At 41.0% G+C, this 58,125-nt stretch overlaps 1 protein-coding gene, 1 long non-coding RNA gene and 1 pseudogene across 2 annotated transcripts; 2 read left to right on the forward strand and 1 right to left on the reverse strand.

The window, feature by feature from the left end:
- Window positions 1-32,382: 32,382 nt before the first annotated feature.
- On the reverse strand, window positions 32,383-32,859 carry LOC146955080 (uncharacterized). The gene has a single exon (XM_085747596.1). It carries the CDS (start codon window positions 32,857-32,859, stop codon window positions 32,383-32,385), a length of 477 nt encoding a protein of 158 aa, XP_085603722.1.
- Window positions 32,860-36,210: 3,351 nt separating this feature from the next.
- On the forward strand, window positions 36,211-41,966 carry LOC146955081 (uncharacterized; annotated as a pseudogene).
- A 758-nt stretch (window positions 41,967-42,724) lies between these two features.
- On the forward strand, window positions 42,725-48,655 carry LOC146955082 (uncharacterized). The gene is made up of 2 exons (XR_015007970.1): window positions 42,725-42,877; window positions 48,348-48,655. It is a non-coding gene; the product is annotated as an uncharacterized LOC146955082 (long non-coding RNA).
- The last annotated feature ends 9,470 nt before the right edge of the window (window positions 48,656-58,125 follow it).

Consider the following 58,125-nt stretch of genomic DNA (forward strand, 5'->3'; position numbering starts at 1 on the left):
CAAACAACTGGAGTCTATGGAACCTGTCATGTCACTGGGGATTCAGATAGACACTGACAGGGTAGACAAACCAGGGATGGAAAATAAGGTACAAGTTGTTCTTTGGTTCGAACCAGCCACTTGACCAAGGAATACAAAACAAGAGATGGGTGCAAGCTGTTCTTGGGATTGAACTTGGCACTTGACCGGAAACATAGACATATAGGCAGATACGAGCTGTTCTTTGGATCGAACTTGACACTTGGTTGAAGATACAAACAGATAGGCAGACACAAACTGTTCTTTGGATTGAACTGGCTGTTTGGCTGGATACATAGGCAAAAGGATTGATACAAGCTGTTTCTTTGGATCGAACTTGCTTGTTGGATTATCACCACGTCATGTGGGAAGGTGCAGACTGTTCTCTTAGATCGAACTTGTCGTTTGACCGATAACAAAGCATGAGCTGGGTACAAACTGTTCTTCAGATTGAACTTGCCGTCTGACTGATAACAAAGCATGAGCTGGATACAAACTGTTCTTTTCAGATCGAACCTGTCGTTTGTCCGGAAGCATAGGTATATAAGCAGGTACAAGTGGTTCTTTTTTGGATTGAACCTGGCACTTGACCAGTAACAAGATACAAATTGAGAGTCTGGTTTAACAAGATACCAATTGAGGGTAAGTTGTCGTTGACTTGATTTGAGAATAGACATGACCATTTTTGTTGGCCCAAGAGTAAATTGAGAGTAAATTGACATTGATTTGAATTGAGTTGAAAATTGACATTGAAAGAGAGATTGAAAGTTGAGATTGAATAGAGACATAGACATTGGATTGGAGAGTTGCAATTGACATTGAGATTGGATTGGAATTGAATTGAAAATTGACATTGACATTGACATTGACATTGGATATTGACATTGACATTGACATTGACATTGGATATTGACATTGACATTAACATTGACATTGGATATTGACATTGGAGATTGTCATTGAAATTGGAATTGAAATTGGAGATTGGAAATTGCTTCGAATTGACATTGAATTGGAATTGGAATTGAGATTGCTTCGAATTTGACAGTTGACATAATTGGAATTGAGATTGGAAAGTTGAAATTGCATCGAATTTGACAGTTGGAATTGAATTGAATTTGTCATTGGAGTTGGAATTGAAATTGCAATTGAGTTTGACAGTTGACAATTGGATATGCAACATGTATGTATGGTATAGCAAGATTATTGGATGTATGAGCACATAAAATGCATGTTTATGCATGTATGAATGCTTGAAATGCATGATTGGTTGGCAATTTGGCAGAAAAACTTCACAAAGGCAGACAAGACATTGGAAGATTGGGCACGTAGTGGCTCGTGCTGCAACATATTCACAGGGGAAAACCTCTTTGGAGAGACCGTCGTTGAGAGACGTATCGAAACCATGGCCGAGGGCAATAAACTTGTAGAGGAGGGAACCTTGGAAAGTTCTTGAATACAGGTCGCCGTTGCTAGGCGTGTCAGTGCTGGGTAAACATTGGATGCTCGCATCTGTGGTCAATGCTTTTATACTTTTTTCATTCTTTCATTTTTTCATTTTCAAACCCCATTTTTGCCTGAACCGCCCTTTCGGGTTTTCGATTCACCGGGGAGTAATATTCTTTTTATTGCCCCATTTTTGCCTGAATTGCCTTCAAAGGTTGTCAATCAGCGGGGTGCTCATTTTTGCCTAAGCCGCCCTTTCGGGTTTTCAACTTAGCGAGCTTTTTATTTTCATTTTTTCATTTTTCATTTTCATTCTGTTCTTTCCATTCTTGCCATTGACCACAGATCATCTTGGGGAGTAACCTGCTTGTAACATGTATTGAAATAGACATTGATATTCATTTATTCATGCATGTTTCATTGAAATGTACCCTATTGCTCAGGTTTGCTTTCAAAATAGACAGAAAAAGATTTTTCAATTTTCAAAATGTTTGTTTCAGACATTAACATTATCAAAATAGAAAGAAAATGTTTTGCATATAGCATTGAAAGTAGAAAAGAAATAGAATTTCAAACAATAGAAAGGCTCAAATTGATGTAGAGGAGTGAGAGTCAGCCAGAGGCATGACTTCACGGATTTACAAAGCTTGGAAAATGGTAATTTTATTGGTTGGTGATACATTGAACACGATGACCGCTACATTTCATAGAAATTTTGAATCCACAAGTACAGAAGCCTCTGATGAAGACGATCATTTGACAGTTGTAGATGCCCCAAGGGGTAGCGGTGATTTGCCAGATATAGTTACTTGTCTTTTATTGTCAACCTCATTTTTGCATGAACCGCCCTTTCGGGTTTTCGGCTCATCGAGGCGCTCACTCTTGCCTGAGTTGCGTGCAATCCCAGCGAGCTCTTTCATATTCATTTTTTTTGTCCCTAACTTTTGCCTGGATCGCCCTTTCGGGTTTTCGATCCACCGGGAAGCGCATTTTTGCCTAGGCCGCCCTTTCGGGTTTTCGACCTACCACGCTGTTCTTTTCTTTTTAGACAAAGTATTTCTTGACTATATCGGCATTAACAGGATTTGGAAGCTCAACACCATCCATGTGTGTAAGAATCAGAGCACCACCAGAGAAAGCCTTCTTGACAACATAAGGACCTTCATAGTTAGGTGTCCACTTGCCCCTTGGGTCGGGTTGCTGACTTATTCTTCTTTTCAATACAAGTTCGCCTTCCTTGAATTCTCGAGGTCGGACTTTCTTGTCAAAAGCATTCTTCATTCGCACTTGATACAACTGTCCATGAGTCATAGCATCCATACGTTTCTCTTCAATTAGATTCAACTGGTCATACCGACTTTGACACCATTCAGCCTCAGTTAATTTTGCTTCCATGATTACTCGAAGAGATGGAATCTCCACTTCCAGAGGGAGAACTGCTTCCATACCATACACAAGAGAGAAAGGAGTTGCCCCGGTTGAACTGCGCACTGTAGTACGGTAACCATGCAAGGCAAAAGGTAGCATTTCATGCCAGTCCTTATAGGTAGTGACCATCTTCTGAACAATCTTCTTGATGTTCTTGTTAGCGGCCTCAACTGCACCATTCATCTGAGGTCTATAAGGAGAAGAGTTGTGATGTTCAATCTTGAATTCTTCACATAAAGCTTGCATCATGCTATTGTTCAGATTGGAACCATTGTCAGTGATGATTTTATTGGGAACACCATACCGACAGATGATGTTATTCTTGATAAACTTGACAACCACTTGCTTGGTCACATTTGCATAGGAAGCAGCTTCAACCCACTTGGTGAAATAGTCAATTGCCACTAGAATGAAACGATGTCCGTTGGAAGCCTTTGGTTCTATTCTTCCGATCATGTCAATGCCCCACATAGAGAAAGGCCATGGGGAAGAGATAACATTGAGAGCGTGTGGAGGCACATGAATCTTGTCAGCATAAATTTGACACTTGTGGCATCTTTTAGCATGTTCGTGGCAGTCACGCTCCATAGTTATCCAGTAATAGCCGGCTCTTAACAGCTTTCTTGACATGGTGTGGCCCGAAGCATGGGTCCCAAAGGTACCGTCATGTACATCGTGCATTAATTTCTCAGCTTCTTTTTTGTGAACACATCTCAACAAGACCATGTCGTAGTTCCTCTTGTATAGGATTTCTCCGTCCAGAAGGAATTTGCTAGCCCATCTTCTCAAAGTCTTTTTATCTCTGTTAGAAGCACCGGGTGGATATTCACGATTCTGCAAGAATTGTTTGATGTTGTAATACCAAGGCTTTTTATCATTCACATCTTTATCAGCTTGATCTGGCATATTTTCAATAGTAAACACATGAGCGGGTCTATCAAGACGCTGCACCTTGATCACAGGCACATCATTCCAGTGATTCACACGAAACATGGAAGACAAAGTAGCGAGAGCATCAGCCATCTGGTTTTCATCCCGAGGGATGTGGTGCAGTTCAACCTTTGTAAAGTATGTCAACAGACGTCTTGCATAGTCACGGTAAGGGATCAGCTTCTCATGATGAGTCTCCCATTCACCCTTTATCTGATTAATGACAAGTGCAGAATCTCCATAGATGTCAAGGTGCTTAATCCTCAGGTCGAGGGCTTCTTCAATGCCCAAGATGCATGCTTCATATTCAGCTATATTGTTTGTGCAGTCAAAAGTTATTCGAGCGGTGAAAGGAATGTGGTGCCCTTGTGGAGTTACAATGATGGCCCCAATTCCTTTACCATAAGCATTAACAGCACCATCAAATACCAACCCCCATTTGCTATTTAGGTCCGGCCCTTCATTGATCAGTGATTCTTCACAGTCTTTCGCTTTCAAATACATGATCTCTTCATCAGGGAAATCAAACTTAATCGGCTGGTAATCGTCAAGAGGCTGACAAGCAAGATGCTCAGCAAGGACACTTCCTTTGATTGCTTTCTGAGCTTTGTACACAATATCATATTCAGACAATAACATTTTCCAACGCGCAATCTTTCCAGTAACAGCAGGCTTTTCAAAAATGTACTTGATTGGATCCATTCGGGATATCAACCAAGTTGTATGATTCACCATATAATGACGCAGGCGTTTGGCAGCCCAGGCTAAAGCACAACAAGTCTTTTCAAGCATCGTATACCGAGTCTCACAGTCGGTGCACTTCTTGCTCAGATAGTAGATAGCATGCTCTTTCTTACCGGTCTCATCTTGTTGACCGAGAACACAACCCACTGAATCATCTAACACTGACAGATACATAATCAAAGGCCTTCCTTCCACTGGCGGGACAAGGATAGGTGGCTCCAACAGGTATTCTTTGATGCTATCAAAAGCTTCCTGACATTCATCATTCCATACAACAGACTGATTCTTTCTGAGCAATTTGAAAATTGGTCCACAGGTAGTAGTCATGTGAGATATGAATCTTGAAATATAGTTCAGACGTCCGAGGAAACCTCTGACTTACTTCTCAGTTTGAGGAGCCGGCATCTCTCTGATGGCTCGGACTTTATCAGGATCAACTTCAATGCCCTTTTGGCTGACAATGAAGCCCAGCAACTTTCCAGATCTTACACCAAATGTACACTTGTTAGGATTCAACCGCAGCTTGTATTTTCTCAGTCTTTCAAACATCTTTTTCAAATACACAACATGCTGCTCTTCATCACTGGACTTCACAATCATATCATCGACGTATACCTCAATCTCTTTATGAATCATATCATGAAACAGAGTGGTCATACCTCTTTGATAGGTAGCACCAGCATTTATCAAGCCAAACGGCATCACTTTATAACAGAACGTTCCCCACGGAGTGATGAAGGACGTCTTTTCTCTATCTTCAGGAGACATTCGTATCTGATTATAACCAGAGAAACCATCCATAAAGGAGAACACTTTGGATTGAGCAGTACTGTCAACAAGCACATCAATATGAGGTAATGGGAAGTTATCTTTTGGACTGGCTTTGTTCAGATCTCTGTAATCGACACACATTCGAACTTTCCCATCTTTCTTTGGTACTGGTACAATGTTGGCAATCCACTCAGGATATTCAGCTGTCATGAGGAAACCCGCATCAATTTGCTTCTGTACTTCAGCCTTGATCTTAAGAGCCATGTCTGGACGAGACCTTCTCAATTTCTATTTGACAGGAGGACATTCAGGTCTTGTCGGTATCCGATGTTCCACGATCTTGGGATCTAGACCCGGCATATCTTCATAGGACCATGCAAAGACATCTGGATAATCATGGAGAAGCTGAATGATCTTCTTTTTCACTGCTGGCTCAAGTGCAGCACCAATCTTGATCTCTCGCTTGTTCTCTTCAGTACCCAGGTTGATAAGCTCAATCTCTTCCTGGTGAGGCTGAATGGCTCTTCTTTCTTGCTCAAGTAGTCGAGTGATCTCATACGGTATCTCTTCATCATCTTCCTCATCTTCAGCTTCATATACAGGGAATTCAAAATTTGGAGGAACCATAGGGTCACTGTGTTCAACGGGTTTATTGTGGTTCAATCTGCATAATATGATTGGGATGATTTTAGAAAAATGCTTTTATGCAGATTTTTGAAATTAATAAGAAAATACAGATGTTTTGGTTTTTTCTGGCATTACCATTATTTCCAAGAAAAAGGCACTAAAAAGTAAAAACAAAGAGTCGTGAGAAAAACGACAACTTTTATTGATAACGGCAATGCCGAAACAAACATGCCCTTATAATGATATCACTTTCGCCTTGGGCAGAGCGAAAGGATTGTTATTTTGAAAACAAAAAACATGAGCAACAAGACACATTACATGGAAGCATGCATGACTAAAGGAACATCAATGGCTTTCCAATTTCTCACAGTGCCTCTTGGTATAACAAAGGTAGGCACGTAACCACCTTCAGCAGCATCTTCAGTAATAGCATTGATGAACCCAGCACTGTAGAAAGTTCCTGTTGAGACACCAAATGTCGGGGAGAATCCAAGGCCTTCTTTACGCTTGTTTTCCAAGACCTGAATTACCTTGCCCCAGCCAGCAGCTTGCCCTGCTTGAACAGCCTTCTGGGCGTCTTTCAGTGAAGCCATAGCAGTACCAGCCCTCCGGGGTTCTACACCCTCAACGGTCAAGCCTTGAAACGACGTCCCTTCAGCGGACCCTGCTTCAACACAAGAGCACGATGATACCTGGCTAACTAGATATGCTTCCTCACCATGCACAGTGACAATCTTACCATTCCTCATGAACTTGAGCTTCTGATGCAAAGTGGACGTGACTGCTCCAGTGTCGTGGATCCACGGTCTTCCGAGGAGACAACTGTAGGAAGCATTGATGTCCATAACTTGGAAAGTAATCTGAAACGTCTCAGGACCGATAGTAATTGGCAAGTCTACTTCCTCGAGAACATCCTTGCGAGATCCATTGAAAGCCTTAACCAGATAGCTGCTACCCCTCAGGGAAATTCCATGATGGCTTAATTGCCTTAGTGTGGACTCAGGCATTACATTCAGAGATGATCCAGTGTCCACCAAAACGTTAGATATCATATCAGACCCACAGTGCACCGAGATATGTAGAGCCAAGTTGTGATGTTTCCCTGCTTCGGGGAGTTCATCATCACCGAATCCCAAACTATTGCAAGCAGTGATATTACCCACTATTCCATTGAATTGCTCCACAGAGACTTCGTGGTCAACATAGGCCTGCTCTAGTATCTTCATCAACACCTTTCTGTGAGCTTCTGAGCTCATGAGCAGAGATAAGATAGATATTTTTGAAGGAGTTTGTAGCAGCTGGTCAACGATCTTATAGTCACTTTTCTTGATAAGCCTCAGGATTTCATCCAGATTGGACTCTTCAATAGATTGGCCTGCTGGGCCAGTGTTTTTGTCAACAGGAGGAACAACTGGTGGAGTTACCGTGGCAATGGGTGTAACTACCTTCTTTTGAAACAAGGGTGGACGGACCTTTCCGCTTCTCAGAGTTGGAACTTCACTGGCAACATTGTCAACTGTAGCTGGGGATACCAGAGGCACTTCTACTCCATTCTCAATCATGGTTGCACTGTACTTGTAAGGAATTGCTTTGGTAGAGGTATAAGATACCGGACCAGGTAACCTGATCACCAAAGGCTCAACATTTCTCATCTGAGATACACTTTCAACAGGGGAGTCATGGAACACTGGCACAATCACACATACATCACTGGCAATCAAGTGCTTGTCATCCATCAGGCTCTGGATATCACCTTGCACCACACAACAGCCCATGAGATTTTGCAGACATTCTGAACAAGAATCATGATCATGTTTGAACAAAGAAGCCTGGCAAAGTTTGACATGTAATGGCACCAAGGGAGTGACGACATTGCGGACATCCAACATGGGATCCTCTTGAGGAACGGGAACCCCTTCAAAGGCCTCAATCATGTTGACAGCAGCATGGTTTGGAAGCGGATTGTCAAGGACATGAGGAACACTGTTCTCAAAAGTCAAACGTCCTTTTTCTATCAGATCTTTCACAATATATTTCAGAGCAAAGCAACCTTCGACATCATGGCCTTGAGCACCCTGATGGAATTCACATGTTAGGTCCTGACGGAACCTGGGAGGCAATGGATTAGGCGGAGGCTTGCCTGGTCTAGTAACACAGTGTCCCTTAGCCAATAGAGTTGGGAGCAGCTCACCATACCGCATTGGTATTGGTGGAAAAGAAGGTTTGGGTCGGGGACCCTGTTGTTGCTGCCGTTGCTGTTGAGCGGGAGGCTGTTGTTGTACTTGCTGAGGAATGGCATTGACGGGCATTGGTGGTTGACCCGGTGGTAGAGGATACTGTTGATAGAATGGCGGGAAGAAGGGATGTTGAGAGTATTGCATGTAGTGATAAGGCAGAGGTAATTGTGTAGCAGCTGCAGATGGGTTACCAGACACCATTCCTACGTCAGATTCTTTCCTCTTGTGATGACCGTTACCGTACTTATTTGGTGCACTGTTTGAAGATTCACCCTTCTCAAGGACAATAATACCATCTCGGACAGCCTCTTCTAGGCGAGTTCCCATTGTAACCATATCAGAGAAGTTGTTCGGAGCAGAGACTATCATTCTCTCCTTATATTCCTTCTTCAGAGTCTTCAGGAATGTCTGCGTTAATTCTTCCTCATCAAGTCGAGGAGAAACACGGGCAGCTGCCCCTCTCCACCTCTGAGCGTATTCACGGAAGGTCTCATCTGATTTCTGAGATAGGGCTTTGAGAGAGTCCCTGTTTGGCCTCAGACGGGTGTTGAACTCATATTGACCTTCGAAAGCAGCAGCGAGTTCCTCAAAGGTATGGATGTTATCTTTGCTCAGACTAGTGTACCAATCTGCTGCATCATCTGTCAAGCTACTCTGAAAGCAGTGGATCATCAGTGCATCATTGTCGGCGTAGTTAGCCATCTTTCGGACATACCGGATAACATGGTTATGTGGGCAAGAAGTCCCATTGTACTTGTCAAATTCTGGCTCTTTGAATTTCTTAGGAACCTCAAATCGGGATACCAAGCATAGATCATGAGCTTTAGCAGGAGCACCATTGTTTCCCCGGCTAGCCTTGACCTCACGGAGTTCTCCAGCCAACTCCCTTAACTGTCTCTTCATAGCTTCCATTGCGGGATCTTGTCCACGCGGAGTATCAACATCAATCACCTGTTGCACAGTGTGTACAATAGGGTCGGTAACAACAGTGGTTACTTGAGGCATAGCAGTAGACACAGGAATCTGTCCTTGACCAGCAAAACCAGAGACACCAGCAGCAGTATTAGGAGAATAGTACGCTGAGAGGCCATAGGGACGGCCGTTGGGCATAACAAAACGAGCATCAGTAGCCACAGTAGATAGTGGGATAGAGGGAATCACCTCAGTAGTAACTGGAATAGAAGTGGCTGGCTGTTCTTGTGAAGCCATCATAGCGGACATAGCGTCATGAGCCTTAGCCAAGTCTTCTTTCATAGCAGCCAATTCGGCGCGGAGCTGAGCATTTTCTTCTTCAAAATTAGCCATCATCCTTCTCTTGTGAAATCTTGTCTGATGAATTCTATCTGGTTGGTAGACTTTGCGAACACGAGCCACTTTTCAGACTGCGGCGGACAAAACCAGGAGGCAGTAAGCACGAGAGAAGCTTTTTGTGACCAATGAATGCATATGATGCATGAAATGTGTTGATGCATATGCAAAAAGACTCTTTTTTGTGTCATCGAAGGGTTTTAGACAAATTAAAAACTTGTAAACATTACTAAATAACAATTAACATAAACGGGAATCAAACAACTAACATATAGTTTTACAAGACAAATCCAACATGAACAAATGGAAATAACAACAGGAAATGGAAATCCTCAAGCATAGGAAGTGGAAGCATCATCTTCAGATTCGGACTCATAGCTGCAGTATCGTGCATAGAAGTCACGGGCACCCCTAGCCCTCTTAGAGTCTCTCATAAGCAACCTATCTTTCTCTTCAATCTCTCTCTTAGCCTTAGCTAACTCTTTCTTCAGTGTCAAGACCTCATGAGTCTTCTACTCATCCTTTCCATCCAAAGTCATGATCAAGTTCTCAGCCTCATAGTATCTAGCTCTCCACTGATGCTTCTCCCGACTCTCCATAGCTAGATGCTCCTGATACATCTCCTGGGTAGGTGGGAGTAGAGGTAAAGGCATGGTAGGAACAGATGCAGACACATATCTCATAAAGGGGTAAGGCATACCAATCTCCTCAGCTTGGTTTATCACCCACTGTGTATAGGCCTCATGAGCAATTCCGGACCTTACACCCATATGCTTCACCTCTTTCTTCCGAAGCTTAGTCCAAGCTTGCATGAAATCTTCTCTAATTCCGGTGGGAGCGTTGGAGTAGTGAAAGAAGTAAGGAGCTGTAGCAAGATTGATGGGCTTATCTTTCATCGGAAAACCAAATTGTCGCAAAGCAAGCTCCGGGTTATAGTTGATTCCACCTCGGGTACCAAGAAGAGGTACATTAAGAAACTTACCACCACCAAAGATAATTTCCTTGACTCTAGAAGCGGGAGTAAGCCAAACCACTGTATTAGGTGTGAGAGCCATAATCCTCTGTGAAATAGACCAATTCTCCGGATTGTCATGGAAAGACTCCGGAAGGTGCGAAATAAACCACCTATAGAGGAGAGGCACACAACAAAGAATGTATCCACGACCCTTGCCAGAACGATCATGAATAGCATGGTAAGTGTCAGCTAGTAAAGTAGGAACCGGATTCTTGGAGTGGAAGATCATAATAGCATTCATGTCCACGAAGCCATCAAGATTCGGAAAGAGAACAAGCCCATAGATGAGAAGTGCAAGAATAGCCTCGAGAGTGTCCTGACAAGTAGTATTGAGGTTGGCTTTCCCAAGAAGATACTCTGAAGTGAACCCTCGGATGCGTGCCTTAGTGACAAGATTCTTGGAGACATCGGTGGTCTTGAGATAGAGGTCCTTAGCAATAGCCAATGGAGTAGGAGGATCTTCAGGCCCTGAGAAAGGTATCCCCTTAGCAATAGACAGCCCCATCAAGGAAGAATAAGCCTCTAGAGTAGGTACCAACTGAAAGTCTGGAAAAGTAAAGCACCGATACTTCGGGTCATAGAATTGCACTAGAGTGTGCACAAGCTTTTCATCCACATTAGTATGAAGAATAGGAAGTAAAGCCCCGTAACGACGTCGGAAACCAGTTGGATCCTCAATCTTGAGTGCCAAATCTCTCAAACTAGCCAAATCCACTTCCTTGAACTTGTAGGAATTAGTCCTCTTCATCCCTACAATGTTTACAAATTCAACTTGTCTAAGCCCTTCGATAACAATGCATGGAAAAAGTTTATGCATGTATGCATGTATGCATGAATGCATGATTATGTTCAAGTTCGGAGAAAACATGGTGGGTTGAAGTTCAAAGTTGAGGAGTCACGGGTGGACACGGTGTCCGGTGAAACTAGGGCTTTAGGAGATAGTAACCGGGTTCTAAAAAGGTTCCCAAGCTGCAACCTCTCCGACGTATATCATGGTGTCACGAGACAACACTCGCTCCAAGATTACCCGCGGAAGGTCTAACTTGAGTGTAGTATCGCGTGACGACTAAAACTTGAGACAACACTCGGTTTAGCCTCCGCACTACATCCTAGAAAATGGCCATGGATGGGTTCGGTTATCTACGGTTCATAGCGTCATAGAGCAATTAGAAGTAAAGTGCCTAAACGCGACAACACGCGCCGACAACATCACCCCCAAAATGCCTCAGCTATGTGGGATTGATCGCATAATCCAAAACACGAGGCAACCCCCGGAATGAATTGTCGATTATATCCCTCCTAAATCCTAAGTTCACTCAGCCCGGGTGCAGGACTTTTGATATTCTCACCCCACACGTTTACAAGAATTTAAACATTTATTCACATAGGAAAGCAAGTAAAAGAAGCAAGTAAAAAATACAAGCGCAAGCGTGGAAATAAAGACTAGGCGTAACTCTCGAATCTCCCCAGTGAAGTCGCCAGTTGTTTTATCTTGGTTTTCGGGTGTCAAACATTGATTACGTTTGAACCTTTTTAACCGGTGATATCTCATTTTTTCTTGGGAAGGGAAAAAATAAGCAAAACCCTTGAGAATCGAGGTCCGGGAGTTGTTTTCGCTACGGGAAGGTGTTAGGCACCCATAACGACTATAGTATCCTATAGGAACCGTCTTTATTTTCTACGCGCGCGCTTTATTTTTAAATGCTATTTTGAAAATGTTTATTAAACCTAAGAATATTCTAAGTGAAGAATTGGAGGGAGAAGAATGTGTTTGGATTTTTATTTTATTTGAATTGAAGGAATTTTGTTCCTTGCCTACGTACCCGATTAAGGGATCAAATCCACCGTAGTTCTCTCTCAAAAATGTTTTTGTTTTTGTTGGTTGATTTTAAGTTTGAAAATTGGAATTTGAAGAATAGAAAGAGGCCTCAAGGGCATGGGATTAGGAAATGGTGAGGTTGAATTAGTGATTTGCAAAAGAAGTCAAATATGATTATTTTTCATTGAAATTTGATTAAGAAAATAAAAGGAAAATTCAATGGGGTTTTGACCCCAAGGTTTATTATGAAAAGTGTTTGAGTGAAATTTGTTCAAGTTTTTTGGGAAAATGACTTTTCTAAGTATAAGGCCTAAACATTCATCTAAACATACAATCCTAGACATACATCTAAACATGCATATTCTAGCTATATCTAAAGTGATGTGTGTGCATGTGTAGGTGCTTGTGTCGATGTACATCATTAGAGTCCATTGTCCTTTACATCATACCCTAGATACATTCTATGGCCTCTTTGCCAAGAAAGTTAAAAGTGCATAAAGGAAAAATATTACAAAACTCCTAAGTGTTTACATTCTAACTTTAGTACAAATTAAGTTGCAAGAAAGAAATAGAGGTGAATATGGGATGAAATGGAGATGCTTATGAAATGATGAAACATGAAATGAAAGGAGTTAGTAGCACATGACAATATCAAAGGAAATAAAGCAAGAGAGACACTAGAACACAAAGGATGGGAAATAAACCAAAACAAAGGCAAAATGAGTGTAAACATGACTAAAATTTGTTCGTAAAGTGCAAGGTACATGTGACCTATAATTCTCACACTCCAATACACTTTTAAAGGTTTAGAATCAAGTCTTGGGATGGGAATTAAGGCAACATGATTTACTTGGCATTTTAAAACAAACTTTAAACATATTTGCATTATTTATTTACATAAGTAACTTGTAAGCTAAGCAACCTACCAAGATTCACAATTATGCACCAACATTAAACACAAACAGTAGCTAAAACCCTATGAAATCAAGTGGTATAGGTCACTAACATTCATCAAGCAATTGGAATTAAAATCAAACAAATTTCTATTCATTTTTAGCACAAAATATGACAAAAATAGCAAGAAAATCAACACCTTCTTTCTCAACCAATTTTAACATGTGAAAATTATCACAAAATGCTACAAAACTATCAAGAAACCTATATGAATTTTTTAGGAATTTTTTAAAGGTTTTTTGGACTAAAAAGTGCAAGAGAATTATTAATTCTAACAAAAATAAGGAAAAAAATGCTTCAAATATTTTTCACAGGCTTTGGCACAAAAAGATCACAAAAAATGTTAAGGAAAACATCAAGAACACATAGAAAGATATTCAAGAATTTTGTGAAGAAAATTGGACAGGTAAGGGTGCAAATAGCAAAAGAACAGCAAGAAACATGCAGGACAGGGGGGTGTGTATAACAACTAAGCTTTCTGGCATGGCAATTGGGCTTAAGGACGGGTCAGGGTGAAACCATGGGTTAACCCATGGGTGAACCGGTTCATTGGCCTATATAAGGCCTTGAACCGGTCCAACACTCATTTCCCTTCTCTACTTCTCTCTCTAAGACAAAAACTAGAGAGAGAGAGTCTGCAAATGACTCTCTCTTCTCCGATGAGACTATCCTCCTCCGACGTGGTGGCCCATGGTGGCGCCGCCGCGTCGGAGCTTCAACCTCCTCTGATCTGAGAACTGAACACATCTTCTTAAAGCTCTTTCTCTCCTCTTTACGATTTTGACAACGTTTTCTTGAAAACAAACTCAGATCGGAATAGATCTAGGATTGAATCATTCGGTTCTTATGTTTTCAAACTTCATGAAACGAAACCCTAATATGCTCTATTTTCTTCTCTGATTATGAAATTGAACTCGTATTTGAAAAACAAACGGTGAATCTCCATGATTTTTTTCAAATTAGGGTTTCGTTTCGAACTTTTGGATTTCTTCGAAGTTTTCACTTCAATTCACCGTTCATTTTCAATCTTGAGTCTTCGATGATGATTTAAAGTGTAAACGAGAGGATTTTTGTGAATATACCTGGATTCAGTGGAGATTCGAATGGAAATCCTCAAGAAAGCTTCTGGTCCTTCTTCTTCTCACTCTTTTCGTCCCTGTGATCGTGTGAATCTCCTGGATTTGCACTTGAATTGCAGGGACTAGTTCGATGATGAAAGTTCTTGCGAAGAACTTCTGAGAACTTCGAAACAAAATCCCGTTCGAAATGACCTTTATTGCGTGATTACTGGATTGAGATTTGCGTTTGATGAAGAATTCTGTGTTGTGTGATGTTTTTGATTCGGTTATGGCCTGAATTTGATGAGAATTGATGGATTTTGTGATAACTGAATTCGGTTAGGGTTTTGAGATGATGAACTTGTTCATCATGTTCTTGAGCTTTTTCTGGATTTTTGTGGTGTTTGATTCGTTTTTGTGGAGAGAGAGAGAATGGGAAGTGTTTTTGATGAGTTGTTGAAATCTGAATGGCACTGCAATGATTGGCGCCTTTTATAGGCTGCCAAGTGTATTACTGGACCAATGCAAAAACGCCACCTGGACATGGACTTTGTAACAAACTCTTGGGACTTTTCTGCAATTTTTGAAAGTAGGAGGACTATTTTACTAAGCTTTGGACAAAAAAGGACTTAAAAGAAAAATCCAAAAGTTCGAAAATAATAAAAACTTAAAAGTGAATTTTAAACTAAGAAAAGGACTTATATGCAAATTTTGGAAATATTGGGACTTTAAAAAATAAAAAAATGATAAAATTGAATTAAAAACTGTAATTCGAAACAAACGTAAAGTGAAACGCCTAAAATTGACAAAACGGACTAAAATGAACCAATGGCCTAAATGAGGTACTTTAAAGTACCTCTCTGCCGAAATTTTGTGTGAAATGACCAAAATGCCCCTGGGGCTGAAAACGACTAAAAATGACTCAGATGAAATTAAAAAATGGATTTTTAACAGAAATTGAATCAACGACTCCTACAAGAAAGATTAAAAGACTCAGAGACAATTTTTAGGATTTAAACAGGGCTTTAACACATGAAAAGACTAAAATGCCCCTAGGGGCAAAACTGACTCAAAATGACTTCAAATGCAATTTTTGAAATGGGTTTTGACATAGAATGAAACAAAGACTTATCCAAACTACTTGAAAGGACTCAAACAAAATTTTAAAAGATTGAAAGGAAACTTGACATAGGAAATGACTAAAATACCCCTTTTATGTGAATTTTGCAAATAACATTGAAATAAAATGCAGAGAAAGATGCAATTGATCAGAGACATATCAAATGACTTGAAATACAAGAAAAGAAGAAATGAATTAGTATTTTTAGGTCCAAAATTAGGGTATAACATCTCTTTGTGAATCATATCATGAAATAGAGTTGTCATACTTCTTTGATAGGTAGCACCAACATTTATCAAGCCGAACGGCATCACTTTATAACAGAACGTTCCCCACGGAGTGATGAAGGACGTCTTTTCTCTATCTTCAGGAGACATTCGTATTTGGTTATAGCCAGAGAAACCATCCATAAAGGAGAACACTTTAGATTGAGCAGTACTGTCAACAAGCACGTCAATATGAGGCAATGGGAAGTTGTCTTTCAGACTGGTTTTGTTCAAATCTCTGTAATCAACACACATTCGAACTTTCCCATCCTTCTTTGGTACTGGTACGATGTTGGCAATCCACTCAGGATATTCAGCTGTCATGAGGAAACCCGCATCAATCTGCTTTTGCACCTCAGCCTTGATCTTAAGAGCCATGTCTGGACGAGACCTTCTCAATTTCTGTTTGACAGGAGGACATTCAGGTCTTGTCGGTATCCGATGTTCCACAATCTTGGGATCTAGACCCGGCATATCTTCATAGGACCATGCAAAGACATCTGGATAATCATGGAGAAGCTGAGTGACCTTCTTTTTCACTTCTGGCTCAAGTGCAGCACCGATCTTGATCTCTTGCTTGTTTTCTTCAGTACCCAGGTTGATAAGCTCAATTTCTTCCTGGTGAGGCTGAATGGCTCTTCTTTCTTGTTCAAGTAGTCGAGTGATCTCATACGGTATCTCTTCATCATCCTCCGCATCTTCAGCTTCATATACCGGGAATTCAAAATTTGGAGGAACCATAGGGTCACTGTGTTCAACGGGTTTATTATGGTTCAATCTGCATAATATGATTGGGATGATTTTTTAGAAAAAGTTTTTTCATGCAGATTTTTGAAATTAATAAGAAAATACAGATGTTTTGGTTTTTTCTGGCATTACCATTATTTCCAAGAAAAAGGCACTAAAAAGTAAAAAACAAAGAGTCGCGAGAAAGACGACAACTTTTATTGATAACGGCAATACCGAAACAAACACGCCCTTACAATGATATCACTTTCGCCTTGGGCAGAGCGAAAGGATTGTTATTTGGAAAACAAAAAACATGAGCAACAAGACACATTACATGGAAGCATGCATGACTAAAGGAACATCAATGGCCTCCCAATTTCTCACAGTGCCTCCTGGTACAACAAATGTAGGCACGTAACTACTTTCAGCAGCATCTTCAGCAATATCATTAATAAACCCAGCACTGTAGAAAGTTCCTGTTGAAACACCAGAGGTTGGGGAGAATTCAAGGCCCTCTTTACGCTTGTTTTCCAAAATCCGAATCACTTGGCCCCAGCCGGCAGCTGGCCCTTCTTGAACAGCTTTCTGGGCGTCTTTCAATGAAGCCATGCTAGCACCAGCCCTCCGGGGTTCTGCACCTTCAACAGTCAAGCCTTGAAATGACGTCCCTTCAGCGGACCCTGCTTCAACACAAGAGAAAGATGACACTTGGCTAACCAGATATGCTTCTTCACCATGCACAGTGACAATCTTACCGTTCTTCACAAATTTGAGCTTTTGATGCAAAGTAGAAGTTACTGCCCCAGCGTCGTGAATCCATGGTCTTCCGAGAAGACAACTGTAAGAAGCATTGATGTCCATGACCTGGAAAGTAATCTGGAATGTCTCAGGACCAATGGTAATTGGCAAGTCTACTTCCCCAAGAACATCTTTGCGAGATCCGTCAAAAGCCTTAACCAGATAGCTACTTCCCCTTAGAGAGATTCCATGATGACTCAACTGTCTCAGTGTAGATTCAGGCATTACGTTTAAGGATGATCCAGTGTCGACCAGCACATTGGATATCATGTCAGACTTACAGTGCACCGAGATGTGGAGAGCCAAGTTGTGGTATTTCCCTGCTTTGGGGATTTCATCATCACCAAACCCCAAGTTATTGCAAGCAGTGATGTTACCCACTATTCCATCAAACTGATCCACAGAGACTTCATGATCAACATAAGCTTGTTCTAGTACTTTCATTAACACTTTCCTGTGAGCTTCTGAGCTCAAGAGCAGAGACAAGATGGATATTTTTGATGGAGTTTGCAGCAGCTGGTCAACAATCTTATAGTCACTCTTTTTGATAAGCCTCAGAATTTCGTCCAGATTAGACTCTTCAATAGATTGGCCTGATGGGCCGGTGTTCTTGTCAACAGGAGGAGCAACTGGTGGGGTAATTGTGGCAATAGGTGTAACCACCTTCTTTTGAAACAAGGGTGGACGGACTTTTCCGCTTCTTAAAGCTGTAATTTCCCCCGCAACATTATCAACCATAGCTGGGGATACCAGAGGCACTTCCACTCCATTCTCAATCATGGTTGCATTGTACTTGTAAGGGATTGCTTTTGTAGAGGCATAAGATACTGGACCAGGTAACCTGATCACTAAGGGTTCAACATTCCTTGTCTGAGATGCAGTTTCAACCGGAGAATCATGAAACACAGGCACAATCACACAAACATCACTGGCAATCAAGTACTTGTCATCCATCAGGCTCTGTATATCATCTTGCACCACACAACAACCCATAGGATTTTGAAGACATTCTAAACAAGAAACATGATGGTGATTGAACAAAGAAGCCTGACAAAGTTTGACATGCAGCGGTACCAAGGGAGTAACGACATTGCGGACATCCAACATGGGATCCTCTTAAGGAACGGGGATTCTTTCGAAAGCCTCGATCATGTTAACAGCAGCATGATTTGGAAGTGGATTGTCAAGAACGTGAGGAACACTATTTTCAAAAGTCAACCGTCCTTTTTCTGTCAGGTCTTTCACAATATATTTCAGAGCATAGCAACCTTCAACATCGTGGCCTTGAGTGCCCTGATGGAATTCACATGTGAGATCCTGTCGGAACCTGGGAGGCAAAGGATTAGGCGGAGGCTTGCCTGGTCTAGTGACACAGTGTCCCTTAGCAAGTAGAGTTGGGAGCAGCTCAGCATACCGCATAGGTATTGGTGGAAAATAAGTCTTGGGCCGAGGACCCTGTTGTTGCTGCTGTTGTTGTTGGGCAGGAGGCTGTTGTTGTACTTGTTGAGCAATGGCATTAACGGGCACTGGTGGTTGACCCGATGGCAGAGGATATTGCTGGTAGAATGGCGGGAAGAAAGGATGCTGAGAGTACTGCATGTATTGATAGGGCAGAGGTAATTGTGTAGCAGCCGCAGATGGGTTACCAGATACCATCCCTACTTCAGATTCTTTCCTCTTATGGTGGCCATTACCATACTTCTTTGGTGCACTGGCTGAAGATTCACCCTTTTCAAGAACAATGATACCCTCTCTGACAGCCTCCTCTAGACGAGTTCCCATAGTAACCATGTCAGAGAAGTTGTTCGGAGCAGAGACTATCATTCTTTCCTTATATTCCTTCTTCAAAGTCTTCAGGAATGTCTGTGTTAATTCTTCCTCATCGAGTCGAGGAGAAACACGGGCAGCTGCCCCTCTCCATCTCTGAGCATATTCACGGAAGGTTTCATCTGATTTCTGAGACAAAGACTTAAGAGAGTCCCTATTTGGCTTCAAGCGGGTATTGAACTCATAATGACTTTCAAAAGCAGCGGCAAGATCCTCAAAAGTATGGATATTGTCTTTGCTCAAACCAGTGTACCAATCTGCCGCATCTTCTGCTAGGCTGTCTTGGAAGCAGTGTATCATCAGTGAATCATTATCTGCATAATTGGCCATCTTTCGGACGTACCGAATGACATGGCCATGTGGACAAGAAGATCCATTGTATTTGTCAAAATCTGGTACATTGAACTTCTTAGGGATCTCAAATCGGGATACCAAGCATAGATCGCGAGCTTTAGCAGGAGCACCATTCCCACGGCTAGCCTTGACCTCACGGAGTTCTCCAGCCAACTCCCTTAACTGACTTTTCATAGCTTCCATTGCGGGATCTTGTCCGCGCGGAGTATCAACATCAATTACCTGTTGCACAGCATGAACAATAGGATCGGTAACAACAGTAGTCACTTGAGGCATAGAGGTGGATACGGGAATCTGTCCTTGACCAGCAAAACCAGAGACACCAGCAGCAGTATTAGGAGAATAGTAGGCTGAGAGCCCATAAGGACGCCCATTGGGCATAACAAACCGAGCATCGGTAGCCACAGTAGACAGTGGGATAGAGGGAATCCCTTCAGTAGAAATTGGAACAGATGTGGCTGGTTGTTCTTGTGCAGCCATCATGGTGGACATAACGTCGTGAACCTTAGCCAAGTCTTCTTTTATAGCAGCCAATTCGGCACGGAGCTGAGCATTTTCTTCTTCAAAGTTAGCCATGATTCTTCTCTTGTGAAATCTCGTTTGATGAATTCTATCTGGTTGGTAAACTTTGCGAGCACGAGCCACTTTTCAGACTGCGGCGGACAAAACCAGGAGGCAATGAGCACAAGAGAAGTTTTTTGTGAACAATGGATGCATATGATGCATCAAATGTGTTAATGCATATGCAAAAAGACTCTTTTTGTGTTATCGAAGGGTTTTAGACAAATTAGAAATTTGTAAACATTACTAAACAATTGAAACAATCAAACATCATAAAGTGTTACAAGATAATTCTCTTTGAAATGTAAAGCAACAATGACAACTGGAAATAACAATGGGAAGTGGAAATCCTCAAGCATAGGAAGTGGAAGCATCATCCTCGGACTCAGACCCAGACTCATAGCTACAATATCGTGCATAGAAGTCACGGGCACCCCTAGCCCTCTTAGAGTCTCTCATAAGCAACCTATCTTTCTCTTCAATCTCTCTCTTAGCCTTAGCTAACTCTTTCTTCAGTGTCATCACCTCATGAGTCTTCTGCTCATCCTTTCCATCCAAAGTCATGATCAAGTTCTCGGCCTCATAGTATCTAGTCTTCCACTGATGCTTCTCCCGACTCTCCATAGCTAAATGCTCCTGATACATCTCCTGGGTAGGTGGGAGTAGAGGCAAAGGCATGGTAGGAATAGATGCAGACACATATCTCATAGAGGGGTAAGGCATACCAATCTCCTCAGCTTGGTTTATCACCTACTGCGTATAGGCCTCATGAGCAACACCGGACCTTACACCCATATGCTTCACTTCTTTCTTCCGAAGCTTAGACCAAGCTTCCATGAAATCCTCTCTTATTCCGGTGGGAGCATTGGAGTAGTGGAAGAAGTAAGGAGACGTAGCAAGATTGATGGGCTTTCCTTTCATCGGGAAACCAAATTGTCGCAAGGTGAGCTCCGGGTTATAGTTAATTCCACCCCGGGTACCAAGAAGAGGTACATTAAGAAACTTCCCACCACCGAAGATGATTTCCTTGACTCTAGAAGCCGGAGTGAGCCAAACCACTTCATTAGGAGTAAGAGCCATAATTCTCTGTGAAATAGACCAATTCTCCGGATTGTCGTGGAAAGACTTCGGAAGGTGCGAAATAAACCACCTATAGAGGAGAGGCACACAACAAAGAATGTATCCACGACCCTTGCCGGAACGATCGTGAATAGCATGGTATGTGTCAGCTAGCAAAGTAGGAACCGGATTCTTGGAGTGGAAGATCATAATAGCATTCATGTCCACGAAGTCATCAAGATTTGGAAAGAGAATAAGCCCATAGATGAGGAGTGCAAGAATAGCCTCGAGAGTGTCTTGGCAAGTGGTCTTGAGGTTGGTTTTCTCAAGTAGATACTTCAAAGTGAACCCTCGGATGCGAGCCTTAGTGACAAGATTCTTGGAAACATCAGAGGTTGTAAGATGGAGATCCTTAGCAATAACCAAAGAAGTAGGAGGATGCTCAAGTCCCGCAAAGGGTACCCCCTTAGCAATAGATAGACCCATCAAGCAAGAATAGGCCTCTAGAGTAGGCATCAACTGAAAGTCAGGAAAGGTGAAACACTGATACTCCTGATCATAGAACTGCACTAGAGTGTGCACAAGCTTCTCATCCACATTAGTCTGGAGAATAGTAAGTAAAGCCCCGTAACGGTGTCGGAAACTAGTCGGATCCTCGATCTTGAGTGCCAAATCTCTCAAACTAGCCAAATCCACTTCCTTGAACTTGTAGGACTTAGTCTTTCCCATTCCTACAATGTTTACAAATTCAACTTGTCTAAGCCCTTCGATAACAATGCATGGAAAAAGTTTATGCGTGTATGCATGTATGCATGAATGCATGATTATGTTCAAGTTCGGAGAACACATGGTGGGTTGAAGTTCAAAGTCGAGGAGTCATGGGTGGACACGGTGTTCGGTGAATCTAGGGCTTTAGGATATAGTAACCGGGTTCTAAAAAAGGTTCCCAAGTTGCAACCTCTCCGACGTAATAGAGGTTGCAATAAAATTGAATTAAAATAAAATTGAATTAAAATTGGTAAAATGGAAAATAACGTAAAGTGAAACGATTAAAATTGACAAAACGGACTACAACGAACCAACTACTTAAATGAGGTACTTTAAAGTAATCTCTCTCTGCCGAAATTTCGTGTGAAATGACTAAAATGCCCCCTAGGGACTAAACTGACTTAAAACGACTCAGATGCAATTTAACAATGGATTTTTAACAGGAAATTAAAGCAAGAATTTATTTAAACCAATTTAAAAGACTCAGAGACAATTTTTGGGATTTAAACAGAGTTTTAACACTTGAAAAGACTAAAATGCCCCTAGGGGCTAAACTGACTCAAAATGACTTCAAATGCAACTTTTGAAATGGGTTTTTGACATAGAATGGGAACAAGGACTTACTCAAACTATTTGAAAGGACTCAAACTATTTTTCAAAGACTGAAAGAAATAGGAAATGACTAAAATACCCTTTTTCATGAATTTTGCAAGTAATATTGAAATAAAAAAGCAGAGACAGATGTAATTGATCAGAGACAGTTCAAATGACTTGAAATGCAAGAAAAGAAGAATTGGACAAGTATTTTTAGGTCCAAAATTAGGGTATAACACTTGCAGATCGGTTTAGCTAATCTGCAAAACAAGAATCAGAAACAAATCTGCAAAGTCCTAAAATGTCGGAACGTTTATAGGAGCATTCCAAATAATAACAAATATTTCCTAAAATAATATATCTACTTTAGAAATATTCCACAGCTGATTCTTAGATGATATGCGTGTTGCTTGATCAATAAGTAAAAGAAATATTGTTTCCTTAAACAATAAAGGGCACGCGTACATTTAGGCATGAACCCAGGCACACTGAACAGTGCCAGGATGTTGGAACATTGTATCCAACATCTTACAGAGTTGCCTAACAACATGTTGGAACTTTGGTTCCAACTTACAGAACAAGGATATTTGTTTTAGCAATAATGCAGCCAACACAAATACCGAACAATCTCCCCCTTTGGCAAATTTTTGGCCAAAACAAATTAAGGCCAATACTTATAAAATAGAGGGATACAGAAGACCATTTCTCCAAGAGCATGAACCCATACCTATGAAGAAATAGCTAACACACAGAATCTGAAGAGATACCATAGATACACTTCCTCAAGTCATCACGAACACATCTTCAAGAAGAAGAAGTAGCAGGTAGTATCACTCTAGAGATAGCAAGAGTGTGCCTACATAGAATACCTCACGAATCTTCAATCACAGCTTCAGCTGGTAGAGGTATTACACTGGATCAGAGACATGCAGCAGCGGATCAGATAGATAGCATAGTCTGAAAAGCAAAGGAAAAATATATTCCTGATCGTACCTGATCAGAAGGTGACTGCCGGTGCTTTGAATGTGGTGGTTGTGACGGTGGTGGAATGCGTCATAATGCTTCTTGGAGCGGATGGGGGGTGTGTACTTGCAGGCACTCTGACGCTCAAGTCAGTAGAGATCAGAGAGTGAGGGTTTAGAGGGAGAGTGAGATTCTACCTTGGGGACTGCATTGAGTCCCCTATTTATAGAGGTGGAGGGCTGCAGAGCTGTTGTGGTGGCACACCTGGTTCTGGCGGTTTCGAAATCATGGGAAGTGTAACTGCCAGAGAGTTTATTGCGGGAACGTGCAGAATGTGCAAAGAGACGTTGGGGTTCGTTTGAACCGGTCTCGTTCGCTCCGTGCACCCCCTTCGTGGAGAAGGGGTGTGTCGCAAGTAATGCTGCCAAACGTGGAGTTTGAGCTTTGGATTGCATTGGGCCTAAGTAATGAGCCAAAGGTCCTTTTGTCCGGTCTAGAACAGTAGCCCCCCAAGTCGTTGCTCTTGATTAAGAGCGATGACTTAAGTGCGGGCGGTTGATCATTCACGACCGACCGTTGGAGGGTGTTTGCTTGTCGAGCATCTTTCCGACTGGCGGGTAAAGAGAGTTTCGCTCGGTAGATTTGGAGACTTTGTTGACCTAGGGGGTAGCTTGCGAGGACGGTTTGGAGTGTTGAGAAGGTTAAGTGAGCGGACTCATTTTTCCCCGGCTCCATTCGTCCTACACCTGAGTGGATTCGCTAGGTTTGATAGGTCATGTTCGGCATCCTAATGTTCGGCATGCAAGATCATACGGGAAGATTCCCTCGCCAGAGAGTTTGGTCGAATGTCATTCCGCAATTAATGCCCACGATTCGAGGGAGAAACTGAAGGGACATGACCTTTGGTTTTTGTATGACATGTGTAAAGGCTATTGTAGTACTTGAGTACCTATAGTCTGTTGAGTGTTCTCGGTTTGTGTTTCCGAGCTGTCATCATAACCGTTGATTCAATCCTGACGTTCCATGAACCGCTACGAAAGATCAGGGCCCTTAGATGAATGGTTCGCTCAAATCTGGACTGTAGGAATGCTACAGGGAAGTACAGTTGTATGTGAAGGGCTGTATTGGATAGAAAGTCGCGACTTTTGAGTGGTTTATGAAACAAGTATAAATAGTCCAAATGTTGTTTGGAACACCACTTCGTTTCATTTTCTTAGAGTTAGAAGTTTTCTCCAGAGTTTCTCAAATGCGAAATCCTTCAACTTTCTACTTCAAGTTCAAACCATCTGTCGTAACAAGTAACATTCTGGTGACTTCATCCCTTTGCTTTTGTGTCTAGAACTTCTTTAGTTTCTGTTCTTTTTTAGAAACCATAGGAATGCATGTCTTTAGGGCAAAAGTGTCTCTGACTCGGTGGTTACCGTCGTTGGCTACGGCGGTTTCCACCATGCATCAAAAGACTTTGAAAATATTTGTTGTCTGTTTTCTATTTAGTATTTAGAAGAAAATCGGCGACAGGCTTAGGTTTCTAGGGTTAGTTTTAGCCGTGGCGCAAGCGTTTCCTCAGTTTATCGCATCTCTAGTCCTTCTGAGCCTTCTTCCCTTGTGATCAAACCCGTTAGTTTTTGGGGAGATGATTGTGACTTTCTCCTTGTTTTTCCCTTTTCAGATTTGATCATGGCGGAAAACCTAGGTCAGAGTAGAGGAGTGACGCCCAAAGATTCCTGGGTAGGAGAAGAGATTCTAGGAACAGCGTCCCACTTTGCGATAGATGGTGCTGGAATAGTTCCGCGCTGCCCCATAGGAAAGATAAAAGATTGGGAGATTCTCCTTCCAAAGGTCGTGGACCGGGTATGTTCGCGCTTTCCAGGGATCACCTCCCGATGTACGAGGCTACTCTCAAGGAAGTAGGTTTTAGGCTTCCCTTTTCTTCCTTTCAAGTGAGCGTCTTTCATTGGTTGGAATTGTGCCCTTCTCAATTCAAACTGGACTCATTTGCCTATTTGATGGCTTTTGAGTTAGTGTGCCGTTTTCTTCAACTTCCTGCTTCCAAAGATCTTTTCTTTGCCATCTTTACCATCCAGCGAGGTTTGGATAAAGATGGTGGCTGTAGTTGGGTGTCCTTCCGTCAGCGTACATCCCTTTTTGAGAACTTCGGTAGTGGAGTTAATAGGTTTCATGAGAGGTTCTTCTTGGTGAGGCCTCAGACAGAAGTGGCGCTTCGCAGCGTTCTGAACGTGGTAGAGCGTTCTTATGGGGATAATGGCGTCACATCAGCGCGAGTCCCCCGTTTCCACTTTAGTTGAAGTCGCGACCATTTTAAGCATGAGCCCGCCATGTATAGGTACAGTTACGATCAGTTGACCGAGCGGAACAAAGATAGCTTCGCCAAACTCGTTGAGTTTGTGAACTTTTTTTCTCGATTGGTGGTGGTTGACGAGGATGGCAACCCGGTGATGGATTCGCGAGGGAATCCGGTTACCAAGCCCCAATTGATTGATACTCGTTCTTTGGTGTTTTCCAAGAACCCTATGGTTCTTTTAGGTATGCTGGAACCGCTGTTTTACTCATGTTTTTCTGTTCACTTGAGTTTTTGACTAACGATTCACCTTTGCTTTCACGTGCAGGAAAAATGTCTAACACCCATTCCCTAGTGAACAAGGCTAGCCAGAAAGTCGGTGGGTCAGGTAGCAGTAGCAGGAAGAGGGCTGAACAGCGAGAGCGAACGGCCGACGCCTGGTTTCCTGTTCGCGTAACTGAAGAGTCAGCAGAGGAGGAGGAGGTTCCCCTCAAGAGGAGAAGGGTCACTGCTCTCGACAAAGGCAAACAAGTCCAAACTCAGGATGTGGTTCCTTCCACAGGTGTCCCTCCTGCCGACGAGGGTCTGTTCCAGCTTCCCAAAGTGTGGTTCCAGTCTAGTCGCTTCGGTCCTCAGGCGTCGCTTTACCTTGGCAACTTCGAGATGAAGGCAATCCGTGACTTGGGACCAGCTTATCGTTCTCGTGCAGTGACTGAGGGGGTCGTTGGGGCCATGAGGGCTCTAGAGGTTGCTGTGTTCCTTAACAATTCGTCCATGGAGGAGACTGTCCGATCAGATGCCCTTGCCCGCGAGCGGGATGAAATGGCCAAGAAAATGGCTGAGCTTGAATCTAAAGTGACTGTTTTGAGGACGGGTGCTTCAGATAAGGACAGGAGGATTGCCTTCCTGGAAGAGAAAGCAGAATCAGCGTCCCGCTATCATTGTGAGCAGAATGAGGTCCGTGCCAGGTTTGCTGCAGAAAAGAAAGCCCTTGAGGATGCCCTTCGTGATGCTACCCAGCCTGGAAAGGACGAGACCGAAGACACAACTGTGCTAGGTCGTCCCGCGTTGGTGTACAGGCTTAAAGAGTTGGAAAGGAACCTCGTTGGTGCTGCGCGCCATGGCTTTGACAATGCCATAGAGCAGCTTAGGGTGATGAACCCTGTTGTGCAGCTCCATGTGGATGGACTTCATTTCCTGAAATATGTTAGGAATGGTGAGATCGTTGACCAGGATGATCATGGGCATGTTTGAGAAGCCCGGGCGTGTGTTGCCCTATAATTTTTTGCTTGATCGGCCTTTGCACCATTGACATTATGCGGCCCTTTGTGACTCATATGCATTTGCTTGTTTCATTGATACTTGTTTTGAAATTTTTTGAGTATAATGTTTTGAATTTGATTGCTCGTCGTGTGAATTTGATTGCTTCAATGCTTCAAGTATAATGTTTTGAATTTGATACTTGAACTTGAACATGATCGGCCTTACTTCAATGCTTCAAGTATTTCGTTGATACTTGAACTTGATCGGCCTTACTTCAATGCTTCAAGTATAATGTTTTGAATTTGATTGCTCGTCGTGTGAGGATTTTTAATACTGTTTGAAGTATTTGTTGAGAGCGAACTATCTATCTTATGTGTTTCACAGACTGCAATAATTCGTATGCTCTTAGCTGTTCGTCTTGTATAGTTACTCGCTTTTGAAGTGCGAGGTTTTTTTAAGCCGAAGTGATTTTTTCTGAGGTGGGATGGACTACCCCCCGCAGTCATTATTTCGACGAAGTGATTTAATGACTGGAGAGTTTAGCATGCCCGCCTGACTTCTTGTCACTTTGACTTGATGAAATCAAAGTTTTGCCCTTTTCTTCCCAAGTAATTTTGTTCGGAAAGTTTTACCTTTGCGTTGTTTTGCAAGGAAGAGTTTGGGCAGGAGGTTTCCAACTGTTTACGCGGGGTATTAGTTAGAAGTATTGCACATCCAAGAGATCATTTATCTAAATGTGTGTCCAAAGTTGTGTTTCGGACGTGTAACAGCGGATGAACGAAGAAATCAATCTAAGTTCAACGCACTGAGGCGTGAATCACCCATCGTGAGCTGGGGTTCTACCTAACATGTCGAGCACTGATGTCGCAGCTGTAAGCGTACATACTGAGGAGTGAGAGAATTTCTCTCATCCTTTTTCTTTTTGGATTCGGAGTGGCACGACTTTTCTCTTCCGTTTATTTGCTCGTTGGACAGCGAGAAGTTCGTTGCGTAGAACTGAGTATGTACATTAGAGTAAATTGGCGTTGTCTGCCATATAAGTGTAATACTTTTTGAGTTTTTCTGCATTCCAAGTCCTTGGAATTGCGTTTTGATGGAGGTTTTCGAGTCCGTAAGCTCCCGTTCCGGTCTTCATTCGGATCCTGAAGGGCTCGTCCCAGTTGGCGGCTAATTTCCCATCCTCGGTATCCTTTTGGTTTCGCCGGAGAACGAGATCGCCCACTTCGAATTCCCTTTTTCTGACTCTCTTGCTATGGCGAGTGGCGATTTTTGCCTTAAGCACTGCCTCCCGCAAGGTAGCGTTTATTCTGACTTCGTCGACGAATTCGAGCTCTTCGCGCAGATTGGCTGTGTTGGTCAGGAAGTCGGTGTTGGCGTCAGTTCGACAAGTGAGTTCTGTCAACTCAATTGGTATGACTGCTTCCGTTCCGTAAGTGAGCCGAAAAGGTGACTCGCTAGTGGTGGAGTTGGGAGTAGTTCTATAGGCCCAGAGGACCGCGTGTAACTCTTCAGCCCACTGCGTTTTGGCCGTGTCTACCCTTCTTCGTATCCCTCATAGAATGACCCTGTTTGCGGCCTCGGCCAGGCCGTTGGCTTGAGGGTGTTCTACGGAGGTGAAGCTTTGTTTCATGCCGATGTTCCTTAGGTAGTCCTGGAACCTTTGGTCCGTGAACTGTGTAACATTGTCGGATACGACTAGAGCTAGTACTCCAAACCATGCTAAGATGTTTCTTTTGAAGAAACGGGGTACGTTTTTAGCTCTGATCTTAGCCAGTGGTTCAACTTCGATCCACTTTGTTGAGTAGTCGATGGCGACTACCAGGTATTTCAGCTGTCCGGTGACTTTAGGGAATGGTCCTGGAAGGTCGATGCCCCACCATGAAAAAGGCCAAGGGGAAACTAAGGACGTTAGTTCAGCGGGAGGTGCTAGGTGCATGTCCCCGTGTCGCTGACATTTGTCGCAGAGGTTCACGTAATCTTGGGAGTCTTTTAACATGGTAGGCCAGAAATATCCGGCTCGTAGGACCTTTTTCGCGAGAGCTTTCGCACCAAGGTGTTGTCCACAGATGCCTTCGTGGATGTCGGCGAGGACTTTTTAGGTCTCGTTAGGTCCTAGACACTTGATAAGTGGCGTTATGAAACCCCTTTTGTATAGGGTCCCTTCCACTAAAGTGAATGAGCAAGCCCTTCATTTCAGCCTGGTCTTTTCGTTCGGGTCGGAGGGAAGTTCCCCACTCTCTATGTATCGAGATATGGGGCCCCTCCAATCTTCCATTTCGATGATCGAGTTGATGTCTCGCGGTTGAGCTTCTTTTTCTTGGATGCTCGGTTTGACAAGAACCTCCTGTATTATGGTCTTATATCCGTTCGCAGTTCGCGTACTTGCGAGTTTTGAAAGAATGTCTGCCCGAGTATTCTGTTCGCGGGGAACGTGAGTTACTTTGACAGTTTCGAATTCTTTCATCCTCTCTAGTACTAACTGGACGTACTTTTGGAGATGGTCTTCTTTTACTTGGAACTCTCCTGTGACCTGGGAAGCCATGAGTTGCGAGTCGGTGAAGATTTTCACCTTTCTGGCCCCCATGTCTTGGGCGGTTCGTAGACCATCCAGGAAGGCATCGTATTCTACAGTGTTATTTGTAACAGAGAAAGATAAAGTGAGGGAGATTTCGACAACGATACCTTTGTTGTTTTCCAGAATTATTCTGGCCCCGCTCCCCCTGGAGTTGGATGACCCATCCACGAAGACGGTCCACTCCTCTGAGTTATCCACAGCTGGGAAAGTCATCTCGGCGAGAAAGTAGGCGAACACCTGGGTCTTCAGTGCCTTTCTGGATTCGTAATGTATGTCGAACTCGGATAGCTCGAGTGACCACTTCATCGTCCAACCATCTACATCTGGGCGACCCAAGATCTGCCTGATGGGTTGGTCCGTCTGAACTACCACCGTGTGAGCTAGAAAGTACTGCCTCAGTCTTCGGGCTGCTGTGAGAAGCGCGAGAGCTACCTTTTCGATCCTCTGGTACCTTGTCTCCGGCCCTAGCAGTGCTTTGCTAGTGAAGTAGACTGGTTTTTGTCCCTCCGTCGTTTCTCTGATGAGCACGGCGCTTACCGCGTCAGAAGAGACAAATAGGTACAAGTACAGTGTTTCACCTTGATCGGGTCACGAGAGTACGGGCGGTGCCGAGAGGGTCTCTTTGAGGTGCTTCAGAGTGTTCTCGCATTTCTCTGTCCAATCGAACTTCGTTTCTTTCCTCAAGAGTTTGAAGAAAGGAAGGGCGTGTTGAACGGATTTTACCACGAATCTGGAGAGGGCAGTTAGCATTCCGTTGAGTTTTTAGATGCACTTCTTAGAGTGGGGCGTTGGGAGCTCGATAAATGTGCGGCTTTTGTCCGGGTTTGCCTCTATTCCTCTTCTGAGGTGAGCGGCATGATCCACCTCTAGCTGGGATTTTACGATCATGTCGTCCATGTAGACTTCAAGGATATCGCCCAGAAGTGTCTTGTCACAGACTCCGTTCATCATTCGTTGATAAGTTGCCCCCGCATTTCGTAGACCAAAGGGCATTACATTGTAGTAATAGTTCCCTGATTCGATCATGAAGGTTGTTTTCATTTTATCTTCTTCGGCCATGGGTATTTGGCTATACCCAGAATAGGCGTCCATGAAGGATAAAAGTTTATAGCCGGAGGAATTATCTACGATTTTATCGATGTTAGGAAGAGGATACTCGTCTTTAGGGCAGGCTCTATTAAGATCGGTATAGTCAACACACATACGCCATTTTAAATTAGATTTCTTGACAAGTACAACATTGGAGAGCCAGGTAGTAAATTTGGCCTCAGAAATAAAATTTTCCTTTAGGAGGTCTTTTACAGCTTTTTCTGCAGCCTCTGATTTTTCAGGAGACTGCTTTCTACGTCGCTGGGCTACAGCGCTAACTCTAGGATCTACTGTCAGCTGGTGACAAGCGACACTAGGGTCGATTTCGGGTATGTTGGTCACGCTCCATGCGAATAGGTCAGCGTTCTCCCTGAGGCAGACGATCAGCTGTGCTCTGACAAGTTCGGGAAGATCCTTGCCGATTTTGAAGTTCTTCGAGGGGTCATCTCCGAAGGGGACCAACTCGAACTCACCGTTGGGAACATGTCTAAGAAGTTTCGCATTGAGCGGATCCTTCTTTTCCCGCTTTTGTTCCTTGAGGTCTTCCTTTGTGAACCTGGGATCAAGTTCGACCAAGTTGGTGTCCAGAGTGCTCGCAGCAGCTTCCCCTTGTCCTCAGCAGGTTTGCTGGACTGGGAAACCGAGTTCTGGGACTTGTTCGCTTGGACGAAACATCTTCTTGCAGCTTCGATGTCTCCGTTGAGAGAGGCGATGATGTCGTCCTTTGCATGGTACTTCAACTTCAGATGAGCGGTTGAACATGCAGCCCCAAGTTGGGCGAGTCTGGTTCTCCCTATAATGCAGTTATAGAGAGAAGGGAAATCGATTACCAAGAATGGGATCTTGATAGTTTTCTTGGCCTCCTTTTCGCCGAAGGTGACCAGCAGCTCCATGTATCCCCATGGCTGAGTAGACGAGCCGTTGAAGCCGTAAAGTTCATTTCCAACGTAGGGAGAAAGGTTTTTCTCTGTTAGTTGGAGAGTTTTGAACAGGTTGGTGTACATGATGTCGCATGAGGCCCCTGTGTCAATCAGGACTCGTCGGACATCCGCATTGGCCATCGATGCTCGTACGAGTAAAGGGATGGTGGAATTTAAGGCTCCACCAGGAAGTTCTAAATCTTAGAACGCCAAAGGTGGCCTTCCTCTGTGATTGGAGGGGGCGAGCAAGTTGACGCTCATGAGTTCCTCGAACTTCCTCTTCATGCTTCCCATGGAGACGTTCAGCATTCCTCCCGTGATGACGTTGGCAGTGGGGAACTATTCCCATGTGCATGAGTAGGGGGTGATTTCCACGTTGTCAGGGAAATCATCGAGATGTTCCACGGACATGGCGATGGTTTTGCCAGGTTCAGAACCGTCACCGATGAGCTTGACGATCTTTCTTTCTGCCTCCGGGTTCTTGATGAACTGTTTGAGCCGGCCTCTCTGGATGAGGAGCTCAATGGCATCCTTCAGATGGATGCAGTCATCGGTGGTGTGGTCGTGGCATTTGTGGAATCAACAGTACTTTGTCTTGTCGACCCCCTTTCTCTCTTATGACGGAGCCTTTGGTGGCTTGATGCCAGCTTCACGCAGATCGGCGATGGTGATCTCAGCAAGGATTTTCTCTTTTGACATGGCCAAGGGAGTGTACTCAGTGAAGTGATCGTTGGGTCTCTTGCTTTCCCGAGCAGCTTTGCCTTCCTTTTTTTCTCATGGAAGGGCTTTTTGGAGGCTTCAGCGGCAGGTTCCTCCTTCCTGGATTTGTTAAGGCTGTCCGCCTACAGCTCCTCCTCGTAGGCGATGTAGATCTTGGCGATCGCTAGGAACTCGTTGAGAGTTCTTGTGCGATCTAGGCGGACAACTTTCTTCAGGTTTATGCCTTCGCGCAGACCTTTGGCGATGAGGTACTGCTTCATTGTTTCATCGGCACCCCGTACTTGAACGGCTTCTTTGTTGAACCTCTCGATGTAATCTCTGAGGGGTTCATTTCTTCCTTGGACAATGGCCTCGAGGGAAGCCACCGTTTTTGGTTGCGTCCTGGACGCGGTGAAATGGGTTGTGAACTCGTGACAAAGGTCGTTCCATGAGTTGATGGAGTTTCTTCGCAAGTTCTTAAACCACGTAACATCTCCTCGCCTCAAGGTAGTGACGAAAAGCTTGCACTTGACGGCGCCTTGCACCGACCGGTAGGTGAGAACCGCCTCTATGTTCTCGATATGCTCGTCCGGGTCGGTTGTCCCATTGTACGAGTCCATTTATGGAGGCTTCTCCAGACCTCGGGGAATAGGAGCTTGCCGAATACGCCATGTGAACGGATCATAAGCGTTACGATCGGTTCGGGTATCCCGAGAGTCCTCTGAACAGGAGGATGACCAAGAGCGCCCGTTGCGTCTGGGCGGAGATCTTCCAGGGGAAGTTCGACGTGGAGGAGATCTCCTAGGTGGAGTCCGCCTGGGAGGGGATCGCCTGGGTGGAGATCGCCGGGGGGATCTCCTTCTGGTTGATCTCCTGGTGTAACTTGGAGATCTGATGCTTGTAACAGCCCGATTTTCGCTAGATTTATTTTATTATTTATTTATGTGTGTTATATGTGCTCTTATGTGATTATTTGCCTCTGTGTGTATTTTTGGTTGGGAATTGTAGAATTCGGTGTTAGAAGGGTATTTTAGTCATTTTGGACCTAGGGGCATTTTGGTCATTTTGAGAGTAGGGGTAATTTTGTAATTTTTTCTGAAGGTTATTTTTTAGTGTTTAGTGAGAGTTATTATTCCATTAAGTTACTAGAGAGTGTAGTAATTATTTTATTTACCGGTAAGTTACCGTTAGTGAAGTAAGTTACCGTTAGTGATATATTATACCGTTAAGTGAGTAGTAACATTTCTTGAGGTTAGAATAGAAATGGGTTAGGCCCATTAAGGTTTGTGAGATAAGCCCAATTGGATAGAGCATATATAAACTCTAGTTCTTGGTAAAGATGAGGTTTTACAAACATTTATCATTTCATTTCATTTGAGAAGAGAAGAGATAGAGGCTAGAGAGAAGAACAAGAACAAGGGTTAGAGGCAAGAGGGGATTCATCATCTAGGAGCTAAATTGAGGCTTGGGTTAGAGAATCTTGGTGTTAGAGGTAAGAGGGTTAAAATTCAACCGTAATTCATAACTTTTCATTTCTACCCATTTTATGAAATTGATGAATTGAATCTAATTGATGTAACTCCGTGCATGATTATTGTTGTTATGTTTGAGAACATGATTTGTATGATAATTGCATGTTAGTATGTGAATTAACATGTTCAAATGCATAGTTGTTGGTGCTTTGTGTTTTTGAGCAAATTTGATGAAAAATGAGGTTGTGATGTTGAATTGTGCATGAATTTATGTTCATTAGTTGTTATTGATGATTGTTGAACTGTTGGAATTGAATTGGTGTAACTGGAGTCGTCGTTGATGGATTTGTGAGGAGATTTGTGGTTGTGTTGGTGTTTTGAGAAAATGGTATGATTTTGGTGGAATGAGCTATTTTGTTGTTTCTAATGCTTGAATCATGTTTGTTTAAGTGTATTGAACCTATTTTGACCCATAAACACTTTCTGGAACTTGATTTGGGAGTTGGGGACTTGAAAAATGGGATTTTGGGTGAAAATGGTGTGAAAACCCGTAACTACTGAAGAAATTCGCTAGAACTGCGCTAATAGCGAAACTGTCTGGAGTTATTACGCTAATAGCTCAAATTGCGCTAATAGCGAAATTGCCCAGAAACAGCTTTTTCTGTTTCGCGTTCTTGCGTCTTTTTCCCTCGTTTCTGTTTTGATCTAGTCTTTGGTGTAAACATGAAAGTTGTAGATAATTGAGTTGGATTTCTAATGTCGTTGGTTTGACATGAAAATGATTTTTGGTTTTTGAGTTTTGATGAAAATACTCCAAGGAGGTCTTAGGGAAAATTTTACGAAAATTCCGCATAACTATTTCTAAGTTGACCCAAACCTTATGGATTGTTTCCAAACTTCAAACTTGGATTTTATGAGTTCAATTAAGGTGTTTAATACTATCTAATCTATGAGGTGATGGATCTAACTTGTTGTGATTTGAAATGGAAATTTTTGTGAAAAGTGATAAAGTGAGACGAACTTTGAATTCTTCATGAATTCATCGTATTTGGCCGATGAAATGCTTATGTAAACTCTACTGCACATATAAGTGACTTGTGAGAATAGATGGCATAGGCAATTGAGCTTGTAGAATTGGTTTTGCTTCATAACCTCTAGTATTTCTAAGTTTTGACTTTTGGAGACGAACATGGTAGAAAATGACTTTAAGAGTTGATTGTCTTATGAACCCTTTATGAATAGATTAATATGATTATGAGATGATGTATGAATGGTTGTTGAGTGATGAATATGATGTTTGTGATCGTATGTTGTATTTGTTCCTTTATTTGGATTGTAAGGAATTATGTGGAAATGCGGCAACTATATATTGATTTATGTGGAGATGATTGATGATGTATATATGTGACAACTAGATGTTGATTGAATTATGGATATTTTGATGATTGTATATATGTTAAGTGGTGGTGAATTGTTGTTGATTGTATATATACAAGTATTGGTGATGTTGAGGTGAATTGTTTGTGTGAACATATGCATTGTAGTCGAGTCATATGTTCATGCATACATGACTGATGGTGGTGGATTTTATATCCGATTGAGGTGAATACGATGTTTTTGTTGCATCGAAGGTGACGACCTTGAGGAGTTTGGTACTACATGCATCTAGATGAGTCTAGAGCCATTGCATAAACTGTTGGTGAATTGAATTGCATTGAGATGTGTTTGGTGATTGATTTGCTAATGGTAATTGTGGATTGAATTGTTAATTGTTAATTGTTGATTGACAAGGTGAAGTTGTGATATGTGTATGATACACTTATTGAAATGAACTTGGAATGGTGGTAATGAATGATATGAATGTTGTAGATACTTGTGAGTATGTGTATAATGTATTAATCATCATGCTTGAATATATCTTTCATTCCAATGTTCTCACTATTTCTTTTTGGATTATGATGATGTAATGCTAACCCTCAGTGGTTTACCACCTACCTTTCTGTATGGACGGGTAGATGGTGTGCAGGATGCTTAGTTGTTTGCTTGATGATGCCGAGGAGCGGAGTTACTCTTTATATGCAAGTGTCTAGATTAGGGCTCTGATCTAGGGTAGTTTTTGCATGTTGGTTTTTATTTTTGGACTATGTATTTTGGAGTTGAGTTGGTACTTGTTATTTGAGATTTGGAGAATACATTTGTATCATGTTAAGATTTGAAGATGTTTAAAAATTATATGTATGTTCCGCTGCTATGTTATGTAAAGATGATCTGTATGCATGTGTCAATTGTGGTTTATTCGAAGACGTAGCATCTATTTCTAGAATATGTTTGTATATTCGCACGTTTTACCGCTTATTAGAAATAGGGTGTTACAAGTTGGTATTAGAAATAGTTTGTTGATACTCCCTGTTAGTATGCGAATGGTAATGAGTTACCTTCGGTACTTGTTCTTGTGTTGTTGTGTTGTTCTTATCTGTTGGTTGGTGTTAGAGAAGTGAGATGGCTGGTGGTAGAGATGATGCGGCGATTGCTCAGGCTTTAGCTTCAATGGCTCAGGTGTTGGCTCAGGCGAATGAGCAGGCGGCAGTTGGTCATCGTGATCCTGGTGAGGCTGAGGAGCTGAGGTTGGATCGTTTCTTGCGAAACAGTCCGCCGACGTTCAAGGGTAGGTATGATCCGGATGGAGCTCAGAGTTGGGTGCAGGCAATGGAGAGGATCTTTCGTGCTATGGTGACGAGTGTGGACCAGAAGGTCAGGTTGGCTACTCATATACTTGCTGAGGAGGATGAGTATTGGTGGACCAATGCTAAGGGAAGGCTTGAGGCTGGTGGAGCTGTGACTTGGGCTAGGTTCAAGACTGAGTTTTTGAGGAAGTATTTTCCTGAGGATTTGAGGACTAAGAAGGAGGTGGAATTCTTGAACTTGAAGCAAGAGAACAGTTCAGTGGCTGAGTATGCGGCAAAGTTTGAAGAGCTTTCGAGGTTTTGTCCGTACATCAATGCGGAGGATGCTATGGTTTCCAAGTGTGTGAAGTTTGAAAGCGGTTTAAGGCCCGACATCTACCAGTACATGTGTATTCAGGAGATCCATGATTTTGATACTTTGGTGCATAAGTGTCGTATGTTTGATGATGCTGGAAGGGCTAAGGTTAATCACTACAAGGCTCAGAATGAGAAGAAAGGAAAGGGGCATGGATTTGGGAAGCCGTACAACAAGGACAAAGGCAAGAAGAGAGAATCTGGTGGAGGCTCTAAGGTGAATGTTGATGAGGTGAGGTTCTACAAGTGTGGCACATTGGGTCATTTTGCTAATGATTGCAAGAGTGGTGAGAAGTGCTACAAGTGTGGAGAAGTAGGTCACAAGGCGTTTGAGTGCAAGAAGGAGATCACTTGCTACAATTGTGGTGAGAAGGGGCATATTAGTACTAAGTGTACCAAATCGAAGAAGCCAGCGGGCAAGGTGTTTGCATTGAATGCGGAGGAAGTGGAGCATCCAGATAATCTCATCCGAGATATGTGTTTTATCAATAATACTCCTTTGATTGCAATTATTGATACTGGTGCTACTCATTCTTTTATCGCGGCTAGTTGTGTTGAGCGTTTGGGTTTGGTTATGACTCCGTTGTCGCGAGGGATGGTTATCGACACCCCGGCTAGTGGTTCGGTGACTACTTCCTTTGTGTGTGCTAAGTGTCCTGTTAGTTTTGGTAACATGGATTTTGAGTTGGATCTTGTGTGTCTTCCGTTGAAGCATATGGACGTGATTTTCGGTATGGATTGGATGTTGACTTTTGGTGTTAACATTAATTGTTTAACCAAGAGTATAACTGTAACACCCTATTTCTAATAAGCGGTAAAACGCGCGAATATACAACCATATTCTAGAAATAGATGCTACGTCTTCGAATAAACCACAATACATACATGCATTAAGATCATGTTACACAACATAGCAGCGGACATACTTAAAAATCATAAAACATCTCCAGATCTCAACAAAATACAATTGTATTCTCCAAATCCCAAATAACAGAATATATCAACAACCCCAAGATACATCGTCCAAAAATAAAAACCAACATGCAAGAACTATCCTAGATCAGAGCCCTAATCTAGACACTTGCATGAAAAAGAGGAACTCCACTCCTCGGCATCAACAAGCAAACAACTAAGCATCCTGCACGCCGTCTACCCGTCCATACAGAAAGGTAGGCGGTCCACCACAGACCACTGAGGGTTAGCATTACATCATCATAATCCATAAAAGATTTAAACAAGAACATTGGAAATGAAAGATATATTCAAGAATACAAAATAACAAATCATACATGTATTCACAGGTATTCATGATTCTCATACCATTCAACCCATTCCATATCATCATTCCAAGTTCATATCAACAAGTGTATCATACACGTATCACATATACATAACCCTCCCTCCTAGAACACTAGCATCACATGATCATTATTATCCCCCATCACTTACATTTCAAGCTATCACATTATTATCATAGCATAGCATGCATATTCAACCTCTAATCAAGTCATCAACAAAAGCTCATCATTTATCAACATCAATCAATGAAAACATTACTCACTTCATTACTCATCTAGCATGCTTATCTCCACAAGTACAATTCATCATATCGAAGTTATAAGCAAGCCATCATCATTATCAAAGAACATCACCACATCATATATGTATATATACAAATCTCACCTCATCATTATTATTAAAATAACCATCATCAATTGATTCACCAAGTGCATAAGCACAAACAATTAAGACATGCAATTAGAGCATAATACAATTATTCACAACCATCCACAAAATTCACCAATGTACATATACACCAATCCACATAATCACAACATTCACCAAATTTCACCAATACACAAATTCACCAAGTCATATATTCAATTATGACACAACTCATCAATTATTCAAATGCATATGATGCTCTAGACTCTTCTCTAGATGCATGTGGTACCAAACTCCTCCAAGGTCGTCACCTTATGATGCAACAAAAACATCATTATCAACGGCTATAATCAACGGCAATATGGATACAAGTATCCGGTCAACGGCAATATGGATATAACATCCGACACGACATATGATGCATGAACATATGACTCATTTCACCATGCATATGTTCACAACAATTCAACGGCTATAATCAACGGCTATAAATCAACGGCTATCATCAACATTCAACTATATCATATAGTTTAACAACCTCATACAATTCCTCATAATCAACGGCTATATGTATATACATGCATTCCTCTCCAATCACATCCAAATTAGCATGTATAAACTCATCACCAACAATAAACATTTAACATGTTCAACAACAACATATCATAAACATTTTCATCACCATTCAATTAGTATATATGCATCGACAACAATTCACCACCACTTGACATATATAAAATCACCAACAATATTCACTATTCAATCAACATATAGCTGTCACATATATACATCATCAATCTTTTCCACATAAATCAACATATAGTTGCCACACTTCCACATAATTCCTTACAATCCAAATAAAGGAACAAATACAACATATGATCACAAACATCATATTCATCACTCAACAACCATTCATACATCATCTCATAATCATATCAATCTAATCATAAAGGGTTCATAAGCAATTGGCTCTCAAACATCATTTTCAATCAAGTTCGTCTCAAAAATCACAATATTGAAAATAATTGAGCACCTAAGCCAAAACCAAGTAAACGAGTTCAATAGCCTATGCCATGTATCCTCTCAAGTCACACATATGTGCAGTAGAGATTACATAAGCATTTCATCGGCCAAAAACGATGAATTCATAAGAATCACAAAGTTCGTCTCCCTTTATCACTTTTCACAAAAATTTCCATTTTCAAATCAAAACAAGTTAGATTCACCATATCATAGTTTAAATACCATTAAACACCTTTATTGAACTCATAAAACTCAAGTTTCGAAGTTTAGAAGCAATCCATAAGGTTTGGGTAGACTTAGAAATAGTTATGCGGATTTTTCGTAAAATGTCTCTAAGACCTCCTTGGAGTATTTTCATCATAACTCAAAAACCAAAAATCATTTTCAAGTCAAACCAAAGCCATTGGAAAGCTAACAAAATTATCTACAACTTTCATGTTTACACCAAAAGCCAATTCAAAACGAAAAAGGGTGAAAAACGTGAATATTTCCCAGATTTGCCTGACAAAATCGGTGGCCGATTTTGGGAAATCGGTGGCCGATTTTTCCCGAGTCAAAACTGGAAAATCAACCCAGAAATCGGTGGCCGATTTTGGCAAATCGGTGGCCGATTCTGGGCTTCACAGCAGTTCAAAATGTGACGGTTCCAACCCCTTTTTACCCCAAAATCCCAATTTTTATCATCCCAACCCCAAAACTCAATCCCAAAGATGTTCATAGGTCACATACACTTCAAAACACTTAAACTTGCATAAGTTTTGAGATTAACACATCAACACATCAAATTCATCAACATAACAAAATTCACCAAAATATCATCACTTCCTCAACTTTCAACAACAACCCAAAATCTCTTCATCCAATCATCAATCTTAATACCCAAGGTACCAATCCAACAACAACGTGTTTCAAATCAATAACAACAACTAATGAACACAAATTCATGCTCAATTCATTATCACAACTTCATTTCTCATCAAACTTGCTCAAGAACACAAAGCACCAACAACTATGCATTTAAACATGTTAATTCACATACTAACATGCAATTATCATATAAATCATGTTCTCAAACATAACAACAACAATTATGCACGAAATTTACAACAATTAGATTCAATTCATCAATTTAACAAAATGGGTAAAGAGAAAAATATATGAATTATGGTTGAAATCTAACCCTCTTACCTCTAACACCAAGAATCTCTAACCCAAGCTTCAATTTAGCTCCTAGATGATGAATCCCTCTTCTAGCTCTAGCCTTCCTCTTCAATCTCTTCAAACCCTTTCTTCTCTCTATCTCTATCTCTTCTCTCAAATGAAATGAAATGATAAAATGTTTGTAAAACCTAGTTTCACCAACAACTAGAGTTTATATACTAGCTCTACTCAATTGGGCTTATCTCTTAAACCTTAATGGGCCTAACCCATTTCTATTCTAACACCCAAATGTCACTACTCACTTAATGGTAAATTATAACACTAACGGTCACTTAATGGTAATTAAAATAATTACTACACCCTCTCTAGTAACTTGGTAAAATAATACTCCTACTAAACATTAAAAATAATCCTCGTTCAAAATTACAAAATTACCCCTACTCTCAAAATGACCAAACTACCCCTAAGTTCAAAATGACTAAAATACCCTTCTAACACCGAATTCTACGAATCCCAACCAAAAATACACACAGAGGCAGATAATCACATAAGAGCACATATAACAAACACAAATAAATAAATCTAGCGAAAATCGGGCTGTTACAATAACATTTTCTAAGCCATTAGCTGAGTAAGGTGGGAAGTTCTTGACCGCGGAGCAAGTGAAGAAGTCCTTGGATGGTGAAGCTAGTGTGTTTATGATGTTTGCTTCATTGAAGGAAAGTAGTGATAAAGGTGTTGGTGATTTGCCGGTAGTGCAAGAGTTTCCAGAAGTTTTTCCGGACGACATTAGCGAATTACCGCCGGAGAGGGAAGTTGAGTTTGCAATTGATTTGGTACCAGGAACGAGTCCTATTTCGATTGCGCCTTATCGGATGTCTGCATCAGAGTTGGGTGAGTTGAAGAAGCAATTGGAAGAGTTGCTCGAGAAGCAGTTTATTAGGCTAAGTGTTTCTCCGTGGGGTGCTCCTGTGTTGTTGGTTAAGAAGAAAGATGGAAGCATGAGGTTGTGTGTGGATTATCGGCAGTTGAACAAGGTGACAATTAAGAATCGGTATCCGCTTCCGAGGATTGATGATTTGATGGATCAGTTGGTTGGTGCAGAAGTGTTCAACAAGATAGATTTGAGATCAAGATATCATCAGATTAGAGTAAAGGCGGAAGATATATCCAAAACTGCATTCAGAACGAGGTATGGACACTATGAGTATTCTGTGATGCCATTTGGAGTGTCTAATGCGCCAGGTGTCTTCATGAATTTTATGAATAGAATATTTCATCCTTTTCTGGATCGTTTTGTGGTGGTGTTTATAGATGATATTTTGGTGTATTCTAAGTCGGAGTAAGAGCATGCCGAGCATTTGAGGATTGTGTTGGGAGTGTTGAAGGAGAAGAGGTTGTTTGCTAAGTTGTCGAAGTGTGAATTCTGGTTGCAAAAAGTGAGTTTCCTTGGTCATGTGATTTCTAAAGGTGGTATTGTCGTAGATCCGTCGAAGGTTGATGCAGTGTTGCAGTGGGAATCACCTAAGTCTGTTTTTGAAGTTAGAAGCTTTCTTGGTTTGGCAGGTTATTATCGGAGGTTCATTGAGGGATTCTCTAAGTTGGCGTTGCCATTGACGCAGTTGACTCGGAAAGGACAAGCTTATGTTTGGGATGCTAAGTGTGAGAAGAGTTTCCAAGAGTTCTAACGGCCAGATTTTCGCTAGATTTATTTTATTATTTATTTATGTGTGTTATATGTGCTCTTATGTGATTATTTGCCTCTGTGTGTATTTTTGGTTGGGAATTGTAGAATTCGGTGTTAGAAGGGTATTTTAGTCATTTTGGACTTAGGGGCATTTTGGTCATTTTGAGAGTAGGGGTAATTTTGTAATTTTTTCTGAAGGTTATTTTTTAGTGTTTAGTGAGAGTTATTATTCCACCAAGTTACTAGAGAGTGTAGTAATTATTTTATTTACCGGTAAGTTACCGTTAGTGAAGTAAGTTACCGTTAGTGATATATTATACCGTTAAGTGAGTAGTAACATTTCTTGAGGTTAGAATAGAAATGGGTTAGGCCCATTAAGGTTTGTGAGATAAGCCCAATTGGATAGAGCATATATAAACTCTAGTTCTTGGTAAAGATGAGGTTTTACAAACATTTATCATTTCATTTCATTTGAGAAGAGAAGAGATAGAGGCTAGAGAGAAGAACAAGAACAAGGGTTAGAGGCAAGAGGGGATTCATCATCTAGGAGCTAAATTGAGGCTTGGGTTAGAGAATATTTGTGTTAGAGGTAAGAGGGTTAGAATTCAACCATAATTCATAACTTTTCATTTCTACCCATTTTATGAAATTGATGAATTGAATCTGATTGATGTAAATTCGTGCATGATTATTGTTGTTATGTTTGAGAACATGATTTGTATGATAATTGCATGTTAGTATGTGAATTAACATGTTCAAATGCATAGTTGTTGGTGCTTTGTGTTCTTGAGCAAATTTGATGAAAAATGAGGTTGTGATGTTGAATTGTGCATGAATTTATGTTCATTAGTTGTTATTGATGATTGTTGAACTGTTGGAATTGAATTGGTGTAACTGGAATCGTCGTTGATGGATTTGTGAGGAGATTTGTGGTTGTGTTGGTGTTTTGAGAAAATGGTATGATTTTGGTGGAATGAGCTATTTTGTTGTTTCTAATGCTTGAATCATGTTTGTTTAAGTGTATTGAACCTATTTTGACCCATAAACACTTTCTGGAACTTGATTTGGGAGTTGGGGACTTGAAAAATGGGATTTTGGGTGAAAATGGTGTGAAAACCCGTAACTACTGAAGAAATTCGCTAGAACTGCGCTAATAGCGAAACTGTCTGGAGTTATTGCGCTAATAGCTCAAATTGCGCTAATAGCGAAATTGCCCAGAAACAACTTTTTCTGTTTCGCGTTCTTGCGTCTTTTTCCATCGTTTCTGTTTTGATCTAGTCTTTGGTGTAAACATGAAAGTTGTAGATAATTGAGTTGGCTTTCTAATGTCGTTGGTTTGACATGAAAATGATTTTTGGTTTTTGAGTTTTGATGAAAATACTCCAAGGAGGTCTTAGGGAAAATTTTACGAAAATTCCGCATAACTATTTCTAAGTCGACCCAAACCTTATGGATTGTTTCCAAACTTCAAACTTGGGTTTTATGAGTTCAATTAAGGTGTTTAATACTATCTAATCTATGAGGTGATGGATCTAACTTGTTGTGGTTTGAAAATGGAAATTTTTGTGAAAAGTGATAAAGTGAGACGAACTTTGAATTCTTCATGAATTCATCGTATTTGGCCGATGAAATGCTTATGTAAACTCTACTGCACATATAAGTGACTTGTGAGAATACATGGCATAGGCAATTGAGCTTGTGGAATTGGTTTTGCATCATAACCTCTAGTATTTCTAAGTTTTGACTTTTGGAGACGAACTTGGTAGAAAATGACTTTAAGAGTTGATTGTCTTATGAACCCTTTATGAATAGATTAATATGATTATGAGATGATGTATGAATGGTTGTTGAGTGATGAATATGATGTTTGTGATCATATGTTGTATTTGTTCCTTTATTTGGATTGTAAGGAATTATGTGGAAATGCGGCAACTATATATTGATTTATGTGGAGATGATTGATGATGTATATATGTGACAACTAGATGTTGATTGAATTGTGGATGTTTTGATGATTGTATATATGTTAAGTGGTGGTGAATTGTTGTTGATTGCATATATACAGGTATTGGTGATGTTGAGGTGAATTGTTTGTGTGAACATATGCATTGTAGTCGAGTCATATGTTCATGCATACATGACTAATGGTGGTGGATTTTATATCCAATTGAGGTGAGTACGATGTTTTTGTTGCATCGAAGGTGACGACCTTGAGATGTTTGGTACCACATGCATCTAGATGAGTCTAGAGTCATTGCATAAACTGTTGGTGAATTGAATTGCATTGAGATGTGTTTGGTGATTGATTTGCTAATGGTAATTGTGGATTGAATTGTTAATTGTTAATTGTTGATTGACAAGGTTAAGTTGTGATATGTGTATGATACACTTGTTGAAATGAACTTGGAATGGTGGTAATGAATGATATGAATGTTGTAGATACTGTAACACCCTATTTCTAATAAGCGGTAAAACGCGCAAATATACAAACATATTCTAGAAATAGATGCTACGTCTTCGAATCAAACCACAATTCATACACGCATAAAGATCATGTTACACAACATAGCAGCGGAACATACATATAATTCATAAAACATCTCCAGATCTCAACAAAATACAATTGTATTCTCCAATTCTCAAATAACAAATAACATCTCAACTCCAAAATACATAGTCCAAAAATAAAAACCAACATGCAAGAAATACCCTAGATCAGAGCCCTAATCTAGACACTTGCATAAAAAGAGGAACTCCACTCCTCGGCATCATCAAGCAAACAAACTAAGCATCTTGCACTCCATCTATCCGTCCATACAGAAAGGTAGGTGGTAAACCACTGAGGGTTAGCATTACATCATCATAATCCACGAAAAACATTTATCATGAACATTGGAAATGAAAGAATATATTCAAGAAATAACAATCCATACATATATTCATATGTAATCACAACACATGCATATTATTCTTTATCATCATTCCAAGTTCATCTCCACAAGTGTATCATACATGTATCACATATACATAACCCTCCCTCCTAGAATACTAGCATCACATGATTATTATTATTATCCCCCATCACTTACATTTCAAGCTATCACAGCATAACAGACATATTCAATCTCTACTCAAGGCATCGACACAAGCTCATCATTTATCAATAACAATCAATGAAAGGATTACTCACCTCATTCTTCACTTAGCATGCTTAACTCAACAACTACAGTTCATCATTTCAAAATTAAAAGCAAGTACTCATCATCATCAAGGAAATCACCACATCATATGCATATACATATACAACTCTCACTTCATCATTATTATCAAATTAATTATCATCAAAGAGATTCACCAAGTGTATAAGCACAAACAAATAAGACATGCAAATAGAGCATAATTCAATTATTCACAACCATCAAAAAAATCCACCAATGTACATATACACCAATCCACACAATCACAACATTCACCAAATTTCACCAATGCACAAATTCACCAAGTCATATATTCAATTATGACACGACTCATCAACTAATCAAATGCATATGATGCTCTAGACTCTTCTCTAGATGCATGTGGTACGAAACTCCTCCAAGGTCGTCACCTTATGATGCAACAAAAACATCATTATCAACGGCTATAATCAACGGCAATATGGATACAAGTATCCGGTCAACGGCAATATGGATATAACATCCGACACGACATATGATGCATGAACATATGACTCAATCCACAATGCATATGTTCACCACGATTCAACGACTGTAATCAACGGCTATATGTATATACACGCATTCATCGCCAATCACATCAAAACTAGCATGTATAAACTCACCACCAACAATCAACGTCATTTAACATGTTCAACAAATAACATAACATAAACATGTTCATCACCATTCAATTAGTATATATGCATCGACAACAATTCACCACCACTTGACATATACATACATCATCAATCATCTCCACATAAATCAACATATAGTTGCCATATTTCCACATAATTCCTTACAATCCAAATAAAGGAACAAATACAACATATGATCACAAACATCATATTCATCACTCAACAACCATTCATACATCATCTCATAATCATATTAATCTATTCATAAAGGGTTCATAAGCAATTGGCTCTCAAAAATCATTTTATACCAAGTTCGTCTCCAAAACTCACAACATTGAAAATAGTTGAGCACCTAAGCCAAAACCAAGTAAACGAGTTCAATTGCCTATGCCATGTATCCTCACAAGTCACACATATGTGCAGTAGAGATTACATAAGCATTTCATCGGCCAAATACGATGAATTCATAAAAATCACAAAGTTCGTCTCAATTATCATTTTTCAAAGAATTTCCCAATTTCTAAGTAAAAACAAGTAGGTGCACTACATCACAGTTTAAATACCATTAAACACCTAAATTGAACTCATAAAACTCAAGTTTCGAAGATTGGAAACAATCCATAAGGTTTGGGTCGACTTAGAACTAGTTATGAGGGATTTTTCGTAAAACTTCACCAAGGCCACCTTGGAGTATTTTCATCATAACTCAAAAACCAAAAATCATTTTCAAGTCAAACCAAAGCCATTGGAAAGCTAACAAAATCATCTACAACTTTCATGTTTACACCGAAAGCTAATTCAAAACAGAAACGAGGGAAAAAGACACAAGAAAGCGAAACAGGGGATGCTGTCACTGTGCAGCTCGCCGTGGCGAGTAAGCTCACCGAAAGCACCTCCTGCTCGCCTCCAACTCGCCTCCCACTCGCTGTGGCGAGTTGGGACAGTCCTGTTACGAGAAAAACTCACTTTTTCACCCCAAAACCCCAATTTTGACTTCCCAAAGCTCAAATTTGATCCCAAAGTTTATTTAAACATTTCTAAACATGAAAAGACACTCAAAATCATGTAAAACTTGCATCAAAACATCCTTACAACAAAAATCATCATTTGACCCATTTTTCATCAAACTTCAAACAAAACAACACAAAGTCATATCAAACTCTCCAATTATGATTACCCAATGTTTTAATCATCAACAACAACATCTCTCAACAACAACAGCAGCTAAACATCATGAATTCATCAACAATTCATCACAATAACACTTCATATCATCATTTTTAGACAAAAATGCAAAGCATACATATAACCACAACCTAAGCATGTAATTTCATCATCAACAACTCAATTAACATTTAATTTACATACTCAAACATTGCATCAAAACATGAACACGAATTTACAATCAATTAGGTTCAATTCATCAATTTCATAAAATGGGTAAAAAGAAAAAGAGATGAATTATGGTTGAAACCTAACCCTCTTACCTCTAGCACCAAGATTCTCTAACCCAAGCTTCAATTTAGCTCCTAGATGATGAATCCCTCTTGCCTCTAACCGTTGCACTTGTTCTTCTCTCTAGCCTCTATCTCTTCTCTTCTCAAATGAAATGAAAATGTTGTAACCCTATCTCTTCTCACTAACATTAGTTTATAAAGGCTCATTTAATGGGCTTATCTCACAAACCTTAATGGGCCTAACCCATTTCTAATTCAACCTCAAAAATGTTACTACTCACTTACCGGTAAAATATAACACTAACGGTCACTTAACGGTAATTAAAATAATTACTACACCCTCTCTAGTAACTTGGTAAACTAATAACTTCCACTAAACACTAAAAAAAAAAATAACTTTATGCAAAATTACAAAATTGCCACTGCCCTCAAAATGACCAAAATGCCCCTAAGTCCAAAATGACTAAAATACCCTTCTAACACCAAATTCTACAATTCCCGACCAAAAATACACACAGAGGCAAATAATCACATAAGAGCACATATAACACACATAAATAAATAAATAAAATAAAACTAGCGAAAATCGGGCTGTTACAGATACTTGTGAGTATGTGTATAATGTATTAATCATCATGCTTGAATATATCTTTCATTCCAATGTTCTCACTATTTCTTTTTGGATTATGATGATGTAATGCTAACCCTCAGTGGTTTACCACCTACCTTTCTGTATGGACGGGTAGATGGTGTGCAGGATGCTTAGTTGTTTGCTTGATGATGCCGAGGAGCGGAGTTCCTCTTTATATGCAAGTGTCTAGATTAGGGCTCTGATCTAGGGTAGTTTTTGCATGTTGGTTTTTATTTTTGGACTATGTATTTTGGAGTTGAGTTGGTACTTGTTATTTGAGATTTGGAGAATACATTTGTATCATGTTGAGATTTGAAGATGTTTAAGAATTATATGTATGTTCCGTTGCTATGTTATGTAAACATGATCTTTATGCATGTATCAATTGTGGTTTATTCGAAGACGTAGCATCTATTTCTAGAATATGTTTGTATATTCGCGTGTTTTACCGCTTATTAGAAATAGGTGTTACAAGTTGGTATCAGAGCCGTGGTCAGTCTTGTCCAGACTAGTAAACTAGTGTTTGTTGATACTCCCTGTTAGTATGCGAATGGTAATGAGTTACCTTCGGTACTTGTTCTTGTGTTGTTGTGCTGTTGTTCTTATCTGTTGGTTGGTGTTAGAGAAGTGAGATGGCTGGCGGTAAAGATGATGCGGCGATTGCTCAGGCTTTAGCTTCAATGGCTCAGGTGTTGGCTCAGGCGAATGAGCAGGCGGCAGTTGGTCATCGTGATCCTGGTGAGGCTGAGGAGCGGAGGTTGGATCGTTTCTTGCGAAACAGTCCGCCGACATTCAAGTGTAGGTATGATCCGGATGGAGCTCAGAGTTGGGTGCAGGCTATGGAGAGGATCTTTCGTGCTATGGTGACGAGTGAGGACCAGAAGGTCAGGTTCGCTACTCATATGCTTGCTGAGGAGGCTGAGTAGGCTTGAGGCTGGTGGAGTTATGACTTGGGCTAGGTTCAAGACTGAGTTTTTGAGGAAGTATTTTCCTGAGGATTTGAGGACTAAGAAGGAAGTGGAATTCTTGAACTTGAAGCAAGAGAACCGTTCAGTGGCTGAGTATGCGGCAAAGTTTGAAGAGCTTTCGAGGTTTTGTCCGTACATCAATGCGGAGGATGCTATGGTTTCCAAGTTTGTGAAGTTTGAAAGCGATTTAAGGCCCGACATCTACCAGTACATGTGTATTCAGGAGATCCGTGATTTTGATACTTTGGTGCATAAGTGTCGTATGTTTGATGATGCTGGAAGGGCTAAGGTTAATCACTACAAGGCTCAGAATGAGAAGAAAGGAAAGGGGCATGGATTTGGGAAGCCGTACAACATGGACAAAGGCAAGAAGAGAGAATCTGGTGGAGGCTCTAAGGTGAATGTTGTTGAGGTGAGGTTCTACAAATGTGGCACATTGGGTCATTTTGCTAATGATTGCAAGACTGGTGAAAAGTGCTACAAGTGTGGAGAAGCAGGTCACAAGGCGTTTGAGTGCAAGAAGGAGATCACTTGCTACAATTGTGGTAAGAAGGGGCATATTAGTACTAAGTGTACCAAACCGAAGAAGGCAGCGGGCAAGGTGTTTGCATTGAATGCGGAGGAAGTGGAGCATCCGGATAATCTCATTCGAGGTATGTGTTTTATCAATAGTACTCCTTTGATTGCAATTATTGATACTGGTGCTACTCATTCTTTTATCGCGGCTAGTTGTGTTGAGCGTTTGGGTTTGGTTATGACTCCGTTGTCGCGAGGGATGGTTATCGACACCCCGGCTAGTGGTTCGGTGACTACTTCCTTTGTATGTGCTAAGTGTCCTGTTAGTTTTGGTAACATGGATTTTGAGTTGGATCTTGTGTGTCTTCCGTTGAAGCATATGGACGTGATTTTCGGTATGGATTGTATGTTGACTTTTGGTGTTAACATTAACTGTTTAACCAAGAGTATAACGCTTTCTAAGCCAGTAGCTGAGGAAGGTGGGAAGTTCTTGACCGCAGAGCAAGTGAAGAAGTCCTTGGATGGTCAAGCTAGTGTGTTTATGATGTTTGCTTCATTGAAGGAAAGTAGTGATAAAGGTGTTGGTGATTTGTCGGTAGTGCAAGAGTTTCCAGAAGTTTTTCCGGACGACATTACCGAATTACCGCCGGAGAGGGAAGTTGAGTTTGCAATTGATTTGGTACCAGGAACGAGTCCTATTTCGATTGCGCCTTATCGGATGTCTGCATCAGAGTTGTGTGAGTTGAAGAAGCAGTTGGAAGAGTTGCTCGAGAAGCAGTTTATTATGCCAAATGTTTCTCCATGGGGTGCTCCTGTGTTGTTGGTTAAGAAGAAAGATGGAAGCATGAGGTTGTGTGTGGATTATCGGCAGTTGAACAAGGCGACAATTAAGAATCGGTATCCGCTTCCGAGGATTGATGATTTGATGGATCAGTTGGTTGGTGCAGAAGTGTTCAACAAGAATGATTTGAGATCAGGATATCATCAGATTAGAGTAAAGGCAGAAGATATATCCAAAACTGCATTCAGAACGAGGTATGGACACTATGAGTATTCTGTGATGCCATTTGGAGTGTCTAATGCACCAGGTGTCTTCATGGAGTATATGAATAGAATATTTCATCCTTTTCTGGATCGTTTTGTGGTGGTGTTTATAGATGATATTTTGGTGTATTCTAAGTCGGAGGAAGTGCATGTCGAGCATTTGAGGAGTGTGTTGGGAGTGTTGAAGGAGAAGAGGTTGTTTGCTAAGTTGTCGAAGTGTGAGTTCTGGTTGCGAAAAGTGAGTTTCCTTGGTCATGTGATTTCTAAAGGTGGTATTGTCGTAGATCCGTCGAAGGTTGATGCAGTGTTGCAGTGGGAATCACCTAAGTCTGTTTTTGAAGTTAGAAGCTTTCTTGGCTTGGCAGGTTATTATCGGATGTTCATTGAGGGATTCTCTAAGTTGGCGTTGCCATTGACGCAGTTGACTCGGAAAGGACAAGCTTATGTTTGGGATGCTAAGTGTGAGAAGAGTTTCCAAGAGTTGAAGAAGAGGTTGACATCGGCTCCAGTGTTGATTTTGCCGAATCCGAAGGAATCGTTTGTTGTGTATTGTGATGCTTCTAAGATGGGTCTTGGTGGTGTGCTTATGCAGAATCGTCAGGTTGTGGCTTATGCTTCGAGGCAGTTGAAAGTGCATGAGAAGAATTATCCGACTCATGATTTGGAATTGGCAGCCGTTGTGTATGTGTTGAAGATTTGGAGGCATTATCTGTATGGTTCTAAGTTTGAAGTGTTCAGTGATCACAAGAGTTTGAAGTACTTGTTTGACTAGAAGGAGTTGAATATGAGGCAAAGAAGATGGTTGGAATATCTTAAGGATTTCAACTTTCAGTTAAGTTATCACCCCGGAAAGGCGAACGTTGTTGCTGATGCTTTGAGTAGGAAGTCGTTGCATATGTCTGCTTTGATGGTGAAAGAGTTGGAGTTGATCGAACAGTTTAGAGACTTGAGTTTGGTTAGTGAACTGACGCCAGATGGTGTGAGGTTGGGAATGTTGAAGCTGACGAGTAATATTTTGGAAGAGATCAAGAATGGTCAGAAGGAAGACTTGGAAGTTGTTGATCGTGTGGTGTTGGTTAAGCAAGGTAAGGGGGGAGACTTCAGATTAGATGAGCACGGTGTTTTGATGTTTCGTGATCGTGTTTGTGTACCAAGAGTTCTTGAGCTTAAGAGAAGGATTTTGGAAGAAGGTCACAGAAGTAGTTTGAGTATTCATCCAGGAGCGACTAAGATGTATCAGGATTTGAAGAGGTTGTTTTGGTGGCCTGGAATGAAGAAGGATATTGCAGATTTTGTATATGCTTGTTTGGTTTGTAAGAAGTCTAAGATTGAACATCAGAAGCCATTAGGTTTGATGCAACCGTTGTTTGTGCCAGAGTGGAAGTGGGATAGTATTTCTATGGACTTTGTTGGAGCGTTGCCAAAGACTGTTAAGGGTTTTGATTCTATTTGGGTGATTGTTGATCGGTTGACGAAGTCGGCACATTTTGTTCCTATTAAGACCGGTATGTCTATGGCGAAGTTGGCTGAGATCTACATTGAGCAGATTATTAGATTGCATGGTGTTCCTTCTAGTATTGTGTCGGATTGGGATCCGAGGTTTACTTCTAAGTTTTGGGAGAGTTTGCAAGTTGCTTTAGGAACTAAGTTGAGGTTGAGTTCTGCTTATCATCCCCAGACTGATGACGGAGAGGACTATTCAGAGTTTGGAAGATTTGTTGAGAGCTTGTGTGTTGGAGCAAGGTGTCAGTTGGATTGAATGTTTACCGTTGATTGAGTTTACTTACAACAACAGTTTTCATTCTAGTATCGGGATGGCACCATTTGAGGCTTTGTATGGTCGGAGGTGTAGAACTCCTTTGTGTTGGTATGAGTCAGGAGAGAGTGCTTTGTTAGGACCAGAAGTTGTGCAAGAAACTACGGAAAAGGTTAAGATGATTCAAGAGAAGATGAGAGCGTCTCAGAGTAGGAAGAAGAGTTATCATGATAAGAGGAGGAGGGACATTGAGTTTCAGGTTGGTGATCATGTGTTTTTGAGAGTGAATCTTGTAACTGGTGTTGGTCGTGCTTTGAAGTGTCGGAAGTTGACTCCTCATTTTGTTGGACCTTTTGAGATTGTTGAGAAGGTTGGGGTTGTAGCGTATCGGATTGCGTTACCGCCATCTTTGTCGAATCTTCATGATGTGTTTCATGTGTCTCAGTTGAGGAAATATGTGTATGATGCGTCTCATGTGATTCAAGTGGATGATTTGGAAGTAAGGGATAATTTGACCGTTGAGACTTGGCCGGTTAGGATTGAGGATCGTGAAGTGAAACGTTTGCGTGGCAAGGAGGTCGTTTTGGTTAAAGTGATTTGGGTTGGACCGACTGGCGAGAGTGCCACTTGGGAATCAGAGAGTAGGATGAGGGTTGTGTATCCAGAGTTGTTTCCTTCAGGTAATTTTCGAGGGCGAAAATTCTTTTTAGTGGGGGAGAGTTCTAACGGCCTGCTTTTCGCTAGATTTATTTTATTATTTATTTATGTGTGTTATATGTGCTCTTATGTGATTATTTGCCTCTGTGTGTATTTTTGGTTGGGAATTGTAGAATTCGGTGTTAGAAGGGTATTTTAGTCATTTTGGACTTAGGGGCATTTTGGTCATTTTGAGAGTAGGGGTAATTTTGTAATTTTTGCTGAAGGTTATTTTTTAGTGTTTAGTGAGAGTTATTATTCCACCAAGTTACTAGAGAGTGTAGTAATTATTTTATTTACCGGTAAGTTACCATTAGTGAAGTAAGTTACTGTTAGTGATATATTATACCGTTAAATGAGTAGTAACATTTCTTGAGGTTAGAATAGAAATGGGTTAGGCCCATTAAGGTTTGTCAGATAAGCCCAATTGGATAGAGCATATATAAACTCTAGTTGTTGGTAAAGATGAGGTTTTACAAACATTTATCATTTCATTTCATTTGAGAAGAGAAGAGATAGAGGCTAGAGAGAAGAACAAGAACAAGGGTTAGCAGCAAGAGGGGATTCATCATCTAGGAGCTAAATTGAGGCTTGGGTTAGAGAATATTTGTGTTAGAGGTAAGAGGGTTAGAATTCAACCATAATTCATAACTTTTCATTTCTACCCATTTTATGAAATTGATGAATTGAATCTGATTGATGTAAATTCGTGCATGATTATTGTTGTTATGTTTGAGAACATGATTTGTATGATAATTGCATGTTAGTATGTGAATTAACATGTTCAAATGCATAGTTGTTGGTGCTTTGTGTTCTTGAGCAAATTTGATGAAAAATGAGGTTGTGATGTTGAATTGTGCATGAATTTATGTTCATTAGTTGTTATTGATGATTGTTGAACTGTTGGAATTGAATTGGTGTAACTGGAATCGTCGTTGATGGATTTGTGAGGAGATTTGTGGTTGTGTTGGTGTTTTGAGAAAATGGTATGATTTTGGTGGAATGAGCTATTTTGTTGTTTCTAATGCTTGAATCATGTTTGTTTAAGTGTATTGAACCTATTTTGACCCATAAACACTTTCTGGAACTTGATTTGGGAGTTGGGGACTTGAAAAATGGGATTTTGGGTGAAAATGGTGTGAAAACCCGTAACTACTGAAGAAATTCGCTAGAACTGCGCTAATAGCGAAACTGTCTGGAGTTATTGCGCTAATAGCTCAAATTGCGCTAATAGCGAAATTGCCCAGAAACAACTTTTTCTGTTTCGCGTTCTTGCGTCTTTTTCCCTCGTTTCTGTTTTGATCTAGTCTTTGGTGTAAACATGAAAGTTGTAGATAATTGAGTTGGCTTTCTAATGTCGTTGGTTTGACATGAAAATGATTTTTGGTTTTTGAGTTTTGATGAAAATACTCCATGGAGGTCTTAGGGAAAATTTTACGAAAATTCCGCATAACTATTTCTAAGTCGACCCAAACCTTATGGATTGTTTCCAAACTTCAAACTTGGGTTTTATGAGTTCAATTAAGGTGTTTAATACTATCTAATCTATGAGGTGATGGATCTAACTTGTTGTGGTTTGAAAATGGAAATTTTTGTGAAAAGTGATAAAGTGAGACGAACTTTGAATTCTTCATGAATTCATCGTATTTGGCCGATGAAATGCTTATGTAAACTCTACTGCACATATAAGTGACTTGTGAGAATACATGGCATAGGCAATTGAGCTTGTAGAATTGGTTTTGCATCATAACCTCTAGTTTAAGAGTTGATTGTCTTATGAACCCTTTATGAATTGGTTTTGACTTTTGGAGACGAACTTGGTAGAAAATGACTTTAAGAGTTGATTGTCTTATGAACCCTTTATGAATAGATTAATATGATTATGAGATGATGTATGAATGGTTGTTGAGTGATGAATATGATGTTTGTGATCATATGTTGTATTTGTTCCTTTATTTGGATTGTAAGGAATTATGTGGAAATGCGGCAACTATATATTGATTTATGTGGAGATGATTGATGATGTATATATGTGACAACTAGATGTTGATTGAATTGTGGATGTTTTGATGATTGTATATATGTTAAGTGGTGGTGAATTGTTGTTGATTGCATATATACAAGTATTGGTGATGTTGAGGTGAATTGTTTGTGTGAACATATGCATTGTAGTCGAGTCATATGTTCATGCATACATGACTGATGGTGGTGGATTTTATATCCAATTGAGGTGAGTACGATGTTTTTGTTGCATCGAAGGTGACGACCTTGAGGTGTTTGGTACCACATGCATCTAGATGAGTCTAGAGTCATTGCATAAACTGTTGGTGAATTGAATTGCATTGAGATGTGTTTGGTGATTGATTTGCTAATGGTAATTGTGGATTGAATTGTTAATTGTTAATTGTTGATTGACAAGGTGAAGTTGTGATATGTGTATGATACACTTGTTGAAATGAACTTGGAATGGCTGTAATGAATGATATGAATGTTGTAGATACTTGTGAGTATGTGTATAATGTATTAATCATCATGCTTGAATATATCTTTCATTCCAATGTTCTCACTATTTCTTTTTGGATTATGATGATGTAATGCTAATCCTCAGTGGTTTACCACCTACCTTTCTGTATGGACAGGTAGATGGTGTGCAGGATGCTTAGTTGTTTGCTTGATGATGCTGAGGAGCGGAGTTCCTCTTTATATGCAAGTGTCTAGATTAGGGCTCTGATCTAGGGTAGTTCTAGAATATGTTTCTATATTCGCGCGTTTTACCGCTTATTAGAAATAGGGTGTTACAATGCTCACCGAGTGTCGCGGGGATCTGGAGCGTGATCGGCGAGGGTTCCCTCCTCTTCTGCTACGTACGGGGGACGGAGTCCGTTTGGCTCGAACTGATGGGCGTGTTTACTCCAGATCTATTAGGTGTCGGTTCTGTTCCTCGATTAACGACGTCTATCGTTGAACCGTGCGGATCAGGTTGCCGATGAGTACACCAGTTGGTGTAGCATCTTCAGGTGTCTCTGTAGGGCACAGGGGACCATTCAGAGGTCTTTGCTGGAGAGGAACTATCTGAGCTGGTTCCTCCCTGGGTGTATCCACAGGTGAAGGTGAAGTGTCATGCCATCCCGTTGAGGGATATGTATCTCACTTCGTATCTGGGTGTTGGCACCGTTGGCAGCCATGGTGTAATTTTTGGAAAGCTTTGGTTTTTAGGAGTATAAAAACGGGGAGAGCTTATATATTTCCCACAGACGGCGCCACTGATCGTACCTGATCAGAAGGTGACTGCCGGTGCTTTGAATGCGGTGGTTGTGACGGTGGTGGAATGCGTCAGAATGCTTCTTGGAGCGGATGGGGGGTGTGTACCTGCAGGCACTCCGACGCTCAAGTCAGTAGAGATCAGAGAGTGAGGGTTTAGAGGGAGAGTGAGATTCTACCTTTGAGACTGCATTGAGTCCCCTATTTATAGAGGTGGAGGGCTGCAGAGCCATTGTGGTGGCACACCTGGTTCTGGCGGTTACGAAATTGTGGGAAGTGTAACCGCCAGAGAGTTTATTGCGGGAACTTGCAAAATGTGTAAAGAGACATTGGGGTTCGTTTGAATCGGTCTCGTTCGCTCCGTGCACCCCCTCGCGGAGAAGGGGTGTGTCGCAAGTAATGTTGCCAAACGTGGAGTTTGGGCTTTGGATTGCATTGGGCCTAAGTAATGGGCCAAAGGTCCTTTTGGCCGGTCCAGAACAATTCCTAAGCTATAACTAGGGAACATAAGTTCCTATACAGAGGATGTTCCAACATCCTTCACCACAAGAGCAGAGGAAAAATAATTTCCTATGCTACATTCAGGGAAAAAAATTCCCACACAGATGCAGAGAAATGCAAGTTCCAGTGCTACAGATATAGGATGTCCCATCATCCTTCAGAACGTCAGACAGGAGTACCTGCCACGCATAGAGGCAAGGGAAAAAATAAATTTCCCGTACCTACAGAGTGTTGTCACCAACCAACCATAGAAGCACAGAAAACGGAATTCTTATACTTACATGTGACAGACTTGGATGCCTTTAGAAAACTGTCACCAACATCATAAAGAAGTAACGGAAAAATAAATTCCCATACTTACAAGTGACAGACACAGATGTCTGAACTTTTGACTCAACATCCTTCACCCAACTTGGACTTAGCACAAGAACACATAGAAGTATCACTCCCCCTGAATATATGAATTTATGAGTGACTACTTACAGGAATATTCCATTACCCCCCGCCCCCTGAATACATGCATATAAAAAATCTGAACCCTTAACAAGCTCCTAATGCATAGATATAAAAACTTCAGGATTTGGGCATAAAACATTCAAGGAATATTCACAAACTAGCAAACCTATCAGGAGATATATGCTAGCAAACATATCAAAGGTCACACAAACGAGAGTTTAGAAAGTCATCCAGACATGTTCCATAATATAAGGCAGTAGCAAGGAATATGTACACTAAGAATTCCAAGAAATACATTCTCAGAATTACATCAAGATGTTGCAACATGAGTGCTAATATCTACACAAAACCTGACATAGTTGCAAAATAAACGCAACAACATGAGTAACAGTTATATCATTCAGGCAAACACAAAGCTGCAAAGTTAGGGATTAATGCAGACAAGATACATGCAAACGAGTACATATACAGAAAGGGAGTATAGACAAAGTGTAACAGCCCGATTTTTCGATAGATTTATTTTATTATTTATTTATGTGTGTTATATGTGCTCTTATGTGATTATTTGCCTCTGTGTGTATTTTTGGTCGGGAATTGTAGAATTCGGTATTAGAAGGGTATTTTGGTCATTTTGGACTTAGGGGTATTTTGTCATTTTATGAGCAAGGATAATTTTGTAATTTTGATGGAGATTA

The sequence above is a fragment of the Medicago sativa genome, chromosome 1 (genome assembly GCF_051527215.1).
Source record: "Medicago sativa cultivar Bolivia chromosome 1, Bolivia_mono, whole genome shotgun sequence".
NCBI classification, from domain to species: Eukaryota; Viridiplantae; Streptophyta; class Magnoliopsida; order Fabales; family Fabaceae; genus Medicago; species Medicago sativa.

What these genes read in the sequence shown, in the direction of transcription:
- LOC146955080 (XM_085747596.1), bottom strand. Translation starts at nt 32,859, where the DNA reads ATGGACTCGTACAATGGGACAACCGACCCGGACGAGCATATCGAGAAC.